This window comes from Corticium candelabrum, chromosome 17 (assembly GCF_963422355.1).
Source record: "Corticium candelabrum chromosome 17, ooCorCand1.1, whole genome shotgun sequence".
NCBI lineage: Eukaryota > Metazoa > Porifera > Homoscleromorpha > Homosclerophorida > Plakinidae > Corticium > Corticium candelabrum.
Window position 1 is genome coordinate 2,277,858 of NC_085101.1, and position 70,652 is coordinate 2,348,509.

The 70,652-nt window shown below is 40.3% G+C and overlaps 7 protein-coding genes across 9 annotated transcripts in view; 6 read left to right on the forward strand and 1 right to left on the reverse strand.

Annotated features, from left to right (window-relative positions):
• The first annotated feature begins 9,351 nt into the window (after positions 1-9,351).
• Positions 9,352-10,306, forward strand: LOC134193343 (retinitis pigmentosa 1-like 1 protein). The gene has a single exon (XM_062662179.1). The coding sequence runs from the start codon at positions 9,543-9,545 to the stop codon at positions 10,137-10,139; it is 597 nt and encodes a 198-aa protein (XP_062518163.1). The 5' UTR covers positions 9,352-9,542; the 3' UTR covers positions 10,140-10,306.
• A 9,613-nt stretch (positions 10,307-19,919) lies between these two features.
• LOC134192978 (uncharacterized) lies at positions 19,920-29,897 on the forward strand. 3 transcript variants are annotated; one of them, XR_009971995.1, is made up of 7 exons: positions 19,920-23,165; positions 23,220-23,349; positions 24,643-24,740; positions 24,807-24,978; positions 25,062-25,237; positions 29,676-29,742; positions 29,806-29,897. XR_009971995.1 is itself a non-coding variant. In XM_062661738.1 (4 exons), the coding sequence occupies exons 1-4, from the start codon at positions 28,876-28,878 to the stop codon at positions 29,832-29,834; spliced, it is 456 nt and encodes a 151-aa protein (XP_062517722.1). In that variant the 5' UTR covers positions 28,262-28,875; the 3' UTR covers positions 29,835-29,897. The 3 variants fall into 3 exon arrangements, 1 of the variants encoding a protein (XP_062517722.1); XR_009971996.1 differs by having other exon boundaries at positions 24,811-24,978; XM_062661738.1 differs by lacking the exons at positions 19,920-23,165; positions 23,220-23,349; positions 24,643-24,740; positions 24,807-24,978; positions 25,062-25,237 and adding exons at positions 28,262-29,142; positions 29,276-29,368.
• LOC134192977 (uncharacterized) lies at positions 25,253-28,067 on the reverse strand. The gene has a single exon (XM_062661737.1). It carries the CDS (start codon positions 27,922-27,924, stop codon positions 26,302-26,304), a length of 1,623 nt encoding a protein of 540 aa, XP_062517721.1. The 5' UTR covers positions 27,925-28,067; the 3' UTR covers positions 25,253-26,301.
• A 10,987-nt stretch (positions 29,898-40,884) lies between the features above and the next one.
• Positions 40,885-47,268, forward strand: LOC134192816 (uncharacterized). The gene is made up of 17 exons (XM_062661574.1): positions 40,885-40,888; positions 41,274-41,422; positions 43,432-43,503; positions 43,567-43,632; positions 43,688-43,759; positions 43,822-43,875; positions 43,952-44,014; positions 44,375-44,446; positions 44,508-44,582; positions 44,719-44,790; positions 44,857-44,910; positions 44,982-45,035; positions 45,857-45,929; positions 45,985-46,029; positions 46,317-46,492; positions 46,593-46,923; positions 46,994-47,268. The coding sequence occupies exons 1-17, from the start codon at positions 40,885-40,887 to the stop codon at positions 47,035-47,037; spliced, it is 1,476 nt and encodes a 491-aa protein (XP_062517558.1). The 3' UTR covers positions 47,038-47,268.
• A 3,455-nt stretch (positions 47,269-50,723) lies between these two features.
• LOC134193132 (inverted formin-2-like) lies at positions 50,724-58,939 on the forward strand. The gene is made up of 17 exons (XM_062661928.1): positions 50,724-51,183; positions 52,225-52,340; positions 52,400-52,559; positions 53,868-53,901; positions 53,957-54,095; positions 54,165-54,411; positions 54,490-55,556; positions 55,622-55,683; positions 55,740-55,842; positions 55,902-55,987; positions 56,055-56,155; positions 56,250-56,320; positions 57,623-57,730; positions 57,863-57,933; positions 57,996-58,116; positions 58,184-58,348; positions 58,406-58,939. Exons 1-17 carry the CDS (start codon positions 50,757-50,759, stop codon positions 58,682-58,684), a joined length of 3,357 nt encoding a protein of 1,118 aa, XP_062517912.1. The 5' UTR covers positions 50,724-50,756; the 3' UTR covers positions 58,685-58,939.
• Positions 58,940-62,582: 3,643 nt separating this feature from the next.
• On the forward strand, positions 62,583-69,128 carry LOC134193055 (prostaglandin E synthase 3-like). The gene is made up of 8 exons (XM_062661841.1): positions 62,583-62,680; positions 62,744-62,857; positions 62,936-63,005; positions 66,192-66,287; positions 66,362-66,448; positions 66,514-66,561; positions 66,619-66,652; positions 68,849-69,128. The coding sequence occupies exons 1-8, from the start codon at positions 62,667-62,669 to the stop codon at positions 68,926-68,928; spliced, it is 543 nt and encodes a 180-aa protein (XP_062517825.1). The 5' UTR covers positions 62,583-62,666; the 3' UTR covers positions 68,929-69,128.
• A 328-nt stretch (positions 69,129-69,456) lies between these two features.
• Positions 69,457-70,652, forward strand: part of LOC134193245 (kinetochore protein Spc25-like) — a 6,193-nt gene continuing 4,997 nt past the window's right edge. Inside the window, exon 1 of the mRNA XM_062662064.1 lies at positions 69,457-69,623. Coding sequence (XP_062518048.1) covers positions 69,479-69,623 — 145 coding nt within the window. The 5' untranslated portion in view covers positions 69,457-69,478. The remainder of the gene's footprint in view (positions 69,624-70,652) is intronic.

Consider the following 70,652-nt stretch of genomic DNA (forward strand, 5'->3'; position numbering starts at 1 on the left):
CAGTCACTGTTCATCATTGGACTGGCAGCACTCAGCTTGTACAACTATTAAATCGTTTTGGTCATGCTATTAGCGTATCTCAGCTTCAGCGGCTGGAAACAGCTATTGCACAAAATCAGTTGTCAAGAAACTCCCAACTTTCAAGATTACATAGTATCCTATTTGCGAGCTCGTTTAAATTTTGCTTGTTTCTGTTTCTCTTCGTTTTGCCTCTGCTTTGTTGGGTATCTGCTGTCATGAGTAGTGTTGCACATGCGCATAGTATGATAGAACGGTTTCCCTTGTTCGTTTACTTAGCTGTCTGCCCGTCCATCTGTTCGTATGCTCTACACGGTACTGCTGTTGTTACGCTGTTTTTGGTGTTGCTATTGTGATCAGTAGAAGAAAGGCAAAAATCTGAAATGCTTGGTGTTTGTACGCTGCATGTAACGTTGCCTGTACGTATCTGCATAGCGGTCTAGGCATTCGCTGAAGTGTTCTACATCGCAAATTGCTTATTGTAATGTTTATGCATAATTCTAACCTCGGACTAACACCAGAAGACGTATAAAAAAGAAGAATAACCGGTGGTTGCCATGGCAACACGTTTCCCTTTCTCTCTTGCAAAGGGTCGTGTTGCAAATGTTGCAACTAGTGAATATGAAGTTCTTGCAATATTTCCTAATTTATTAAAGCAAGAAATGCTTGTTGGACTGGGGTAGGAAACGCACTTGAACGCTAGCGAGACTTGGCCCCTAGACTAGTTGTCAAGAGCTGCCAAAGTGGTTTGGCACGTGACAGAAAGCAAAGCAAAAACAAACACCTGCTTGTGTGTTGGAAATGTCATCTGCTGAGGCACGCGTACGAATGGAAGCCCCGCTGAGACCCCAGCTGTGTCTACTGTCTGTTCGCCATAAGCGCGAACTTTGAAAATCATCGATATCTCTGCTGTTTAGTGGACTTTCGCGATGATCTCGGTATCGTTAGAAACCGCTAGGTCTGGCATTTCTGTTTATCAAATTATCTAAGCCCTTTCTACAAACGAAACGGAAGGATAGTACTTGTGCATATCAAACACAAACGGGTGGAGCAATGGCTATTATCCAATTATCTTGTAAGACCAACGGATCAGCAACTGGAACCATTCAAGATAATTGGTATAACATGGTCCAACTGGAGCAGCCCTTAGTGCTCTAATGTGCACACCTGGCGTGACCTCTACTTCATTACTCACTTCCGAGTTCACGCTTATGGCGAACAGACAGTAGTGTCCTGGTCATTTCAATTTTCTATTTTTTATTTCTATTCATGTTAGAAATAGAAAAGCGAATGCGCGTTCAAGTTCCTAGTTTTGAGCACATAGGTGCCTAAAATCAAACTCTAGAAGATAAATCTAAAGATCACCAGAATCAAACATCAAAAGATGAAAAGCCATTTTACAAAAAAATAATATGGAAAAAAGAAAACATTTCAATTTTTGTGTTTTCATTTTTCAATTTTTAATTTTTAGTTAATTTAAAATTAAATTTTTAAATTTTAAATTTTTTTACTTTTTACTTGCATTCTTATTTTAAAATTTTTGTTTATTAAATTATAACTTTTAATTTTCAATTTTTAATTTCTAATTATATATTTTCCTTTTTATTTTTTGTAAAAATGGGTTTTCATCTTTTGATGTTTGATTCTTGTGATTTTTAGGTTTATCTTTTAAAGTTTGATTTTTATGCACCTATGTGCTCAAAACTAGAAACTTGAACGGACAGTTCGCTTTTCTATTTCTAACGTTAACAGAAAATAGAAAATAGAAATTGAAACGACCGAAGATACTAGACACAGCAGGGTCTCAGCGGGGTCTCAGCGGGGCTTCCATTTTTCCGCATGTCTAAGGAGATCACATTTCCAACACACAAGCAGGTGTTTGATTTTACTTTACTCTCCGTCACGTGCCAAACCATGCTGGTAGCTCTTGACAACTCCGCTCTGACACACAACGTTGTGCCAGTGAATACCGCAGTCCGTAGTTGTGTAAGTACGTGCATTGTACACAACACGCTACCTTTACCGTAGATGAACCGGTTGGAGGGGAAATGCTACGAATATATCCGTCCAACCGATTTATCTACGGTAAAGGTAGCGTGTTGTGTACAATGCGCGTACTTACACAACTACGGACTGCGGTATTCACTGGCACAACGTTGTGTGTTCGAGCGGAGTTGTCAAGAGCTACCAGCATGGTTTGGCACATGATGGAAAGTAAAGTAAAATCAAACACCTGCTTGTGTGTTGGAAAAGTGATCTCCTTAGACATGCGGACAAATGAAAGCCCCGCTGAGACCCCGCTGAGACCCCTGCTGTGTCTAGTGTCTTTAGTCGTTTCAATTTTCTATTTTCTATTTTCTGTATATATGTATCTATATTGGCTCCCTACTCGCGGATCGTCGAGTTGGCAACTGTGGTGAAGAAGTATACAGAACGCCGTTTTTTGTCTAAGAAAGTCGAGACACAATTAAAACATCGAAACCGTCAACCTACTACAATTAATGAATTAGTAGATTGTGCGCTTTTACGGGCACACTCTAGATGTAGTCCACGGTACCGGTACCGTATACAAGGGTGGGCGTGGTACATTATAGCAGGTCACATTTCTCATTTGCATGACGTCGCACGACTCACCAAGTAAACAGACGTGCACGTCCATCGTCAAAGCCTTCTGGACTCTAGTTAAAGTCAACTCAACTGAACTCTATTTGCCCAACCCAACTCAATTAATAACTCAAGTAACGTAGAACACCGCGGCTTACAGCTAGAGCTAGTTACTAAGTAGAATACTATGTCAATGCTAGGTATAGCTACTAGACTGAATAATGCCAGACAATGATTGTAGATTGAGTTCTACCGTGTTACTCGATGATCCCTGGGCTGTCATTGTCGGCGCGTACGTTCGCATCTGCTGTCAAGCTGCATGCCGAGAAGGAACCGGCACCCTTGGGTTGTGGCAGATGGAAACACGATTGGTAGTTCCGTGTCCGACGAGCTGCCGTCGTGAGCTACGTCGCTCCCAAGTTCATTTCGCATTTTTTGAGCTCTATCATGTCGTCGAAACCGCGAAGAGACAGCGGACGTTTGTCGTCTGACCATGTTGCGTTGCAAAGTGGGCAACGCATTGAGAAGTGCAACGTTCGCAGCCGAACCATTGTCGGCAGTAAATAGACACTGTTATCGGACTTCTGCTGAGCAGGTGGCAAATCTTGCAACGCATCATTCTTGTTGATATTGTCGCTGTTTTCGATTTAGTGCGTCGTTTCGATGGCAACCGATGGCGTGTCACTTGCTCCATCTTGTCTTGGATGTTCTCGAATTGCTCGTGTACTCGTTCGAAGCTGGACTCCAGGCAGCCAAGCTGAGTTAGCGCGTCTTCTACTTTCCCGTCGATCCTGAAAAGGATATACATATCCCGAGATGAGGCATGAGTGCTGGAGCTCAAAGACTGCAGCTGGCCGTAACCAAACGCCGTTGACGAGGCGGTGGCCGATGAAGCTCGTTTTCTTTTGATCGGTGCCATCTCTCATATAGAATGCAGGTAGCACTTAAGTGAGTCATAGTCCGACCGGAGTACCGCACAGATTCTTCGAGACGGTGCCTTCCAAAAGTCTACGCTTGCATGCATCCAAAGCAACTATGTTAATTAGTTAATTAAAGCGTAAACGTATATACACACCAGATAGAGTGCGTGCATGCTTGCTGGTGCATTTGAGCATGCAAGGCTTTAGGGTGATGTACATGTTCATGCACAGACAAATTAAAGAAGACCGCGCTGCTTGCTGCAGAGACTGCTACATAAACACCTCGTCATGCATACTGTGCATGCATATACGTAACGTAAATCCTACCTCTTGTTCCGTCGTCATCTGTGAACGGTACGCCGCGGCTGTCCACTAGAATAATTCGGTCGTCACACGAAACAACACCTTAAACTTTGAAGTGACTCTGAACTAAGTCAGTAACATGTAGTAGGCTGACGTCACTTTCGGCAAACCGAACGTACGTCTGCGAACGTACTTCAGCTAGCTGCAGCTTGTTTCGAACGACTTCCATAGTCCACAGGTCAACACTCTTCTTAATTTCTCTGACTGCATATTGCGATCGCGCTTTCTTGCGGCTCGGCGCTACCGATCTAAGCGCAGACCAAGAGGAATGCGGCGATGGTGTCCATGAAGTTTCAGATGCTGGAGCTGTTGCGCTGCTAGCTGTATGGCGACTTGCTTCACTGGTTACACCTACAACGGGCTGCAGCTGTAGGCGACGACTGTGCGAAAACGACGAGGCATCGGACACATTCGACTCTTCCAAGAGCGGGTCGCCGTAGAGTTGATAGCGATGACCAGCCGAGAGTCCGTCGAATCGACCTTCGGTCTGGGGAAATATTGCCGCTTCGTTTCCATCCTCTCTTTTTAGGTAAATGACTTCTACCTACACAGTGATACGCAACACTGAATTTTGTCGATCACCTTAATTAATTAGTTAACATTGTATGATTGCATTAACATCTAAAGTTGTACGCGCCGTGTACAACTTGACTTGCCTTAAAAACTGGAGACAGTCGCAAACTGCTCACGTCCGACAATTTCATTGGCAGCTCTTGCGTTCCTCGAAAAAAGTCACCATGTCAAATGAGACACTTAACCATTGTTGCCTGTCCATCGTCTCCACACGCACACTGAAATGATTTTACTAACGACTGACGACTACTGACCGATACGACCTCCTTTACTAGAGCCGAGGCGGTGTGACCACGCCTAACAAAGGCTTCACAACAGTAGTCAATAGCAATATGGGGAGATGCAAGTTGAGGTGACCTAACATAGACGACGCTTACAAAACAACTGTAGTGGAGGCTGCGAAAGTCTACCCAAGAATGTCTTGCAGTGTGAGAGAGCAGTCGACCCGTGCAATTACTACTGAGCGGTGGTCCGGACTCTTCTAGAGCTGCAATGCGATTTGTTTTGACGTTTATTGTTAGCCACGCATGGGGTTAGCTAAATCTTCTCACAAACAACCAGACACAGACTACAGGCCATGAAAGCTTCGAAGCAATTCGTTTAGCACTATGGGGTGTGTGAGAACATACGGCCACGCCTTTCGCTCTTCTCGCAAACAGCTACCTCCGCACACTAGCTACTATAGTGTATCGATAAATAAACTCTCTGAACATCAAACGCTATAGGCTTTCCAAATGTACAAAAGCAATTTGCAAACCGTAGACATCATCACCCTTGCTAGATCTCACACATGGTCATTGAGGAAATTCCCCGGGAAGACACGCCCTCAATTTGCACAACCAAATATTGCAGTCGTTATTCTCTAGGTTCTCTATTAACGCGGTACTCCAATGGCTATTTTTCATCATGCAACTATTACAAAGTAATTGTCAAATGATTGCGGGCAACACTGTCCGCTTGGCCAGAAGTCGATATTTCACATTACACCACGCAACCAACCATGATCTTTACTCAGCAACAGTAAACGGCTATTATACTCCCTTTCATAACGCTTGGCGCTTTGTCTATCATTTTACAATTACTTGGTAATAGATGCATGATGAAAATAGCCATTGGAGTACCGCTTCAATAGAGAACCTAGAGATTAACGACTGCAATATTTGGTTGTGCAAATTGAGGGCGTGTCTTCCCGGGGAATTTCCTCAATGATCATGTGTGAGATCTAGCAAGGGTGATGATGTCTACGGTTTGCAAATTGCTTTTGTACATTTGGAAAGCCTATAGCTTTTGATGTTCAGAGAGTTATTTATTGATACACTGTAGTAGCTAGTGTGCGGAGGTAGCTGTTTGCGAGAGGAGGGAAAAGGCGTGGCCGTATGTTCTCACACTCCACCTAGTGCTAAACGATTTGCTTTGAAGCTTTCATGGCCTGTAGTCTGTGTCTGGTTGTTTGTGAGAAGAGTTACCTAACTCCATGCGTGGCTAACAATAAACGTCAAAACAAATCGCATTGCAGCTCTAGAAGAGTCCGATCCACCGCTCAGTAATAATTGGACGGGTCGACTTCTCTCTCTCTCACACCGCAAGACATTCTTGGGTAGACTTTCGCAGCCTCCACTACAGTTGTTTTGTAAGCGTCGTCTACGTAAGGTCACCTCAACTTGCATCTCCCCATGTTGTTTTTGAATAGTGTTGTGAAGCGTTTGTTAGGCGTGTTCGCATCGCCTCGGCTTTATTAATTAAAAGGAGGTCGTATCAGTCAGTAGTCGTCGATCGTTAGTAAAATCATTTCAGTGTGCGTGTGGAGAAGATGGACAGGCAACGACGGTTAAGTGTCTCATTTGACATGGTGACTTTTTCGAGGAACGCAAGAGCTGCCAATGAAATTGTCGGACGTGAGTAGTTTGCAACTGTCTCTAGTTTTCAAGGCAAGTCAAGTTGTACACGGCGCGTACAACTTTAGATGTTAAAACAATCATACAATGTTAACTAATTAATTAAGGTGATCGGCAAAATTCAGTGTTGCGTATCACTGTGTAGGTAGAAGTCATTTACCTAAAAAGAGAGGATGGAAACGAGGCGGCAATATTTCCCTAGGTCGATTCGACGGACTCTCGGCTGGTCATCGCTATCAACTCTACGGCGACCCGCTCTTGGAAGAGTCGAATGTGTCCGATGCCTCGTCGTTTTCGCACAGTCGTCGCCTACAGCTGCAGCCAGTTATAGGTGTAGTTTAGAAATCAAAAATTAAAAAATTAACTAAAAATTTAAAAATAGAAACATGAAAATTGAAATGTAGAAAATTAAATTGCCGGACCATCCACTGATCCTTAAGACTGGTAAAGATTGCGGAGAGTAATGTCCAAGTTAATAATTCTGCCTTTCAATTTGTAGCTGAGAAGAGAAATGTTTCGATCAAGGCAGATCTACTTACTTCGAAATTGGTGTCCTCAATAGTCTGGAACTGCCTTGTCTACAGTAATCATCTTGTCACCCAGAAACATTAACATAAGCAGGAAGTATATAATTATATCAATCAATGAAAGTGATAAGATGTTTAGTTTTTAAGCACTATCAAAACCGTACGTTTGTTGTTAACATTTAATAACTGTAACACATTAAGCACTTTTATTAATTAAATAGAAAATCTAGCCTCTATTAGCCTAAGCAAATGGTAATATTTACAAAATATTTTCATTAAATTTATGATGATACAATGCATTTGCTAGAACAACACTACTTTGTAAAGATTGAGTTAACACATTTTTAAAAAATGAATGTAAAATAAACAATTTTTAACGTAAGACTAACAAATGTTGCTTTCCATTCTTTAGTTCTGCGTTTACGTTATTCGATCTGTGCAACGAACAAGTGTGTCGAGGGAGTTGCCAATGTCCTCTGATGATACCGAACCCTGAGAAAGTCGATGAAAATCCAATGACAATATTGATTTCGGGCAGCGGAAACCTTAGTCATCAGTTTGTCCAAAATCTAGAACATGCTTTACAGCATTTCAAAAATCCAAACAATTGTCGACTAGTCGTCACTCTTTATATTGACGTCCAGTCTATGAACGATTTACAGCTACGACGTGTAGTCAAAGCTGCTGCTAATGGAGACTTGGATTATGAATTTGGTATCTATGGGAAGGCTAATTTAAATACACAAGCTGAATGGGAAAACTTTATTAACAGTAGCCGTTATCGCCTTAAAAATGCCCTGAAGGATTCTAGGTTTGATTCACAAAAGGTTATTGCATTTCGTGCGAAAGATTTCAAGTGGACGGACAATATGTACGCTGCCATAGACAATTTGAGCATGACAATAGATTTCTCGTATGTGACAGCTCAGCCGCTTTGGCCATTTACGTTAGGGTTTAGTACCGTTCTTTGTTACGAGATATACAACGACGTTTCTCTTCAGTCATACGGCATACCAAATTTGTGTCCTGGAAGATTTGACAATGTGTGGGTGATTCCCAATAACATGTTGTTTCTAAAGAATAACGACAATGTAATTAATTGCACTTGGTTAGGAGATTGTGTGCTGTTATCGATGTCAAACAAGCAAAGCTTGTCTGACTTGATTTCAATCAACTTTCGATTTCGAAACGCCAGCAAGTCTAGACTCTACAGCCATTGGCAAAGCAGAGAACCATTTGCTATCAATCTGGAAGAAGACTTTTTTCAGAAGGTGTCAGGGTCTGATATGACTAGAATGCTTCATGAAGCGCTACATACAACATTTGCGTGGTCCGAGCAAGCAGGCAAAAGGCTCATAACCGATGGGTTTTTTATTGGCGTTTCCCAGCTTGTCGAATGGATGACTAATGATCAACCGACTTACAAGGAAATTTCCACTGGATTCTATACAGGCCAAAACTTTGACTGCAAAAGTGGTTTTACATTATGTGAAACGTTAGTTCTTGTTTTACCCTGTTGTGTCATTTTGCTTGATGTCATTTGTTTTTCTGGTGCACTTGTCCGGTTTCTTTACAACAAAACATGTCAGATCTCCGACAATTTAGAAACCTTGAATATCACAACATTGTTGCCATCTCTAGGCTCACTTTTGATTGGATTGACAAGTGAGAAATATCTCGGCAAAAGAATATCCTATCTACCACAAGAAAATTCTACAATAGATTTAATAAAGCAAGCAATAAAGGACATTTATGTTTGGCCAGGGCTATTTCCCTCTGTCATAATGAGACTTCTGTTTGGGAGTTTGTTGTGTTATGGTCCTATTAAACTGTTGAAAGTTATGGGAGAAAACAGCTACGACAAGCAGACAGATCGAGGCAGCGCGTTCTGGAAGGTTCTACTGGCCTACACATGTACAATGGTCTGCTACTTTATTGCCTCCGTGCTAACTAGTGTGCGCATTAATCAAGGTTTAACGTGCTTGGAGGAAATCATCAAAACAGCTGAGCTTAAAAAATACCACATAAAACTTAAGTTTGATCATTATAGACATTTGAGTACAACTGTAACTATGTTAGTAGTAATACTGACATTTCTTGGTCAAAGCGTCGTCATTTTAGCAAGCGTTAACAGAGTGGATCGAAGTGTGGGATGGTTTTCCGATTTCGACTGTGACACAAGTTTTATGTACGTGTCTTTTCTTGCTTACATTTATCTCATGGGGCACATGTCATTGCTTCATGCATATGCATATGATCAGTGGGCTGATACATATTTGATGTTGTTTTATTATAAAAACGAACAAGAATCTAACCCACACACAGATACAGACATAGAAGAAGCAAACGAAAAAGAGGATGAATTGTCAGAAGACTCGGGAATTCGTAAAGAGGAAAAGAAACGCCAGGAAAAGCCGGCCTATGAGAAACTACAGAACGGTACATCTTTTCAAGATACAGTTGGCTGCAAAACGGCAACAAAACATCTAAGTTTACTTATCTCTGAGTACAAAAAGTATTATGCAGGGTGGTACGCTGTGTTGTTCCTTGTTGTGATACAAATACCAGCCGGCTATTTTCTTCTGCTATACTTTGCCCAATATTTGAAAAAAACTGCATATTATTTGCCGATTTCTGGAATAATGTTGCGAATTTCTTTGATCGTTGTTATCATGATAATGTCAGTATTGCCATTCTGCACAACATGGCATACCTCCAGAACGACACACGAGAGCTCTAAAAAGATACACGAGCACTTTGCAAAGAAAAAAGGAGAAGACAAAGAAAATCCGGAATTAGAAGGCAAACAAAATCCGGAATTAGAAGGCAAACAAAATCCGGAATTAGAAGGCAAACAAAATCCGGAATTAGAAGGCAAACAAAATCCGGAATTAGAAGGCAAACAAAATCCGGAATTAGAAGGCAAACAAAATCCGGAATTAGAAGGCAAACAAAATCCGGAATTAAGTGAAAAGAAACACAAAGGCCCTACAAACAAAGGAGAAACCACAGGAAAGGGGAATGTAAATAAAAAAAGGGAACACTATGGCTCTACAAAAGAAGAAAACAAAGAAGAGCCGAAATCAAATATTAGCACTAAAACAGAAACTAATGGTTCCAGTGATGATTATGACGACAAGTATCGCCTTCTTAGTCCTATGTCCTACTTGAGCAAGTGTCAGTTTTTACTGTTTCAAGTTCCAAATGTGATCATTGTCATTGTTAGTTTCTTTCTCTAACTGCTCTGAGCGCAAAGACGTTCGCGGTACTGTGTAGCTTATGTCAGTAGCAGTAGTGCTGTCGTTGTTAACTGTAAGCAGCAATCATATTTGCTTTTTGCATCTTATGAATATGATAATCGTGATGGTTATGTTTGCTGAGAATATTGAAAAGCAAGTTTGTAAAATCGAGCAAAACGTTACTGAAGTTATGCTACACATTTGTATTACGAATATGGCACTTGGAAACATACAAAATCAACATCAACATACAGATAATTAGAGACTAACAAAATTAAATGCAGTTGAATTCACCTGCAGAATGACGCCTGGCGCGCCGAGTAGAAAGAAAGAGGGAATTCGAGAAAGCTTTCCCGCGCTTCGAAGGTGCGCAGCATGTGCAGTGCACGGTGAACTCCATATATGGAATGCGTCTCAATCAATCTAGTTTCTGTTTCCGTCTAAGCGACACGTAGATTGGTTTCACGCCCTTTCATGAAACCCTATTGTCAAGACGAGAGCTTGCGTGTTCTCATTGATTTCCTCTTTAATTATCTGTTCTCCTAGCCTCGAAGCTCCAGACCGTCTCCCATAAAATAATAGACGGTCTAAATCAACATACGATCAAATGCAGTTCAAAAATCGGCGTAGTTACCTAAGTGAATTCGAAATGTAAGGGTAGTAACAGTAAAAACATCTCTTTACTTAAAGAATAGCGCTATGCCACCCGATGTGACCATAAGAAATCAATTACTACATTTTACACGTATGTGCGGCCAAGAAGGGTTGTAATCAAGCAACTGTGATGGCTGCGAATTGTCTTGACAAAGTGTGTCGTGTGTGAAAGTACCTTTATTCAAAGTTGGAAATATTTAGAGAAAGTTAACAGTTGACTCAGATTCCAGCTGTTTTAGCTAGGTTACTGAAAATCTGTTTACAACGCGATCACTTATCTGTCATCAGCGACTCTATCGTGCAAACAATGGCTAAGAACGATCGTATTCTGCAGATAACCACTAGCGTCATCAACACGTCAAGAGAATTCGTCATGATGGTAGGTGATAGGTTTACTGTGAACTAACTTACCAGATCCGGTGGGAAACGTACCAAAGTCGTCTCGGCTACTGAAGGTGTATTCTACAGCGGTCCGCTGTTTGAATCAATTTCGAGAGCCTTGGCTGCTGTTTTATAGGCATGTTCCAGAACAGTTTTACATCACGGAAGACGTATATGCAATCAAGTACGAGCTGTCTTTAGACGTAATTGTCGAACACGCCTTTGCCAGAAGCCGTGCATGCCAATACAGAAATCTCGACGTTTATTGGACGCCACTCAAATGGCGGCAGCTTTGAGTGACGGCAGCTAGCTGATTGGCTCACTCGAATCACTTCCGAACTCGGTTTGATCATATTCTGATTCAGACCGTTTTCCTGGGAGACACCCCGGAACTTCAAGGCTACCGTTCTACGTAAGTGTGAAGACATGAAACGGTGAGAAGCCTGGACCATGCACGATGTCCCGGATTCTTTTTCGCACCGACCGTAGGCAAAGAAACGTCCGGGGTCTTGGCCACTCTTCTGTGCCAGACCTTTCAAGGAAGGCGGGCAGTACTACGAAAGGAGACGTGGAAACGAGACCAACAAGAATCAGGAGGTAAGAATTTAATGCATATGTATATAGCCATAACGCTTGTTATCTATTCCAAAGTAATCCTCACTTTGTACAAACTGTCCTAATGGAACACACACAATAACTGGGCAACAAGCAAAGCGCTAAAGAGTCATGGGTAGTTTACCTTAATGAAATGCTACGTATTTAAATGTTTACTAAATGCGATATTATTGCAAGTATAAATAATATAATGCTACTTTTAATTTATTATTACATTTGTGCAGAGAACATCTATAACTAGAACAGAGTAGAAAGTTTTAGAAACTACGCTTGAATCTGTTTGTAAACGAAACTCTACAGACGAACAAATTGAACTGGACTAAAATAGTGCATGATGCTGTCTTTCCGATGACGAAAGATTGAGTTAGAGCCCACTTGTCGTTTTGAAAGATCTTACGTTACTTTCTTTGTACACGTGTACTTAAAAAACTAAGTGATGGCATCAACGGGAAGTGAAACTCGTGAAATTGTGAGATCTGCCATGGTGAGCGCTACCTCGGAGTTCGGACTGTCTCAGTAGAGATTTTGCAAGTGTAGACAGACTGAGGTTAGTCAACGCAGAGGCACAGAGACACCTTTAAAGTTTTCTTTATTTTTTGCTTGTAACATATTAATAGTTATACTATATTTTTAATTTCCAATTACCTCTCATGTTAATTAATTACCATGCAATTATGGTCCTTGCACCATATAATTTTCAATACAATGGGATAGAGGACAGTGGCAAAAGTAAAATTGTCAGTAAAGTAGTAAGCAACTGTCTAGCTGCTTCCATCGTGATGCTAACCTAAAAGTGTGTGGAACCCCCATGCTTAGAATGACCAGGCAGTGTGACTTTGCCTCTGACCACTACTTGTATCAAACTCATGCAGCTCCTGGGTTAATGGACATCTCATCCATTGTCACACAGCAACGTTTCTCCTGTTCTCAAAGATGCTGCAGTTTGAGAGAAGATGGTCTATTCTAGGGTTAGAAGAGATGGTCGACATAATTGGTTGAAGAGTCCTTCTAGATGGCAATGGATGCTGCTGATTCAAATGTAGGCTCTATTCAACAAATGCACAAGCAAATCAAAGTTCTTAATGGTTGACGATGTCCAAAGCGTGCCTCTCATGCTACCTCTTGAAAGAGCGGTGAGCTGGTTTTTAACAAAAATGCTAAACTTTCCTTTATTTTCAAATTTCTGATTCAAAATTACTCTCTTCTAGTACAGCTTGAACCATCTCTCTCCTCCGTTCTCTTAATTATTTTGCACCAGGATACATGGCCCGTCCTTTGTACGGGCAAAATACTGTAGTTTTCTGACGGAAGAGACGCATGCTGAGCGTGTTGACACGTCACGTGCAATCTATTTTGGGAGGTCCCGGATGTGCTGAATGAATTCGAATCTTGCTCTTCTCCCTTCTTTCGGTAGAAATCGACACACTCTCCTTGTAGCGCTTAGTGAAGAAACCCTGTAGGTTGGATTCGGTCCAAATGCAATCAGAATTTGGAAAGATCCGATCAGTGTATATAACTGGACACAAAATGGCGCCCATAATTTCACGTGACCAAATCGTCATGTCGCAACTCTCTCTGCATGGCCCGAAACTAAAACGTCAGAAAATTTCTCCTGATATTTACAGTACATATAACAAAAGCGACCTAAAAACAGTGTACACTGGTTTTGCTACTAGATCAGATATATGTATATCAATGATTGTACATATACGTAAGTGGAGATGCTCAAGAAGGCTGTTGATACTCTCACATTGTATAATTGCATAACATTACTGCTTGTGTACTCAGAAGCTACAAGGATTAAGCACTACACATACACAACTACCAACACAAAAGTGGGACGTTGCAAAGGCTAGATTGCATGCACATAAACACCAATCAATTAGGGACTACGAACAAAAACAGAACACAACGTCAAGTGATTGCCTGATTAGTCAACAAAGACAGCCAAAACGTCTGCTTCTCCTACATCACCTGTAGTAGCAAGGAAGTACGCACAAAAGTTGAACAGTTGTAATTCGCAATGACATGGATGACATCCATACCCGTTGCCCAGGTTGTAGCAGCTGTAGCACGACTGTATTTGATTTTAACATCAGTGACAAGATCCCAAGAACAACCAGCTGGATGACCAGGAGAGTAAAAGACGAGCCAGCCTTCGTCATTATCACAGCCACCGTAGTGTGCATTGATGAACCAATAACGAGTCTTATCTCCTTTGATTGAAAAGAAGTTGGTGGAATTTGTTTTCAAATCAGTGTACGGTGAGAAAGCAAGTCGTTCTTGGCTAAACCAATCAGTCTTGCTGCTCAAGTGGCCATCAAAAACCAGTCGAAGCACTTCAACTTCTGCTGTGTACAACACAACAACAACCTACACATTACACAACAAAAATAGTATGACTAGTATCATGATTCTATTGATTAAATGCATTGTTACTAAGTTTTTATTAACCTCTTTGGGTCTATAGACTCTCCATATGTCAACGATTCTGTTCTTATAATGACCTTTGAAAACGCTGCTTGTGTTCAAAGCGTCCTCTTGCGTCTCATTGGCAACTCCTTCATTAATCCACAGATCTGTTAGGTTTCCTAGAACTCCACTGACTACCTTATAAACCATTGTGTAGCCTACAAAACCATCCAACAGGTACACTTAACTGTATTATAGTGACATTGCCTTAAAGAAAATTTATCATTAATTAAAATAAATGTATTTGTTAGAGTTGTTGATATTAACATGCATATATATATATATATATATATATATATATATATATATATATATATATAGCTGATACACATGAAGACGAACAGTTGCTGTTTGATTAAATAAACTACTCACCTCCATTAGACATATCACAATAGACAGGAAAAGAGTTTTCAGAACCTACAAATCAAATCATTTCTCAATGTATTATTTAATGACTCCATCGATTGTTGACAATTTTACCGGTGGGTTTGATGTAGTAAATACCATCGTTTACATCCCGTATGTCACGGCAAGAACGTGCCGGTAATACAGCCTGACAAGACAACAATGCGCTTAATTACATAATTATATCATATAGTTACGGCGTACATTGAATCTACTAATAAAATGTTATATTTCCTTGTTTACGATTATGATTAAAACTAATATTCAAGGCAGTCAATTTGGTTAAACCTCTGCCTATACCATACTTGTTGTTTGTTCCACTAATTGACTAGAATAATCATATTTCTCAAATGTTTACATAAAATAGACCATTCATGTAACTTTCTGCAATTTTAATTGTTTATTGAATTTCCTGTTAGACGTTTACAGAACAGGAGAACGCGGGCAATGAATCAAATCTAAAGTAGAAAAATACTAAATTTTGTAGTCTAGACCGTTTACACATAGCCTGAAAACACACGTGCAGTGCAGAGTTACTGCACATCAAGTATACAAATCTAGATATATTATAGATATATACATGCAAAGTACAAGTCATTACGCTAGGTACACATTACTAGTGATTGCAGTTGTGTGTGTGTGTGTGTGTGTGGTATGTGTGTGCGTGGGCGTGTGTGTGTGTGTGAGTGTGCGTGTAATGTGTGTAGTGTGTGTGTGGTGTGTGTGTGTGTGTGTGTGTGTGTGTGTGTGTGTGTGTGTGTGTGTGCGTGTGCATGTGTGGTGTGGTGTGGTGTGGTGTGTGTGTGTGTGTGTGTGTGTGTGTGTGCGTGTGCATGTGTGTGTGTGTGTGTGTGTGTGTGTGTGTGTGTGTGTGTGTGTGTGTGAGTGTGTTATGATAACAACCTCAAACCAGTGTCGTAAACGATAATCATTTATGTGTCTAGCCGCATAATAAACGCGAGGCCTATACCGTACCTCAACGTGAGACCTACTGTACCTCAAGCTGTTGATCACGCTGACGTCCGTTCTCCAGCAGTTCTTCGATCTTTGCATCGTATGAGCGTTGGATTTTCTGTAAAACGCGAGTTGTAGATCAAAGTGAGGCGCATGAACAAGAATGGCAGTGAACAGGCAAGATCCTGATTAGCTTGCATGTCTATCAAGAAACGTACCCCTACTTCTCCTTGTAAGTATTGCACTGCAGTTGTGCACTAAGAGAACAGAGCAGAAAATAATTATTAAAAACAATTGGCCCACGACAGACAACGTTTACCGATTCCACCAGTCTGCCTGCCAAGCATTGGTCAGATACCATTCCAGAAATGCTTTCAAACTATAGAACAGAGAAATAGAAACTACTGCAGCCGTGGTAAGCCTTCTACAGGGTAAAGAATAGATTCTCTAGCTGCTCTAGCTAGGAAGCTAGAATGCTAGCAGACAGTACAAAGATGGGAATGCATGCCGGGGTTAGATGGACACACATACAGCAGGACACACTTACCCCAGAGACAAAAAGAATGCCGTAGAGAAAGACTGTCTTCATAATCGACGCTGTTGGACTCAGAACACGTAAAGTAGTAATGGCAAAGACGTCTAGGAGAGCGTAAGTTATGTAGATAGGTCTGTAAATCGATCTCATGAGCCGAGGATTTGCGTAGGCGTATAGCCAGTGTAAACACAACTCGGACGCACTTGAATAGGTGGTAGGGGGTGGTTGGCATACAAGTAATTGATTATAACAGACAGTAGTCTTTTGACAGCGCGAGGAGCGGAAACAGACGTCCGAGTGCCGAATTAGCTAGTGACTTACTAGTACCTAGTAAGTTAAGAAGTCATTGCACTGTCAACTTAAAAATTGCTTTGGTAGACAAGATTGAGGTAGCGAGTTGCAACTGTTGGTAGCTTAGTGTTGTGTTTGTTGTGTTTAGCTGGAGACCGCAGTATCATATCTCCGATTTTGTGGTGTTTGCTAAGTGTAGCTAAATCCTTTGTAGTATAGAATTGCCTAGTAATTGAATAAATGGTTAGTGTTGATTACTAGTGTGAAGTGAGTGACCTACGTGTTGTATCGCTGATCTAACATCTGCAATGGACCAATGAGCGCACCTAAAGGTCACGTAATATCTGTTGCGGATTTTGTAAGTATTACGGCGTGCCCGTTCAATTCAAATGTGCACGAGCGATCGATGCTCAGTTTACAAATATCGACTACGATCGTGCAGTGCATTATACAAAATAATTAGATTTGAGGGTACACACGTTGAACATATTCTAGAAACAAAATATGGTCAATGTAGTTAATGATAGCTAGTTATCATAATACATAGATATGTATATATACTTAGTGGAGATATGTACTTGTATTTCCTTTTTCCTTTTTACGTATTGTAGTGGATGCATGATAGTGGTGTATATGTAGTTTGTCCGTGTGTAGTCGATGTCTGCCCCTAAGTGGGAACTGTACCTTGTTTGGGTGCAAGAGAAAATATATTATTATTAAATAGAAGAGTGGACAGTTTCAACATGACGGCTGTTCAGTTACGAGAACAAATAATCCCTGTCTGAGCAGGGCGTAACGTGACCTCTGGAAATGGGGGGACTCAACTTCGCAACGCTACGAAACACGCCTACTTTGATGGCCACGCCCACGTTTATTGACACGCTCACCTTTTGATTTCTAATTGACTGAACAGTAGAATCAGTGGCAGATCCAGACTGGAAAAATATGGTGAATATACTTTATACAGCTTTCGTTCTCACAAGGGGCGTCGCGTAATAGGGGCCAGTGGGGCTGAAGCCCCACCACTTTTCGGGGGCGTTTTCAAAATTTTTAATATCAATGATCGAAGCCGAAGTCTCAGTAGCGCGTCAACCCCACCACTTTTTGCACCCACGCGACGCCGCTGGTCCTCACACGTATTTACAGTCCACGATGTTTATGACCACGCCTAGAAATGATGGCTATAACCCGGTCTAGCCCATGCCACGATACTGTAAGATACGCAGACTGTAAAATACAATTTCAGCATGGGTGTAATCTCAGCACGCTACACCAGTCCAACCCATGCCACGATAAGCGCCTGAACTCTGTATTTTGCTACTGCAGGTGGTGTAGAAGAAGCAAAAGTATTATTGACTAGTCACATGACGCTAAATATAGGGTTTGTTTTGTACGTTGCGGCCGCAACTTGTTCGTACGTTTCTTCGTCCTAGATCATAAGTTTGTTTCATTGATATCTTTGTTCGTAGATAACAAGATGTTTCAAACTGACGTTTCCAAGCTAGTTACGTCATCCAAATTAGTACCGATAAATGTTGTTGAAGTTGAACAGTGTTCCTCTGCAATTTCAGCAAATAGTTCTAAATATGAATATAAACATATGATATTGAGTATTTTCTAAAAATGCAAACAATTTTTGTAGTTGACTTTTTATACGTATCCATTAGTAATATATTTACAATTACATGCAAAGCGAACAACTTTAGCTACCACGCAAACCTGCAACATAAAGTCAGTCAAAACAAGGGTTCTAACAGACTACAATGTTTTAGACGCATAATAGCAACCAGGGGCATAGCATGACCTTTAGAAACGGAAGGCTAAACTTAACGATATTACGGGACATGCCCACGTTTATGGACACGCCTACTTTATTGACTTCCTAATGACTGATTCTGTAGAATCAATGGCGGATCCAGACTGGACAAAGGGTGGTGTATATACTATACACAGCTTTGCTCCTCACACGTACGTAATTACAGTCCACGATTTTTATGACCATGCCTACAAATGATAGCCCGCGGTGTAGCCAACGCCACTCGCTACGCCACCGTAACGACGGGGATACTGGTAGCTTTCATTAATTCACAAAAATTAGAAACGCAGGCCACGTGGGTCGTAGACGAATAATATATTATATATATTATATCTAACATATAAAGCTCAAATTGTGTGTGTGTGTGTGTGTGTGTGTGTGTGTGTGTGTGTGTGTGTGTGTGTGTGTGTGTGTGTACGCGTTTGGCGGTCACGTCTTTTGTCCGTTCGCAACCGAAATCGGCGCGCACACTCGACACGAATCCAACCTACAGGTTTTCTTCACTAAGCACTACACGGAATCTGTCGATTTCTATCAAAACAAGTGCAAAGAGCAAGATTCGAATTCATTCAGCACATCCGGGACCTCGCAACTAAGATTCACGTCACAGACCTATCTTTACACTACAGTATCTTGCCCGTACGAAGGACGGGCCATGGATCCTAGTTGAAAATATAAGCGTTACACTTTTCTATACGTGATTGCATCTGTGAAACGTCACAAACTCTCTCACCTATCTGTGATATTTATATAATTTTTATTAAATAATTGGTTAAGTGTTATTGTCACTCATTACATTTAAATACTGCAGTCAAAAGAATTGTTCTAAACGACTTCGTCACCATTTTCTCGATTATGACGCGGGAGGAAAGGTCTGACCAAAATTTTTGCTATTTTTGGGGTTAAAGTTTTCTCCGCGATAATAAACACGACGCGAAAATTTATGAAGGCGTGGCCCATTCCTCACGTGACATCCCCGTGCAAAGTCTCGTATAAGGGATACTGTTCACTAGTATCAAACTTTATACTAATAGTACTGTATACTGTAGAAGAACTACTGTATTAGCTAGTAACACAACACAATGGAATCAAACTGCACTGCTGTTAGTACTCTACTCAAACTACTGAATCAAGATAATGTCTGCACCCTTCATAGTCCCATTTGCTAAGCCATTTCCATTGAGAGAAAAATCAAGAAACTCTGCCATGTGCAGAATACCAACGTCATCTAATGAAGCTACAGCTATGGAGGCAACAAGCTTCATACCACTGCCATGATGAGAGTGGCTGTCAAACACAGCAAGACACAACTTGCGAGGATCGAATGCAATTGCGACTGAAAAGTGACTTGGCATTACAAGTACACCGGTATGGACTGTGCTGCTCCAACAGCTCTGTCTCTGATAGTCAGCAGATCCTGTTTGAACTGGTCGTAATCCCATACGCCAAAATTTCCTCCTCTGGCAATTGTCACGTTCATATCCGAACAGGCACTCTCTATCGCACCGTAAACGGACAAAAAGCCTCTGCACCCAGCACTATCATAACACTTGTTGCCTTCTTCAATACATGCAACGAAAGCTCTGATGGTCTGTTGTGATGGCTCTACAGTACCACTGTCGGGTACGTGCACACAATCTAGCATAATCTAGGTAGCTACACAAATAGATATAACCGTGCAAGCATTGCTGCCATTTCGCCCATTCAACCTTGACTGGCAGAATTGTGATGGTAATACATAAGAAATAACTGACTTGAAGTATTCTACAATCAATGCAACAGAGGCATCGATATCATTGCAAAGGTCATCTGTACACTGGTCACAGAACTTTACTTTCTTGGACTGCGAAGGAGTAGTAACAGACACCGAGTGTTTTGCTGAAGCAATACAAGGAAGGGACAAGGGATGCATAGACCAGTCTGAGAAACCCACTTCTGATGAGCCTAGGACGCTAAGATATTGCCTTATAAGCGTGTACAATCCAGCTAGCATGCAAATTCTTAATAGATGACAATCTGAGGTCTACAGTAATGTCGCACATAGAAGTACCCCTGTCTAGCTGTTGTCTGATCTGATCGCCATATCAGTTTTGAAATAACTGCCGTAAGTCTTCTTTAAATGACTTATTGACTGCAAGTTGTCTGTGTAGCACACTGGCACATACAACACAGAAATGTACCTTGCATCTAGGAATTTTTGTACAGCGTCTGTTCGATGGGCTTTAAAAACATCAACAATCAATAAGCCATGGTACTTCTCGGGCAGTCCTAATTCCTGTCTTTTCAGGACAAAGTATGGGTCGACCACTTTCTCTAGGTATTCTAAAATGGTGCTTTCTGTTGACCAATGGGAAGCAGTATGAGTTATGTTCCAAGAATCAGGAAAGTCATATCTGGCAAGACAACAATCAGTGGTACCTTGGTAAATCACTTGACTGGGTAGGGTTTCACATAACATGTTGACTGCAAGCAATACCGCAATTTCTCGTTTATCATCCAAACCTGCAATAGCAACCTGACAGGACCCTTTCTTTTCCATAGTCCAGTTACCAGAAGGGACCATGCGGACTCCAGTTTAGTCCCAGTTCACAACCATACCTGCTGGGATTTGATGCTTACTCACTACATCTAGAAACTTAAAAACAAAATTTTGTTTTATCTCAGGAAGGTCACCAGATTTCTCTTTGGCAGCATTGGTTAACTTCCGTTTGGTAAAACCCATCCTGTCTAGCATACAACGAGCCCAGTTCTTCGTTGGAATAAAAGAACCTCCAAACTCACTCAGCATGTCCTTCCTTTCGTGGGCGATGATCCCACGAGCAGCTGCTATCACTATGGGTACACTGACCACACCGCCTGCTTCTCGAAGATTCAAAATGTAATTCCGTATCATATGATCCAATGTATCACCAATCAACAATGAACGTCCACGTTTCCGTCTTGGAAGAGAGACAAGTGGAACTTCACATGATTGTTGCTTAATCTTCTGGAGATATTTTTTCTGCATCGAAAGAACCGTACTTTTGTTCACTGGATGGCTCAGTACACTACTGAAGTGTCTGGCTTCTCGTGCAACTCCATGATTGCTTGCATAACGAGCGATGCTCAATCGTTCCGAGGCACTGTACACGTTTTACTCACTCTCTCTTTTCGCTTGCGGTCAGCCCTCGTAGAGAAACCTTCTTGAAGCGACACACAATCATTTGCAGCCTTTACTGTCGTAGAAGGTAGACCGAGAACGTCAGTGGGTTGCGGAAGACACGGTCTTCTCTCTACATCCCCGCTTTACGTAACCAATTCATGAGCGTCATAGGTGGACCACGTGATGCATAGAACCACGTGACATGCATCAAACCGCGAAAATTTTAATCCACGAAATGGTCTCTGATAAAAAAATCTGAAAATATAAACACGCGAAAATTTCCACGTTTATAGTATGTGGAATCCTTGTAAAAAAAGGTGTACATTAGTTAGTTAACAAAACTGAGTTTCTGTTAACAATGCATAAATGCTGCACCTTTGCTGTTTTCAGTATGCCAATATAAGTACCGTATTTGGCTGTCTTTTTCGTGTTTCATATATTAATTATTACGGAGTTCCAAGGCTTCGATCGTCCAGATCGGGGCTGATCGCTACAAATGCGATGAATGCAATTCTAAGAAACCTCACGCCCTAAAGAATTGAGGTTTACTGAACTCACTGAATTAAATATACATCACTGGGCGCTATATGAGGCTGCATGCAGCCCCAGAGCAGCACCAACGTTGCACAGTTTGGCTACTCTAGTACACCCATTACTAATACTTACTATCACGCGCAGTATAGATATCGGAACTTTAATTAACTATGTCAAATCGAAGAGCAACTGTGTCCTAGATTGGCCAAGCACAGCTATCAGTAGGTCTGGTCCTGAAACGCAGACTGCGGCTGCAGGGCCTGGGGCAATGAGGTTGCTTTAACTAAGTTAATTAATTGTATTCGAAAAACAATCACAACTTTACAGCCTTCGGGCGCCACTAATAAACTCAGTTAAGGTAAGATGGGAATAATATTATGTGGTGTCTAGTAATTTTTTATTTTCGTTTATTAGGTTATCTATGCCTTTCTTACAAATAACCCCAAGAAGTCATAAGTCATAACTTGATATCTATCAATAAAAATGTTTTACTGCAATTAATGTGACTTAGCATTGTGTACACAGTTTACCGTTAATTAAAGTTTTCTTAATTAAAATTGTCATAATATACTAAAGTACAGTAATCAATTGTAACTGTTTGATGGTGTTAATGTTTTAAGTTACCTGACTAACACGCCTCGGCAATCACTCAGCGATAGCCTCTTCACTTTACTCAATAAACGTACACTGGACAGATTTTTATATTTGCGCCATATTTACCTTGGTTAAATTTAAGGTAAATATATTGTTCTATATTTACGTAGTATTTAACCTGAAAAAATATAGGTCAAATGTGTTACGCATTTACTACACATTTGCCAAGTATTTAGACTACTAGTAAATGTATTATACATTTACTTCACAAATTTACGCCATATTCGACCACTAGTAAATGTAATAGATATTTAGAACATATTTACTAGGAGTAAACTTCATGTGTATCTTACTGTCACGTGATTTACGTCAAGTATATTATATAATTAAGTATTGCTGAAACTTGGGAGACGGTCTGGAACTTCGAGGCTTGTAAAAATACATAATTTATTTTAACGTCACTTGTTCTGGAAGTTCGAGGCCACGAATTCGGGCGCGCAGGAGGGCCTGGGTACGAGGCTACGTGTTCGTAGCCTCGTACAAACGAGCCATATTGCAACTGTATGTAGGTCACGCCCTCGGCGACTGAATACATAAATGTTTCGCAGAGCCAATCCAAAGTTGGAAGACAAAGTATTTGCACATGTCGAGTTGTGTTGTACGTGTAATAGCCCAGTTTCTTCCTAGTTATGGTGGTGATTTTGGCCAAAAACAAGACCTGACTCTGTGGCATGGGCGGTGTCTTTCACACGAGAACATCGAGAACTCGTTTGAACATCGTTGGACCAGCGCGAAACTCAGCGAAAGTATAGTTCAGGTACAGTCTAACGCTTTTGATGTTTCGAAACCTATGTAGTTGTTGATCAATGCGCGGTTCTTCTGCGCAATCGTTTGTGCGTCAAATCCGGCATAGAAGATAGATGCCGATTGTTCACGAAACTGGTCATACTAGTGCTATATGTGTTATTAAATGTATTACAATACGTTTTACAATTTTTTCACTTTGCGAATTCGGAGTATACTGGTAATGCTCCGGAAGTTAAGGTCAATACGGGGTTAATTAATGCATTCATTACATTACTCATTTTACTGCAATGACTTGTACCAATTAGAGCAAGCTTGTGTACTTTGTATTCAGATTGATCAGAATTTTTTCTACTGTAATTTTCTTAGTTTGTATGTAGAATGTGGTAGACGTACCTAATGGTGTCTTTCTGGAAAATGAGTTATTTTCAAAAGTAGCTCAATGAGATATTTATCTTCTTGCACAAATTGTGTTTAAGTAGGAATGATCAGGACTACATGCACAGACATTCAAACCAATTGCAAGAAAACAACTATGGATCAGATTCAGTATCTATCCGTATGCAAAGTATGTCTACCAGGATTCTCACACATTCCAGCTTCTTCATCACTCAGATCCAAAAAGTTATTACAAAAGTAATATGGTGGCCATGCAGTCCCAGCTCTCAACAGCATTGCTGCAATGCCATTCACAGTATATAGGAAGGTGTAAATATTAATTCCATTTGGTTGAAAGACAATATTTCTGATTAACAAAATGAGATTTGTTCCTTAATTAATTAATTTTTCCACGTATGAAATAGATTATCTGGCCTAGAGCAACAAAATGAAATAACAGATAATAGATCATTGTATCAATTCACATGTACGCTTGTATATAGCTTCTCAATCAAATTCTTTGGCATGTACCATTCAACACTGTTAGTGTTTGCATACAGAAAGCCAAAATTATCTCTTTCTTGTAAACAAAGTATGACCAATTGCAGTTACCATATTATTTATTAATTACTGATTTGTTTAGTGTCGTAATCTAGAGTTACATTAAAACTGACCTAAATCATCTAAAATATTTTCCATTTTCTTGCAACTGCTGTCAGAAACAACTGTATAAAGGGAATGACGGAAATAAAATGGCTAAGTTTTTCTTGCTTTTAATTTTAAAGATTATCGTACATAGAGCTCGAGCAATAATATCCTTAACTTCAATCCCAATTCTCATTTGATTTTGCCATTTTCGTATTGTTTTATGGACTACTCCAGAGCCATATACGGCTCCGGACTACTCTTACCGGCGTTTTGCAATTAGGCTGCAGCTACCATTAGACATCCCGGATGTGGAAGTCTGGGTGTGAAGGTCTGCTAGGGTGATCAACTAGATAGCCAATTGGCAAACGGTTTCAACTGGTGAGAATTGCTTATTTCTACGTGCGTTTCGTCCCTCTACAGTATAATGGTTTGTTATCGTTCCAGCTAGACTACTCATGATCACGATCTGGTCGATCGGAGCTATAGATATAGAGTTATCTCTATGCAGACTCTGTAGTAGGTTATGGCAATGTCTCAGGAAGTAAGAATGAAATGAAGTCAACAGCTGTAATCAAGTGGACTGCGATGAGTATAACTTAAAAGAACAGTATTAGAGGTACACGAGCACGGCTACTCGATGTACATAGTAGATCATGTCATACACAGAATTTGCACTAACTTTGCAATTGCTGTCTGTAGACATTCAAAGTATTGATACTGGATCAGAGTGAGGTTTTATGATGGGACGATACGCAGACGTTATGCTTTGTGGAGTATGAAACCGCAGTGATGCATTGATGGCTTACTGGATCGAGTCCTATGAGGATTACTATTTGTCCAAGTGCTTATTTGCGAGTACACCTTGGGTTATATAGGTAACAAGATCTAATGTTTCATTTATATATATATCATTATGAATTTTTATTACATTGTATAATCTCTTTCAACAGTCTTATTAATTCTTAACACAGCATTAATGTTATTGCCTATGATCTGGTTTGTGTTTGAACAAAGCATATGAACACGTAATTAAAACAACAATCTACGACTATGTGGTAGAACAAAAAGTACAGTATCCCCATTGGAGGTTTCTTTGGCAGGTGTAAATAGAGATATTATGCGTTGAACGGGCATGAACGTAGAAAGACCAAGAATAACGTGACTGTGAGCGCACCAAATTTCAACACCAACAAACTTATTTTTATTGGGATGAGGCTGAAACCATGAAATTTTGGCTATTAAATGCTCTTCCCATTGTCCATTTCGATAAATGCTGTGTTCTAGAAAATGATCAATTCTGCCTGGCCATTGTGTTTCCAGTTGTACTTCGCCTGTTGGCCCAGTCCATTTGGCAGTGATATAACTCGAACGGTCGAGTGGGGAAATTGCTGATCCAATCTTTACTCCTGCTATTTCAACAGACTTCACAATTGTGTACACCTCAGGAATGACACAGTTTGGTGATATTGGACCTAGCAATTTAGCGTACATATTTTTTTTATAAACTGCAGTTCTGAGGGTGAGAATGCAGAAGTTGTATATGTTGACCTTCTTAGGTAGTTTTTGCTTGTTTTTGACCAAATGGATATGTCTGTTTGTGGATTCTGCACATAGGAGGTTTGGAGATCTAATAGACTGATAAGTGAAGATGACTCTATTTGTGCAATGGCATTGGATCCAACATCAGCACAGCTTTGATCTAAAAGCTCTCGCAACAATGGCAACATTTCTGCACGAAAATCCAGTGGAAAGTCAGAGTCACATACTGCAGTTGAGTAGAGAAACTTTCTCATTATTTGTATTTCGGCTGATTTATTGTTGGTTTTGTATGCTCCAAGGATGCCATTGAGTCTCCCAAACCTGAATAACCAAAAAGAATATGTCGGACCATAACTTATGATGGAATTGCAAAGGTGGTAGTGCAAATGCATGTTTGGTGTTAAAGGCTTTTGTACAGTCTGACAATATCTTGGCAAAACTCTTCAAGAAAATGTTGAATTTGTTCGATATCATTGATCGTGATTATTGTTGAGCATAGCAAGCGACAGGCATTGACAAACTTTAGCCAACAGTGATTGTGTTCCGCTGGAAGGATATCTCTCAATGCATATAGGGAATGAATGGTGGTCCAGGTTTTCCACTGGTCAGCAGTAAATCCAGAAAAACTTGATGCTATTTTTAAGGGAATTCGACCAATTGTTGAAGGAAGTTTAACTGCATCAACACGATGTTGTATTTTTTCAAAGTCTTGTTTTGAAATTAATGCGTTTTCATCACTCAGCCAAATATCTTTCAGCATTGTCTTGGCAGTTCCCAAAAACAAGTTATGCATTGGGTCTATTACCAGAAATTCAATGGGTTTATAGTAAGGTAGACGAAGTAGCTCAGTGTATCGTAGTCCTGATTGACTTTCTAGTGCTTCTTGTTCTTGTTTAGTTTTCGCATTCATAATTTCTTCCACTAATTGTCGATGTTCATCATCAGTTCGAAGTGGACAGGTGCCATGAGAATATGTATCTGGAGCAGATGATCCCAAGGTAGAAAAATTTTGCAAGCCCTTTTTGCATCCCAATCTAGCTGAATGGCTTAGAAATCCTCCTACTTTCCGGGAAGCAGGAATATCACATGCCACACAAAGTAAACCACAATAGTATCTATTGGAGAACCATGGAGATGAGAATGATCTGCAGCAAATACCAGTTTCCCACAATAGTTTCAGTTCATCAACCAATGGCTTCAAGTAGGTGTTAATTGTGAGAGAAGGCCCATTGGGACCAGGAATGAGTCCTACAAGAAAACTGTTATCTTTCTTGTAGCGTAATTGTCTTGGAAGATTCATCAGAGACAAGTAGATTGCACCAATAGTTGATGGAGTGTGCTTGTATGGTCGAAACCAGTCTACATTCACCATGAAAGCATAATTTCTAGGTGTGGAAAGAAAAGGACATCCATCAACTACCTGAAACTGTGACCAAACTCTCCCATCGTACAAATCTGCATAGTACCCTTGTGGAACATTTCGATGACGCCAGCTTTCACAGAGTTCTTCAAACTGAGGCCTCAAGAGATATTTCTTTAGAGTATTAGAGATGCTGTTATATGCATAGATTTTCTTTGGAACAAAGCGTTTTGTACCGTCTTTCAGAATGATGGTATCAAGCAATTCAGCAGAACAAGGCCATCTATGGTATTGCTGTGGACGATTGGGATATGCCACAAAAGTGCATTGCCGAGGAGCTCTTCTGTTACCAATAGTGATAAAGCACTCTTCCAAGTCATATAACGAATGACATCGTGGACACACAGTGTATTTAATAAACTTGTCACTGTGAAACTTCTGCCTTGCTAGTTGAACAGAGGTAGGAAGCAAATGTGATATCAAATTTGCTTGTGGCAAAACTCTTCTCAGCATGCCAAAGAACACAACAATGAATCTAAGAAGTTTGTTTATGGCAGAATCGGACACTCCAAATTGATGTTGCCATAACAGTAAGTACCAAAGTAACCATTCCACCATTGTTTTGAAAGGACCACTTGTTATTTCTTCTTCTACTCCATCCATCTGTTCAACTCCTGAACCATCATCTTTATCACTTCATAATAACTCAATATCAAAGTCATTTTCCTGTACATATAATAACTTCATATCACAGTCAAATTCATCAAATGTTCTAAAAATTTACTTCATGGTTGTCAGAAAAAGCGTCTGGATTGTCAGTTGTAAGTTGCTCATTAGTGTCAACTATCTCATCAGCTGTGTAGGTAACAGTCTCATCAGCTGTGTAGGTAACGGTCTCATCAGCTGTGTAGGTAACGGTCTCATCAGCTGTGTAGGTAACGGTCTCATCAGCTGTGTAGGTAACGGTCTCATCAGCTGTGTAGGTAACGGTCTCATCAGCTGTGTAGGTAACGGTCTCATCAGCTGTGTAGGTAACGGTCTCATCAGCTGTGTAGGTAACGGTCTCATCAGCTGGGTAGGTAACGGTCTCATCAGCTGTATAACACTCACACTCACTGGCTCTGTTATTCTCTTCAATATCTAAGTAAAAGTGATTAGTCGGTTTGCATACTTGCACAGGAAGTTAGAAATAATTAAGGACCTGTTATCTCGTTGTCAGATCTATGGGCTGATTGCTCAGAATCAGATTGACTTGAAGAATCCGTCTTAGCTAACGTCCAACGTTTTGTTGATTTGTTGTAATATTTTTCCTTGTGCTTTGTGAAAGTACGATAGGCAACAGATTCATTGCAGTGTGGACAGAACGTGTCTGCATTCATCTTCCGCAACTTCCGCAATAGGTAGAATGTCGTTGAACTCAACTAGGGCGCGAAATTCGTCAACTGTAGCAAAGCAATTTCTCTCATAGTCTATTCTAGATTGTTTTGTGTCACGCTCTCAACGTCTGTAGCTTAGCTCAGGAATTCTAAATTTCGACAAGAGATGGTTGGTCATGCAGCTAGAAATCCGTACATGCTAGAGCGTTTCTACTGATTGTGCCAGTCGTGCTGCGCGATGGTCGTAAAACTTATTTTACATTTTCAGAGTCGCTTTGCAGGATCGTTCACCAGTCGTGCAAGATTTTATAGAGGAGAAGCAAGCGCTGCTGCGCCGTCGGTGAACACGTCTTTATCAGTCCCTAGTGCCCAATTTAGATTGTCAGCTGATAGCAGATCGACTGTCGCGCCGTCGGTGCCACTCACAGAGGCGCAAAGCGAAGAGCTAGCCAAGCTTCTTCAGCAGTCTTTGGAGCAGCAGAAGCAACTGATAGAAATATTTCAAGTAAGCACGCCAAAAGCGTTGTATTAGTCTAACTACAGGGAAACCTCCGCGAACTGGCGTGTGTTGGCACGTGCATGCAGATTGGTATCATACGTGTGACAGTAGGTCCCGGTCCTATATGCAAGCTTTTTAGAAACAGCGAGCAGAGCAAGATCAGCCTACCAACCAAAGCAGTGTCAACCAAAGTGAAGCAAAGCGAAGTAGGCGCATTACATTGGAGGTTTCAGTAAGTTCATTTAATTGCTCTAATTGAGTTATCGACGAAATCAATAAATTAAACAGATTTCTAGCCTTGGATAGAGCTATATATATATATATATATATATATATATATATATATATATAGATTTGGGCTATATCTACTGGAATCGACTACTGTCTACAGCTAGCTGGTCAAATGCAGGTGTATCTAAATCTAATGCTACATAATGTTAATAATTAGCGGCTTATGACAACGATTTATGATGATTGTTGTTTGCGGAGTTATGTACACCTATGGAATTTGTTTGTAATTTATTAACTCTATCTGTTAGAGAGCTGTCCATCGAGTATTCAAGAGTTTAGTGGAGGAAGACGTACTGGATGGAACTTCAGACAATGGTATTGAAATGCCCCTATTTTCCTGCACTACTCTTTTTTACATATGGCTCGTATTAATTTTAGCTTTTCTTCTGATGAGAATAAAGTGTTGACAAACAAGATCGTGGAAAATGTCAGCAGTTTGAACCCCTCCTTTGACACTAGTGTGATACGAGGTATGCTGTATGTTTTAGTTTGTTGATATATATTGTATATAACTGTATACAAAATGTCTATTAGAACTTACTCTAAGCCTAGCTTAGAGTGATTAATTATGTCACTCAGGGGCTTAGCTATTACACTCTTACACTATCTTTCTGTTTATTTTACAGTATAAGATAAAATAATGGCAGGAATTTATTTTGGCGGATGGGCAGATTTTCAACAACCACCGGGGTATGTTGATGGCATCACCCATGTGGATCAGACATCATATGGCGATGTGATGGTACTTCACACGGATAAGGCCACAGATGGTAGGTAATCTCTGCTTGCCGTCTGTTGTGCCTATGAATGAGCTAGATGAGGCTATGGATGAAGCTGAACTATCACGTTCATGCAGGTCTTGTTCTTTGCAGTGACACAGCAGTTCTTCATCACTATGCAGTAGTTGGAGACCAGTAAGTTAGGGAAATGTGAGCCACGAACACATCTGTCGATCGCAAACTTCTCCATGACCACTTATGGTAAGACATATATCCGTTATCAAACATCGATGTCCAAATACCAAAATAAAGTTCACCAATATGCTTTTGTTCATCAATTTCTTAGCAAACCGCCAAACTAAATTCCTGCCAATGTTTCATCTTATACCTTATGTTACAACTCTAGAATACATATCAGTGGTGGATGCAGACTTTGACTAGAAGGGTGGCACAAAGATGTTTATAACTAATATGGCGTCCCCAAAAGATTCTCCTTGGCTAGGTTAGCCTAAATTGTTACATTTGTCAGCTGGGCTAGCATAGCATGTTCCACTTGTCATTTGATATCTCAGCCCAGCCAACAAGAAGTGCGTCAACAGTGTCAAATATGCCGTCGGAAGTGAGGTCACCGTTGACAATATGGGAACTGCAGGGAATGGGTTTCGATGACGCATGTGCACGATATATCAGGGGATCCAAGTTGCAGATGGACTCACGACTGCTACTCGTGGCTAGATCGATTGCAAGTGCAAGTGCTTGTATTGGAGATTTCCCGAAGACGGATGCAGCACCCTATCGAGAGAGGACGTGTAGGCTACCCAACAGTTGACCGTGCCGTATACTGTAAACGCAATCTTAATCAACTTTCACTTGCTACTGCTACTCAGTCAAATCTCTAACTCAATCAGAATCAATACCGCTTTTTATACTACCCTAGCTCAGTCAAACACAATACCGGTCCAATGACCAATCACAATCACAACTTGAGCCTTACCTAACTCTTCTCTTGCAATACGTAACGTCTCCTCAAGCCTCTCCCTCAACTCGAATAAGTATTGGTAGCTACTGTAGTCCTCACTTTCGGTGCATCATCCTCCATAGTCCAAAAGTGTCATAGGATTCTCATGGGTCCTTGATCTGTTCTCCCGTAAAGTAGTTCAAACGGAGAAAAACCTGTTGACTCCTGGGACACCTCCCTGTACGCGAAAAGCAGTGAGTTGACATACCTGTGCCACTGCCTTTGCTGCTCGCTACATAATCTTCTCAGCATCGTCTTGAGCGTCCCATTAAATTTCTCCACCAACCCATTGCACATTGGATGATACGGTGTTGTACTTAGTTGGCGTATACTCAGCAGTCTTGAGACCTCCTTCATGCATTCCGACACAAATTGCGTGCCCATGTCACTAAGGACTTCCTCAGGTACCCCAAGACGGCTGTACATATTCACCAGAGCCTCGGCAACTGTCTCGCTGCTCACCCTTTTCAGGGGTATAGCCTCAGGGTACCTCGTGGCATAGTCGACTAACGTCAGAATGTAGCGATGCCCCTCTTCACTGGGTGGGTGTATCGGACCAATTAAGTCGACTGTGACTCTCTTAAATGGCTGATCAACGAGAGGCATGTTCTGCAGAGGAGCCCTTGAAACCGATCTCTTCCGTATTGTTCTCTGACGAATGTCACAAGACCGAAAAAATCTTGACACATCAGCGTGTATGGCTGGCCAATAAAAGTTGTTGAGTATCCTGTCAACTGTCTTCCGGATGCCCAAGTGTCCCCCCATTGTTGAGTCGTGCGCAAGCTCCATCACCTGCTTTCGTAATTGCTCCGGTACCACCACCTGCCGAACTGGCTTGCCATTGTTGACATGGGGATGTTTGAACACTCGACACAGGACTCGATCTTTGACTTCGAACTTAACTTCTTGTAGACCCTCCTTCGTGATATCAATCTTCTTGTAATACTTCTGTAACGAGACATCCTCACCTTGCATTTCCACAATCTTGTCTCGGTTGATCTTGAGCCAACTTTCCACTGGTCGTACGTTGAGAGGGGTCGCAGCACCTACTTTTTTCGCACTGGATCTTGTTGTCACCATGTTTGCCATATGCCACTCAGGATCCGGGTCGATTGCTGCCCTTGTGCCTGAGACATTACCAACTATCACATCATACACAGCATCATGTGGGCATAGTGTCGAGACCTCTCCTGTCAAGTACGGTGATTCGGCGTGAACAGTGGCCATTGGTACTCTACAAACGGTATTGTCCACTATTTGCATCAATCCATAGCTCCCAGTATACTGGGTATCAAGAATAAACTTCTGCTTCACTATCACCCCACTGCACCCGGTATCTCTCAAAACAAGTATCCCCGAAGTACCAATCCTCCCTTCTGACACAGGCATACACTGACCATTCACTGACAATTTCTCACTCACAGCACTGCTTATCAGCGGAACCTTCTTACCATTTGCTAGAAGTAGGCATCCATCATCAGTTGATTCTTCCAGGTCACCCGTTGACACACCATGGGCTTCAGTAGCAGAGTCCAGGCGATCATTCTTTTGCACCACGCAGTTGGACTTGACAGTAGTATTTCCAGCCCTGGGATTGCTCCGGCAGTTCCTTGCCTCATGGCCTGCCATACCACACCTGAAACAGTTCCGCTTGGTTTTGTCTCTGCAGTCAATGGCTTTATGACCGTACCTGCCACAAACAAAGCACTGGATACCTGATGGCTTAACTGACTTTACCTCGCCTTCACGATGCGTGGCTGATCCACTGTCTAGAGTGACTTCTCCATTTGCGTGAAGTTGAGTCACATGAAGTTGTCTGTTGCGCGCTGTTAGAAATCGGTCCGCAGCTTTGGTCACCTCCTCCAAGCTCTTGAGTGGCTTCTCTCGCAGAAATGCAGCTAAGTCTTGCGGGCAAGCTTCAAGGAACTGCTCTCTTACAAACAAGTCACGCACCCGTGCCGGCGACGTGTCTTCGACTTCAGCCAGACTCATCCACTTCTTCACGTAGTTCATCAAACGCGCAATGAACTGTAACAGACTCTCGTCGATTACTTAGTACAGGTACCGTTACAAAGCCTAGACAATGGTGCGTGTATCGGACATGTTTCATTGTCTCTTTGTGCAGGCTACCAGAGAAAGCAGCGATTGTAACTCAAATTATGAGGGAGTGTCCACAATTAGGTACACCTACCCTACTTAATGTCTTTAGTCTTGGTACATCTTTGTTGTTGTATATCACAACTGTTCTCTATTTAGCAGTTGCAAAATTGCTTTAATTAATTAATCTGGCAAAATTTGTTTAATCGTCAGATTAGGATAAACCTATTTCATCAATTCAGTAAAAGATTGCAATTTCATTATAACAGGAAATCAACCTTTGTTGCATGACTAGTAATTGTTGTTAATTTCAATTACAATCCGTAATGCAAACAATGCATCACAAATATCTAATTTTAGGTTATTTCATACAAATTTTAAATTGTGTGGAATTAATTGACTACTTAATGTATGCCATTTTTTTTAAATTGTATTCAGTTATTCAATTTTATTTACCAGTGGTAAGTGCACATGGGCAGAGAAAATGTTGTAGAGCAAGGGTGGATGCTACTTCCATGATCTAGATCGGCCTCCCAGACCCGTGAACGTGTAGTGCCCATTGGATCCCCAGCCTTGATATGATTCAACACACACAATTTAAAGACTGTGTAACAACTACGTTTGGTCATTGAACAAATTTGCACACTTCTTGATTTCACTCACCTATAGACTGCAGGAGCAAAGTGCTATGTTTGTTTCTATACTTCAGTATGCTAAATGTTAATTGTAGTTTATGCAAACCTACACTCTGCAATTAACATTGCAGTCTAGTGTGCAATACTAAATTTGGTGTAGTAGCAACTGTGGTAAACAATTGTTAACTGCCGTGAATAGACGGGCAAATTAGATAGTAATATACGTAGGAACTAATTTAATTGTCTATGGGGAAGTACCTTAATTGAACGGAATTCTGGTAAAAGCAGAAAAAAATTTTGCTACTACTCTACTAAGGAGATTATCTGTCTGCTTGCCACCATTTTAGCTGATGTACTATGTCACAATCTACAGTTGTACAGTAATTCCAATTGACCTTGAAGCAGTGTCAGGATTTACCATTTTATTACAACTTTTACAACATGATGTGAACAATTAAACTTCAACATGGAGTCTTACATTAACAAAAGTTTAGATGATCTACACAACTTAATTGTGTAAATGTTTTAAACTAGCATGCAACTAGTTCAAAGAAAGCAACAGAAAAATGCAAATTTACTAGACTACTCCAAAGCCATTTTCCTGCATATCTAAAACAGCATTCATATTTGCCGTAAACTCTTCTTGGTTGGTAACTTGTCTTGGCAGCTCTAGAATCATAGCACATGTTGCTGTATTGGGAAACATGAATGTGCTGGAGACTGCGATTGTGTCTGGTTGATGAAATGCCATCACTGGAATCTCGCTGCAACCTGTGCAGAACTGCAGCAGTGTCCTCAGGTTTGTGCTTTCTAGAGAAACATCAGTGTCAAAAGAACATTTTTTGTAGTGCAATTTTTAATTAACAAGTATTTGTGTAATATGTGTAGAAAGCCTTGATTACCTGAATGGTGGACGTAGTGCACAAAATAGCCTTTTAATTTTGGCGGGAGTGTTAACTCGTAGGTCACTAGATTCAGGAACAGTCCACTTGTTAATGGCGTGCTTGCTGAAGCAGTAAGCAGAGGTCTAGCTTTGTCAGGATGCCATCTGCGACATAGAGTGGAGTGTCTTCCACCGGAGGCAACTGTCCAAAGTCTCTGACCAGTATCAAGGACAGACCATTGAAAAGCTCCGTAGCATGGTCAGGACGTGCCTGGCACAACCTCTGATGTATCATGCCTAACTGACGTTGACCAATCATTGGCATTCCTATAATTAGATAACGATATTGCTTTAATTGTTTCCTCAGATTTTGTAGTGCAGGACCATGCAATTCATTACTTGCAGTAAAGTCAACTGAGAGGCAGTTATAATAAAGAGTACAATGTTCTACCATTGACATTAAACGCTGCTTAGACCCCTGTCGGATCAGCGACACAACATGCACTTCTGAGTAGAGAACGGAAGCATCCAATAAGATACGACTTACCCGTACCAACCGTTTCACATATGACACATCGAAGTGGATCTGGCGACAGACCCTGGTTAAGTTTTTCGAATGACATTTGACTATGGCATATGCAACTCGCTGATTGCCTAGTAAGAAATCAGGATTATAGTGTCTCAGGTCAACATTCTGATCAGCTACACCGTGTTCAGATTTATTACGAGCAATAAATGTTATGGCTTCCTGGGCATCAGAAAAATTCACAGCAGATGCTGTCCAATCGGTATTACTATTAGAACCCTGTTCGTTCTTTGGAGATTCTGAAAAAGTCAGCATCTAACTGACATAATACCATTCAGTCTGCTACTGTGTGCCATCTATTATTGCAAGTACCATTTCATTGACATTACAGGGTGCTAGATTGTCACCATCGATTTCTATTTTGTCGCGATCTGTTGCCCTTTCAACGTCCTGGGCAAACAAATCCAATGAATCAGGTCGTCAGAACAATAGCCCTGCAATTCTTCCCACGAAGCAACTGGACTACCACCAAAATCAGCTGTCAACCATGGTTCTCCTCAGAATCGCTAAGGTTTATATTTTAATTACCAGTTGCCTATATTGAGCAGTAAATTTCATACTTTTCCAAATCATTTGGAAGTGCAGCCTGGAACGTAACGAATGACGGCCTTTTGTTGTGTTTGACAAGACATCAAAGCAGAGATTTTCAAATTCGTTACTTTTTGACCTGGTTACATAGTGGTCCATGGCACTTGAAATTGTGGCCTGTTTATCTTGTGCCACATCTACTTCCCATTGACCATCGACGTTTACACGTAAAACTGTTCTACTGCATAGGCTTTCTTTGGATGATCATTGTCCTTCGATCAAGTCCTCTACTATAACTTTGAAAGTCTTTTTTAGAGGTTCAGACATGCCTTTACTCTTGCTGGAATGCTTGGTCATGTATTAATTTAGACACCATTTCTGCATTGACACACACCTGCATGTCAACGTTAGCCCGCCATCCTGTCAATTGAGCCCATGGTTATGCCCATTAACTCGAGAATCATTTCGCCGCGCAATAAGCTCTGGCTGCTTGTCTTGTAGTTCGAAATGTGTTCTACTTGATAAGACTTTGGGAGACTTAAACCGGCACTGTAGTTTGTTCGCACTGCCATGATCATTGTCCCCTGCTAGCTATAGGGCAGAGGGCCTCTTACGTTTAGCATGTCGAAGACAGTAAGCCTTTGAGCATTTTGTATGCCTCTACATATTGGCTATTAGTTCAGCATAGTCCTGCTCTTCGTGGTCACATCTCTATGTCGTTTGTGACGCTTAAGGGTGCATTTCTGCTTGAGGCAGGTGACCCTCCCCCATTTCACTCAACGTGGGATTTCGTGTAGTTAGCAGGGCATCAGCAAAGTCATACACCTCCTGTTCAATGTCCTTTGCCCTTCTGTTTTGTTCGCTAGTGGCTTTGGCTTTGCCCGACTCAGATGCTCCCTGCATGCATGCCCACTCTGAACTTATCTTATTGGAATGTGGAGCATTGGCCAGCCGTGCCACACTATGCAAATGAGGACTCTCTCTGTGCTGATACTCACTGCGTGCCCAGCCTTCAAAGGGTTATTGATTGCATGGCCTTGTCAGAGTTATAAGAATTGGACGTATACGTGACGGTTTTGCACTTCAAATGTTGCCATCAGAGCTTTCTACAGTTTGTTAATTCTTTCTCGTGTTCACATTTCTCTTTTTAGCTGTTGGTCACAATTGAATGACGGCAACATCTCGAATTCGTGTCTCTAGCTGAGACTGTAATTCCTTATGACTTTTCTCAAATGGTTCTCTAAGGTTCAGTAAATAGTCATCATGCCGTGTTTTTGGTATCTAAGACTTTGTGATCTTATTTCCAATCTGCCAAGTCATATATAGGTTGATCTTTGTAATCTTTATCTGAATTAAAATCAGATTCAAGCATGTAAATATCGAAACGTACCAGCCCATGTGTGGATCTTGATACTCTCTCCTTACTATAGGCAAGGTGGCATTTCTGGTAAAGAAAATGATGCTTTTTATGTAGAACTAGATACGTGTACATGACCCATCCTTCGTACGGGCAGAGTACTGTAATGTTATGATGGAAGAAGACTCAGTTTGAGCATGTACAGACACGTCATCTGCAATTTTTGGTAGAAATTGACACACTCTTGTGTGGATTCAGTTGAAATGACTGGTGTGGGCGTCTGTTCGAATTAACTGGAATGTGCTAATTAGTTAATGTCCCATTTAAGACAAATAAAAACTTAACCGAGTGTCATATTCCTAGAAGTTTGCAGCGACTTTCCCGTTTAGGGATATATATATATATATCGGGGCAACAGAAACTTGAAAGTCACGTGCAGTTTCTTACTCACCCATAGGATACATGCAGTAGCTTGACATGCAGGCATGCATCACTGTAAGTGTTTGCTCTTCGTTTTCGATGTTTTCACACTCCCAATGTAGCGCTCGGTGCAGGAAACATGTAGGTTGGATTCAGTGCAAATGCAGTCACACGTCTCTTCAGTGAGTCTTCGTGGAGCAATTTCAACTGTCCCATTGGATGTTATCACTTCGAAGACGTTGCTGCCGTTGCAGGAAACAGGCTTATCGAATGTGGCAGGTATTAGGCGAGCGTACTCGGAAAAACCGAAGGTAGGCATATTTCTAGATACCCAGATATCCTACACAAAAATATCTTGTCGTTTTTGACGACGCCCGTAATAAACGACGCGCTCCCGTTCGAGGTCAGCTTAATTTGGTGGAGGTCCGATGAGCAAAGACGTAGAGGTCCACTTTAGTAATGGTCAGTGCTTATAGATTAGAAACGTGCTGAGTATATTTTAAAAATATCCCAGGAGGACCCACCTCCATTTGAAAGCGAATTACTTTGCAACGTCTTACGTACTCCTGGGATATTTTTAAAATATACTCAGCACATTTCCAACCTATAAGCACTGGTCACTACTAAAGTGGACCTCTACGTCTTTGGTCTGGACGTAGTTTGATGTTATCTGATGCGCGTGAGTAGAGGCGGATCCTCTTGGGATATTATAGAATATACTCAGCACGTTTCCAACCTACCTACGCACTGAACAATATTTCTTTTCGGAACTCTTAGCTTTTTGCTCTAGATGTAGTTTGATGTTTAAAATAAGCAAATCAACTACAGCTTGCTCAGATAACGCATTCTGATGGGACTGCTGGATAGTTATAGCATTGTGACGTAACAATGGCACTTGAACAGAAATGGATATTGAAAGTGGGCATTGCACTCTTAGTTATGAGATAACAAAGCTACCCTATGAGATTGAGTTCAAGTAACAGAACTTCCTTCAAATTGAGTCTATCAGGGGCAATGATGAACAGCATTATATCGTTCTACAATGCACCCCAAAAGGGGACCCGACTGAAAAAGCAGGAAGACGATGCCACCCTGCCCATGTTCTTACCCATGCCGAGTTGCGCCTGTACCCCAAATTTTAGCCTTGTAGGTGATCTGGTCTAGCTGTCTATCAAACTTACACACACACACACACACACACACACACACACACACACACACACACACACACACACACACACACACACACATACATACACACACGCACACACACATGCACACGCACGCACACACACATGCACACTCACGCACACACAGACACACAGACACACAGACACAGACACACAGACACACACACACACACACACACACACACACACACACACACACACACACACACACACACACACACACACACACACACACACACCTATATACAAACACTGTCAATTTTATATAGTAGTATAGATAGATGAATAACTACTCAACGAACTTCAGCTCTTTCCTGTAGAATGTTGGTCTGCATGCATGATTTGAGAGAGTGTATATGATCGAGACACTCGATCCTGTATGAAAAATGTGTTATGTGCATTTAATTTTCAAATAACAAGTTCTGTAAAATGTAGTCTTCTTGGGAGTAGAATAGAAAACTTTGCATCATATCCCAGTTGGGCTTTTTGTAAGCTCACTCTTAATTGGCTTCTCAGAAGGTTGACATGCAACTTATCAAGTTGAAGATCTAACTGAAGTTGTAGTTAAAAGCAACATTTCCTACCTTCCTATATTTGTGAAATCACATCCTCAAAGCAACTGTGCTGTACTTTCCCACAATTTGCGTGTGACATTCTGGTTTCTTTGGCATTCAGTGACTAGCTGCATGATGAGCCATGCTGCAGTAGTTGTCCTAGCTAGCTACAATGTAGCTGTCAATAGATGGATGTAGTTAAATAGCGATAGTCTTCTCTACTTGTTGCCTTAAAATGGGACGTGTATATGAACCTGACATCATAAGAACTTATAGGATTAGGTATATTTAGTTTTATCAATAGCTGTTCCTGCATGTTAATTACTGCCCTACTCTGAAAAATAAAAAATAGGCTTAGTTAAGATCTACTAACACTATTAATGTCTTCTATCCCTTTGCATGTCTCCCATTCAATTTCTTCCATGCATCTCTTGTGTAATTGTAGTACTCTTTGTTAATGGTATATATTGCCAGCGTGCGTTCTTAGAAACATGCACATGCATCCCATCACAATTGAAAGAGTGTAGTCCTGTATCAAATAAGCATCTTATTGTTATCTTATTATTTGTTGTATGTAGAGTCTGCAAGAACATATTTCAGGTCCCAGTGAAAACGAGAGAATAGAAAAAACCATAGCAAGGAAGATCTAGAGAAAGCTAGGAGACGGCAGAGGTTGCACAATGTAAGTCGATATTCTTTTTTAGATTAATTGCATGAGGCATTGTTAACATAAAATGTTTAGAAACTTCATCGCAGAAAATCTGCATTGGAAGCATCAACAACCTATAGAGAGGAAGACAAGAAGGAAGTCCTGGAAGCTCTAGAACTGGAGCTAATGAGCTCGGAAGAAAGCCAGTCCAACAGTACCAGTGATTGTGACTCTGAACAGCAAGGACCTCGAGAGCAAGTGGAGAAAAGGAAGAGGGGGAAAGCTATGACAACACGGCCAATACCTTGGCGATCTGAACAAACCACATCGATCTTTACGTCCCTTGACAGGAAATACGGGCGCAGGCAGACTGAACAAGCAAAGAGGATGACCCTTCCTAGGCATGAAGGCGCTCCATCCAAGCGGCAAAGGCCAGACAAAAACATGCCTGGTTGGGCAATAACTAATGATAATGAATTTTAGCTCTCTATAGATATATATTGCTGCATATGCATGTGCATGGGTCTAAAATGACATTATATTTGGAATAAAAACTGTTAATTAATCCAATTTCTCTGTTCTTGTGTGAATTGAACGCTGGTTCATTACAAAAGCAATTCAATTCAATTGCACGGTAATATTAATATAACTACGTCTCTAAAGAGACTAGATTTACTCATGCCTAATCTAAGATAAATGCAAGATATGCTCACGTTCTGAATACGATGTAAATGTGAGTCATATCTGGTATTCGAATCATTTACGCAGTGGGTACATGTATGGTAAACGCCATGTATGATATTGCGCAAATATGGCTAAATATGGGTAAATGTGGTATTCAGACAACATTGACTCAATATTTACCACTATGTAAATGTGTTAATCTGTCCAGTAATAATACGTAATAACGCAGATAGCTCGCACATACTAACGGAAGTCTCTACACCTGCATTCGTTACGCTTACTGGATGTTTGAGACTGCATGAATCTGTATGATTGATTGTACTAACAACTTCATTAATATTAAAATTAACTTGCTGTCTAGAGGTTTCCCTCAGTGCATGACACGTACCAAGACAAGCTCTGATGTCGAGGTTTCTTTGTTTAGCTCACTGGCTCTTAGCGGTAACCATTTGAATGAGCGTGTAATACGGTGTATGCTTCCAGATCTAATTGTGAAGGTGTGTGTGCATGTGCATTTGTGCTCTAGGTTTTGGTGAAAGCCTGTTTTGCAGACAACCAGGATTGTCTCGTAAACACATTGTTCCGAACGGTACAGAATCATTAGTCTGTTTGCACTCGATCTTGTCTACCATACTTATTTCTTTTCAGACGGCTGATTTGCAAGCAAACACCAAGGTTGGTACCTACCTACAGGTAAATAGCTAAAAGGTCACGTTCAATCAGCATTTGAATTGGTGAGACCAGACGTTTGGAGTTCCATCTCCTGCGACTTACAGACGTCACATTGCTGAAGCAGGATTAGTCGGGTTCACCTCTGATCATGAAATTAACGAGCATATCAGACTGTTACCATAACCAGAGAACAACGCACGGTATTAGTATTAAATTAACCAATTTCTTGAGGCCTGCTTCTTTACGCCTACGGAAGGAGAGATGAGTAAACGGCTCTTCCCAGGGAAAAAAATTCGAAAGTGTGGTCGACATCTGTTTCTGGTCCCATAGGCATCATAAATATGTGCATGTCTGTAGCTAACCACAAGTATCTGCCATCTTTGTACATCAGTAATAAACATTGTCTAGCAATAGCGTCAGTTACTTGTGTGATGCATGCAGTAAATTATATAGATATTATGCTTTTACTACAAACTTTAAAGGACTCCGAATTTCCTAAAGGAATTCAATGTGTAATATATTGCATGATCTGGTGTGGCTCGCGTTAACAGACATGGTTAAAGTACGTTACTCAAACATTTATCGAAGCAAAATTTGTAACGATAAATTCAAACGCACAAACTCATGCAGGTACTGTACAGGTCTGGGGTTTGACAAAAACGGAAACAATAAGGAAGCACTAAATTCATCAATCGTCTCCATACATATCCTACGTAGGCCACACCATCGGCAACCATTCTTGCTTATGAAGTCGTTATGGTGGTGCAGACACAACCCAAAGTTATAAGACAGAGTAGTTATAATAGATACCGGGGTATGTCGAATTGTATTATGCGTGCATGTGATAGTCCATTTATGCTTTACAAGCTAATTTTAGAGTGCTTCATGATTTTGGCAAATACATTATGGAGTAGGCGGTATCTGGTACAGGAAACAGAGCGATCACCAATGAATAACTAAATACATTTGTAATTTACACTGCACACGTATTGGCAGATAGTAATAAACAGAAAGAGCGTAATAAGGAAGCTAGAGACATTTATCTAGACCTGAGATTGTCGACATTCATTACTGTACATTTTGAAAGCATGAAAAGTACTAGAAAACTGGGCTGCCGGCCGTCGGAGCAGCATGAGCCAAAGAACCATGGCGACCATTTTTTGAAAAGTATACTTCTGCCAACGTTTCAGTACGTAACTCACACTTTTGTTAAATGGTAAAATAATTAAATAGTTAATTTATACCTTGAGGCGTGGCTGATCTTAGTTTTCAGTAGTAAACCCATTTTGTGTACATAGATTTATACATGCATCGACACTATACGCAATTACAAAATACAGTTGTCTAATCTTTCGGTTGCCAGCCAATACTGAGGTCGAGAGAGACAAGGTGTACAAAGATTGTGGACCACTAAGTCGCGAAGTTTAACTAAACCTTGACCGAATGATTTCAAACTGTAGTGAGTTTCTGCTAAAAGTCAAAATTTTGAATATAATAGTTATTGGTACGCTCAGCTGCCAGTCGGATTTCTCTAGACTACGTCTACCGTTCTTGATTCAAACCTAGAGTTTTATCATAATGTTACGAGCCATTTTGTTAAAGTTTAGGGGCGCAACTTTAATATCAGTATTATTATTTATAGCAAACATATATAGGCATATATAATATATAAAGGCGAGTTGCGATTGCAGTCAAGATTCCTAGCTTTAAAAATTTATGATTGAATATACTAAATTACAGATTAGACCTAATCAATTAATTAATTATGTGAAAATTGTAGCTATGTTTTAGTATACTCCATACACATTTTTACTAAGACTTTGTAGCTACCATGCAGTAATTCTGTTGTTAATTAATCAGTTAACAACTAAAGTATATTGTAGTCTGTTAGCCTCGTTGTTTGACCGCTTGTTAGCTAAGCGCACGATTGTAAAGTAGACGACATTGTTTGCTTTGCTTGTATTTACTATTAGTTAGTAATTCAGTTCTAGCAAGACAAATATTGTTTGCAGACAATAAAAACGGAGGTCAGTGATCTGAGAAATGGATTGGAGCATGAAAAACAAGAAAGAATGAAATTGGAGGTTGACATCCAATGTTACTTGTTACTCAAGCGCCTTAGTTAAAAATTGACTCCACATTTATAGCTGTCCAACCAGCAACTGCAAGCAGTCGTCATTCAGCACCAAGCAAGCAGCAACCAAACTTCAACAGTTAGAAAAAACGGTGTGACGCTTTATTGTTTATTTCTCATTGTCATAACAACAGAAACTAAGAAAAGAATTGGAATTTGTAAAAAGTCAACTACAGAATGAAAGCGATCAATTTGCTCAGCTGAAGGTCATTACACGCTTGTTTACGTTTCTAGGAACGTTCAATATCATATTTTTATCCATATTCAGAATTATTCAATGGAATTGCAGAAGAGCGCTGTTCAACTTCAACAAAATCTATCGGTATTAATTGAATGACCTAATTATAGACTGGGAAAGTGAATATGAGAGATTTTGTTATGTTTAACGTTTGCTTTAGATTTTGACAGCATCTGTTAATGAGCTTCAAAGAAATCAGTCTGGTTTAAATGGAGCAATTGAGGTATACATAGAGAGTTGCATTTTGATACGCATTCTGTACGAGATCCTCGCTTTTTAATCTCATATTATTCTGCACCGAGCTTTGTGACAGAACCACCATAAATGTGTTATTACTTTACATTTGGCTCATTGCCCACGATCCCGTGTTCTGAAAACATCTTACGTGGTTAAATATGCGAAGTGCAAAAGTGTACATAAATGGTCATAATGATTAACTAAACAATTGTGACGATACGTGAAAGTCTTTCAGTTGTTCCTGTCCTATATATATATATATATATATATATATATATATATATATATATATATATATATATATATATATATTGTAAACAAGTCATTACCAATAAAATGTTTACAGGCAATGAAACTGGAAATCAATTATACGAGACAAGAACTGCAGAGTGAAAGGGAAGGAAGAATGACGTTGCAGGTTTTATAACAAGCTCTTCTTGATAGTAATATACTTTGTGGTGCTAATGAGCATGCTATAGAACGAGAACGTGGAATTGCGAGAAATAATTTTGGAGCTTCAATCTGACATTTTGCATGTCAACACAACTTCAAAAGTTAGTATATCTTATTCAAATTTGGTTTTTGTTAGTTTGTGTATTTGTGTGTTTGGTTGTTTGTGTTTGTATTTTTGTGTGTACTCGTGTGTCATTCTTGTTTTAATTAATATGAAACCTGTTGTTTTCGTATTAGGAAGTAAGGCAAGAACTGGATCTTGTTAAAGAACAATTGGAAAACGAAATCCAACATTCTGTACAGCTACAGGTTGGTCTATGCATGATTTCGTCATCCTACTGATTTGCCACTATGGACGTATTGCCAATGCCGCAGAATGAAACAAAGGAGTTGCAAGAAAACGCTTTTCAACTCGAACAAGACAGTTCTGTATAAAGACAATTGTTCTCTAGTTATAGGGGCGATGGTATTCATGCATGACGTTGTCTCTTATTGTTTAGAGTTTTGCAGCAGCTATTGGTCAACTAAACATGGATATCAACACAACAACCGAGGTATTTAAAATTTATGTTAATATTTAATAAAAAAATATAATAGTTATTTTGTGTAAAAACTTAATTGAGTTAGATCAGCTATTTGAGATGAGATAAATACTGCCAGGTAATTATAAAAGATTAGTATGTACAAGTTGCAACATATATACTGACCATGCTGCTAATTAATAACAATTAAATAAAAAGTAAAATATGACAATGTTTGCTTCGTTGGTTTTAAAATTTCTAGAAGATTTTGACAAAGTTACCATAGTACAGGTACTCCAGTTTTTTATCTGCATCGCATTTAATATTTGGTGAAAAAGTCACATATATTAATCAATGCAGAGAGTAAGCGAAGCGATATGAAGTGATTGGCCTTGTGTCTGTTTGTCGCAAAGCAGATGTTCTTAGAATATCACTTATATTACAAGTTGCAGAACGATAGCAATTTAGAGTCAGCTACGTCCATCAATATTGCTATTTTAAAGTTAGATTACGTGGCACACATACATTTTAATTGAAATATACTACTATAATTACAATTGTTTTAAAATATATAGATTTTATTAAAATTTACATGTTTGATCTCTAGATATAAATTTGATATATTTCTATGTAAGCAAAAGCAAAATGTATGTTTACTATGGCTAGTCAATGGGACAAATAAATATTATTTTTTAAACAAAGGACTAATTAACCAAAATTAACTGCTATAAATGTACATTCAATCAGTGAATATCTTTGCTGATAATCACAGATAAAAACAATTAAGCTGCCTATGATTTTGATGTAATTATAGTGAACGCCGTAGCTAATAATGCGTCTTCTCGTCCTGTCAGGCTATATTACCAGCTCGTTCTTGCCGTCATATACGTGATGTAAACAATGGTATTTATTACATCAAACCTATAGGTAAACAATTAATTAAGTGATCTAATAATACATTGATAAATTATTTTATTTTTAGGTTCTGAAAACTCTTTTCCTGTCTATTGTGATATGTCTAATGGAGGTGAGTAGTCAACTCAACCAAATATTAACTTTTCGCTTATGTGTTTAACAACTGTGCATGTTGATATAAAGAAGCCTAAAAACGTAATTCGGTTAATGAGAATTTTTTACTGTCCATGAAATGTCTCTTAATGCAGTAATGGTATTAATTAATTAACTTCTGTTGGCCTTGAGATAGTAGCATGCATGATAAGACTAAATAAATACATTAACATAAATAGGATTACATATGCATGCAATTCTTAACTTAACAAAACAAACTGATAAGAACTTGCTGGATGGTTTTAGGCTACACAATGGTCTATAAGGCAGTCAGTGGAGTGCTAGCAAACTTAGCAGATTTGTGGATGAATGAGGGAGTTCTCAATGAGAAGCATATTGACGCCTTGAACACAAGCTACGTTTTCAAAGATCACTACAAGAACAGAATCGTTGACCAATGGAGAGAGTATAAACCCAAAGAGGTCAAAACGTAGTAACGATACTTCAAATTACGACAATCATACTAGAGCTTGTTCACACCAATGCTAGCTAATCATAATTTTTCTGTTGTGTAATGTGTAGGTGGTTGTTGTATTGTACACAGCAGAAGTCGAGGTGCTTCGACTGGTTTTTGATGGTCACCTAAGCAGTAAGACTGATTGGTTTAGCCAAGAACGACTTGCTTTCTCTCCATACACTGATTTGAAAACAAGTTCCACTAACTACTTTTCGATCAAAGCACATGGCACTCGTTATTGGTTCATCAATAAATTCTACGCAGGCTGCAACATTGACGAAGGCTGGCTTGTCTTTTACTCTCCTGGTTTGGATCCACACGGTTGTCCTTGGGACTCACCCAGTGATGTAAAAATCAAATACAGTCGTGCTACAAACGCTACAAACTGGGCAACGGGTATGGATATCACATGTCATTGTGAAACTGTTCGACTCTTGTATGTATACGTACTTTCTTGGTACTGCAGGTGACGTAGGAGAAGCAGACGTTTTGGCTGTCTTTGTTGACTAATTAGATAATGAAACAATCGATCACATGACGTAATGCCCTGGTGCTCGCTTTTTCGTCTCTACTGTTGATTCGTCTTTATCACTTTGTCATTATGCTGTTTAAACATGACGTTGCGCATTATTCTGCTTATTAAAGTTATACAGTTTATGTAGCTGCATGCTTAGTAAACACAGCAGTCTTATAAACTATATGTCACTCAATACTTCAATATGAATGTATCGACAGTCTTCTCTGTTGTACATGCATCTGCTTGCTGTGATTTAGACGGGTACGAATCTAGCTAAACAATCAGCTTTTCTGCTAGTGAAAACGGTAGTACAGTACCCTATGTAGGCGTTGCAGGACGTGCGATTTGCAAGCAAACACAAAGATAGTATTGGCACCGTAAATACCTGTATATGTATACGGGCGTTTGGGGGTGGGAACGAATCGACTCACAGGACCAATCAATGTATACATATACTGTACATTGAATTGCCTTCCACAATCAGTGGCATATGCAGACGGGGGTTGTGGGAGTTTCAACCTTTTCTTCTCTTGTGGTAGTGGCACCTTCAAACCGAATGGTAAATTTAATTAATTACTTAAATAAAAGCTATGTGGCACATTTCCTAGCTACCTCATAGTATCCCGTCTTGAACCGTCACTGCTAGTGCATTGAATTTGCTTGACAGCCAATTCGCATTCTATTACACTCGTTCAATGCACATGCATTCAATGAGCTCTAGAGTGTAGTGTCACAGTGATATCAGGCGAATTGCCAGGTCACGTGACCACTATTTGTCACGTGCGCCGCCGTAGTTGTACTTTCTATCTTGATCCATAATAATTGAGAAATCTCATGATAACAGCTTTGTTTAGGAGGTGAGTAGTACTCGTATGAAACTTGTCGACTGGGTACACGCGTATAAATTGATTAATCATGTACTACATAACTAAGTAAGCAGTGTGACACTAACTGCATTACGAAGAGTGAATGCCATTAGACAAAATCTGTCACGGTTTTGTGCATACAAGCTCACTCACGGAAGTTATTTCAAAGGTTGTTGTTTGAAACAGACGTAAATGAATTCTAAATCAACATACTGTCTAATGCATGTAGAAGGCTGTTTGATGATATCAAGAGATTTAATTAATTCATAACACTTTACGTTGTTAGCAAGTAAAATAGGACTGTGTTATTAATCACTGAGGTATGTATAGACCCTAGAAATTCTTTGTTCTACAAAATCGTAGTGATGTGAGTGACTAGCGAAAGCCTTCAACCCCTTTTTAATTAAAAACTCCTAGATCAGCACCTGCACAATTCTGTGAATTTTGTGTAAAACCTAGTGTTCAAATACATCACCGCTCACTTATGGCACTGACGCGCCATGTAAGTAATGGCGCAGAAGACGGGCCGTCTTGCAATGGTGTATAATTCCAGTATGTTAGCTAGGCTAAAGGATATCACCATGCATGTCGCCGTACTGTAGATGTGTGACGTGTGAAAGGAAAACTCCGGAAGCGAATCCCACTGCGATGAACACTAATTACAATAAAATCGCCATAAAATCTGAATGCCCTCTATCAGCGGCGTAGTCAGCATTCCGTGATTGGGGGAGGCACAGATCATGTTTGAAGATTACGTACTGCTAATTACATATGTGCGTATATGTGTATGTATTTACATGAGACAACGTTAGAACAGTAAACGATATTCTTTGCGACTTTATAATCACAGCGTATTGGAGAAAGAGAGGAAAACTTTCAGCAAAAGCTATAGTTGCTGTGTTTATACTAATTAGGCATACAATGGGGATGAAAATACAGATGATGAGAGGAAATGAAAAAGATATTACTAGTTAATTAATGGAGACCACTTACAAACAGGAAAGGAGTTATAACCATATATGTTAATGTGACAATAGTATCTAGTTTAATTAGTGGCGACTGTAAGGTAAACGTTTTATAAATTTTTAAGATTCCTTTAATACAAACAGAAAAAATGGATGTATGTATTTAGTATACACATTGATTGAAGAGTCATGACTGAAATTGGTTGACTGAATTTGTTGATATATAGCTATACCATTGTGTATATCACACCACTATATATATATATATATATATATATATATATATATATAGTATAGAACATTTTAGATCCCAATGTCATATGCACTGCTACCATATGCACTATATATACTTATAATACAAGAAAATATCGATCTAGTAGCATAGACTCGAGCAATCGTAACCATATTACAAATTTATGTCGGTATAGACAAATTTTGTGGAGACCTGTCTCCCGAGATCCCCCCATACGCCTCTGCCTATAGCTATACGTGGAGCTAAGAAATCCAGATATATATCTATGAAGGAAACCAAGGAAGATGGGCTTCTGAGATTGATCTGATCTTTGTTGGGCTTTGAAGTTGCATAGAGTAAAGGATCGAGATGAATTGCCAGTTACATTTTGTAAAGGTAAAAAAGTAAATTAAAATGGTAAAAATGAGGTAAAATGGAAGTGTGCATGGGCAGACCAACTTGCCGAAACACTCCACAAACCCAGTATACGTCGATTTTGACAAGACATGTGATTGTTGAAGGAGTAGACACCACGCTACGTAGTCTTTAGATTTAATCGATATAATAGTGTATTGATACTTTTTATTGCGTAGTGCACGTTATTTAGTAACGTACGCTATTCATTGTGTTCTATAAAAGTGACGCACACACACACACACACACACACACACACACACACACACACACACACACACACACACACACACACACACACACACACACACACACACATTAAATTAGTCACACTTGTGTTCCGCTCACTCGGCTGTCGCGTTGCCACACGTGCATGCCACCTTACATTTGGTGACAGGAGTAAAAGTTGTGTTATGTTTTTATATAATTTAGACTCTCCGCAAGCGTTTGCATTGATGGTTCGGGTAAATTGCTTTCAATTCTTGACCGTGTTTCCGTGTGGACATCCTTGAAATTATCTGAAGGAAAGACAAAAGCGTTAATTGGCTCTTGCCACGACACTTGAAGGACCAGAGTTTGAAAATGTCTACGACTGACAGACGAGGAGACGAGGAAAAGACAACCTACTCAACAATTTAAGCCTCGCTAAAACGAGAGTTCATGTCCGGAGGAGCAATTCTATCTAGTATGACAAAATTGCTACTTGAACTTACAGATGTGCATGGCCACCATGTACGTACGGACAAGCCTACTGCATGGACACAGCTATCTCCGTCTATCCGCAATCATTTAGGCCTGTCCACAGCTAAGTAGCTAAACACGTAAAACAAAGGACTAAACACCATGTACAGGACAGACGGCCGCGATGGCTGAATTCTCGTAGCAAAGAGAAGAGGAGCCGTATGATGACATCACGTTCGTGTAGTATTGGCTCGTCTATTGGTCGGAATAGCTTCATGCGCTAATCGAGCATAAATACCATCGTATGTACATTGTACGTACGGTCACACGTCGGACGACTACTATACCCCTAGCCCGGATATCCGGGCCTTGGGTAGGGTTTTAACACCTAGCCCGGATAGCAGGGCGTCGGGTAAAAGTGTTCTTGTGTAGGCGTGTTGTTGTGTAGGCGTGTCGCAGACGTCAACGGACGCATAAGGCGGGCTTCCATTTTGATAGCAGGATGAGGCGCTTATTAGTGTGTTACTGTGGCTTAGTAGCAGTGATCACTTTCGATGTCTCTTGCGGTCGACGGCCAGAGCAATGACAACATCGCGCAAAGCTCTGGCGGTTTCTCGTTCAGAGACTTTGCGCGACGTGGTCTCAACAAGCTGAACCTCAACACACAGAAATCAGGCAGCCTAGAAGGCGCAGACCCGGAACTCGCGATTTCCTTTCTTCAGAGAGGAACCGCGCACCTGACGTCGTTGAAGTCGAGACTCTCTTCTTGTTCTGATGATTGGATGCTCAGCTTTCTCGATCAGAGTGGACTGGAGTTGATCTTTGAATGTCTCTCGAAACTCGGAGAACGAGGATTCGCAAAGTTTACTGACGCCATTGATCAGTTGACGTGTGTCGGATGCATTAGAGCTGTTATGAACTCGAAGGTCGGTCTGGAGCACATCGTCGAGAGCACAAGCCACGTCAATACACTGGCTGAAGGTCGCTCAGATGCTTAGGATACTTCAACACTTATAGATGCATGTGGATGTACATATACTAACATGGAAGTCTTGTTTAGATATCTTTGCATGGAAACATTATTTGTTGTGTGTTAATTACTATTATTGTCTCTAGGGTATTGAAATGTTAATTAATTAATGATATATTTTATTGCATGGTTTAGTGTAATTTTTTGTTGAGCAAAGTTAGAGTTAGAATTGTGAGCTAACTTGTTCTAGAAGTTTGCTGCTTGTGTGTTTGTGACTTTCTGCAAACGAACCATCAAAATTATTTCGTGTTCTATCAGTATCAGTAGCTATGGGATAACTTTGCTCACACACTCACACTCAAACACACAAACACACACACACACACACACACACACACACCACACACACACACACACACACACACACACACACACACACACACACACACACACACACACAATTCTTTTCGCATGTTACTGGGAGAGCTGTGAGAGATCTTGGTTGTATGTCTCACCAACTAATGTATATATCCTAGAGGGAGAAGCGATATGATAAAAATGTGGGCATTGGTAACTGAATCTTTCTGATGGAGACAATTGAAAGATTTGAAGAGGGCACAGATCTGCTCAGATATCATCAACTTTGTCATTCAAGAAACTAGATAGTCACTAAGTGTTTATGTTAACTGACCTTGATAGGAAAGTATGACTAGGGAATTGTAGTGTAGTATAGTTAAGCAATAATTTTTGATGTATTAAGTATACTTTAAAAGGTGGACTAAACTCATGTTGCGGATGTACAGTAGTTATGTTTTATTTTTTTGTAGTTATGTGTTCTTTCTTGTTCTTGCCTACTTATCTATTGTGTCTTACATCTTTCTAGGTATGAGCACTCGACATTTGATGTCACAAAATATACAGTCATAGATAAATACTTATAATCGTAATTTAAAGTGTAACAACCAGTCTCTTAATTAATGTTTATCTCATGGTTGTACTCTTGTATTGAGACAAATATGGTACATGCTAATTAATAATTTTTGTATTTGTAGCCGTTGATACCAACAATGTTATGGTCAAAATGCAAGTCTTTTATTTGCTTGCTGCACTGTGTGTCTACTCTGAAGCTGGATATGCTCTAGCCGTTGATGCTTTGAATCACTACAAAGTACAGATCAACATGTTATTTTGTTTTGTTAGACATTACGAAGTTGTCTTTCTGTTTAGAAATGCAAAGGGAAGTTGTATCGTTTCAGCTTGGTGATGAATGAGCTCAAGCTTTGTGAAGTCGATGCATACAGGTTGAGTCTGTTATCTTTCATCAACTGTTTGATCACAGCAGCACCAAGTGTCGAAGAAAGGATTCGAACTAGAAATGAGTTTATAGGTGAGTGCAACTCTGGAGGTAACTATTTTTGGAAGTGTTTAATTGTATTGTTATTATTTACATAATTAATTAAAGAGTGGTTGTCACAACATCAGCATGTCTGTAAGGGTTGTTTTGGCAACTGTCTATAAAATAAACACAATCATGGAACCCTAAAAAATGGACATGTGTTATGCTCTTCGTTTAGAGAAGATTGTACCCCTCAGTCTACTGACAGAACGGGGTCTTTGTGTGCATGTGACTCTTTGTGCTTGTGGTTTGCTGATTATTAATATTTTGGGAACTGTTGAGCACTGACTATATAATACAACATTGGGACTAAACAATGAACACATCTGCTGATAGTTGTTTTAGTGCCAATCTGTTTCTGGCATCAAGTATAGTGTTGTGTTGCCTTTGGGGTGCACATTGTACTTGCAGAAGCATTACATATTCTACTTCTGATTTTACTAGGGGCTTTCTATATGCTTGTGTATCTGTATTCTCTAGTCGATGTAATACACAATATCTAATGCTGTGTCATGCAGGGCTTTTCCGGCTATTTTTCAACATCACTGCAGGTAGTACCAGAACCAGCCTGGGGTATGGGCCAGGGCTCAGTACTCATGAGATGTTTTTATTACATGATTTTTTTATTCTAATCTGCCCAGCTCCAAGTGTCTAATCGTGATGATAGCATTAATAACGGCATATTATATTAAGTAATTACTAGCTTGTTGCTAGAATGTAATGATTCTTTAAAAATGTGATTATCATGCTTTCATTGAGCCATTGCAATGCTATTATGATACAGCGTGAGTTCCTAGTATACATTGCAACGAAAACGTATTGCTGTCTTGAACATTGTGCATGACATGTGGATAACATGTTGGTTGCATGCAATGTAGGTAGCATGCATGGTCCCATGGGATGTTCATTTGGCTTCTTGAAGAACAATGAATTCATTTGTTTTGCGATTCTCCTGTAAGATAACCACAGAGTGTACAACTATTACCTGAACTTTCTGTCATAATGCACATGATTCTTACCTCACTTACTTTCGAGTTCCAAAACGACTGCTGATTAGCTCAACGAATCCTCGAGCATGACACACGCTTACAAACATACAGACAGAGACATACATACATACAGACAGACAGACCAGAAGTCAATCGAGTAAATCAATTGAGCACGTTCAGAGTAAGCTTCTCTTGAAGCAGTCCACAACTTATTATGGTGTCTTACTTTTACGCTCGTAGCTTAATAATCAATTTCTTAGTAATGTGATTGATATTGGTCAATGTTTTTAATGTGTTTATTATTTTATAGGGCTGAAACTGCTTGATTTATTGACTGAAATGAGGTTTGTCTGATCAGTTGCGGTTTCTGTTCACTATGTAATGGTCTAGTTTCTTTAGACATTCTGAAGATGATGATCTTCACATACAGTTGGATCTCTTTGATGACATAAAGCGACACGATGAAGAAGAAATGGTGTCATTCAATGGTGTTGACTTCAATAGTCACATGGATATGTTTAATGCTGTCTTCTGCAAAGTGAGGCACTTGCGTTAATTTATTTATTAGTCGCTGTATTGCTTATGTATAGTAATGGTGCTTATATAGGTGAGTGACACACCACGAGCAATGAACTTGTTACACGTACTGCAACATATGTACTTGATAGAGGATGAGGGTGCACTTGGTGATGAGATCTGGGAAACAATGGAGAAGCTGGTTCATCGTGTTAGCCTTGCCAACAGCCAGCAGAAGGCAAAACAATTATTAAATGTTGGATTGGTCTCTCAGAAAGACACGAAATGCATTTCTGTTGAAACACAGACAGCTGAAAATTATTTTGGAACCGAGCTGGGTTAGAGTCAGTTTCATTAACTTTCTGTTACATTTTAACAAATCATCTAATAAAATGTTTTGTTGTATTGTTTTGCAGACTCTCACTTGTTGGACATAAGCGCTCAACATTCTGGTTGTAATGGTTTCCATAATTTTCAGATCGAAAACATTAAAGGGTCTGTTAATTGTGTGTCAACAATTAATCCACTTATTCCAAATTTACAGGACATTGCACCACTAAAGTCTGATTTGGGACATTCTGGTGCAGATGTGTCAGCACCTCCTCTTTTAGTACAATGTGCAATCTCACAGACAGCCATTCCAGCACCTCCTCCTCTTCCTGGACTGCCAGACTTCCAACGTTCACCTCTTCCAGATCTAGTACCACCAGGCATCCCACCACCACCACCTCTTCCAGGACAGCCAGGCATCTCACTACCACCTCCTCTTCCAGGACAGGCTGGTATTCCACCACCACCTCCTCTTCCAGGACAGCCTGGCATTCCACTACCACCTCCTCTTCCAGGACAGCCTGGTATTCCACCACCACCTCCTCTTCCAGGACAGCCTGGCATTCCACTACCACCTCCTCTTCCAGGACAGCCTGGTATTCCACCACCACCTCCTCTTCCAGGACAGCTAGGCATCCCACCACCACCTCCTCTTCCAGGACAGCCTGGTATTCCACCACCACCACCTCTTCCAGGACAGCTAGGCATCCCACCACCACCTCCTCTTCCAGGACAGCTAGGCATCCCACCACCACCTCCTCTTCAAGGACAGCCTGGCATTCCTCTCCCACCTCCATTTCCAGGACAGCCTGGCATCCCACCTCCACCTCCTTTTGCTGGCGCTCCTCCTCCTCCTCCTCCACCTGGATTTGGTCACCCTGTTGCCATGGCAGGTCCTGCAGTGGCAGCTCTTCCTGCTAAACCTACTCATAAACCTTCTAAGAAGATGAAGAAATACAACTGGAGCAAGCTGCCTCCTAATCGTGCCTACAGTCGGGAAGGTCAGACAATATGGGATCGAGTAGTACAAGTACAATCACAGAAGCATCAAGGAATAGCAGTTAATTTTGAAGAAATAGAGAAGTTGTTTTCTCAGCTTCAGGTGGTGAAGAAAGACAAGAAAAAAGATGAAAAGAAGAAAGCCAATGCAATAGTATGAAATGCTGATATTTGAATTGACAGTTGCAAACATGAGGTTTGACAAATGTTGTGGTATAGGTTGACTTATTAGATCCCAAGGTCAGTATGAATCTAAACATTTTCTTGAAGCAGTTCAGAAGGTGCAGATTTCTTAGTGACTGTAAAGCTTTCTTGTTGTCTGACGATTACTGAGTAGATCGAATGAGGAAATTGTGACATTAATCAAGAATGGAGACACCAAACAGATGGATGTAGATCAATGCAAAGTGTTGAATAGCCTGTTGCCTGACATGGATTCTGTCAGTTGGTCAAATTGTGCTCTTCTGGTTAAATGTACTTGACTGTTTTTGTATTGTAGATGCAGTCTATTTTGGCTTACAAAGGAGATTTCAAAAAGTTGGGAACAGCTGAGCAGTTCTACTCGTTAGTGTGGAAAGTCGACAGGTCTTAGCATACTGTTACAGTATGATTTCTAAATGTTGTCACTTGTGTTTGATAAATTGGTTACTAGCTTTCGTCAGAGAGTCGAGTGCATGCGACTGCGCCATGAATTTGCTCAAGGATTCAGCTATTTACAGCCAGCTCTCTCGACACTGACAGCTGCAGCTCAAGGTAATGGTCGTCGATTGTTTGTTTATGTTGTGTCAATTTGAGCTTTTAGTTTGTCTTGGTGGAAGACAGTATTCTCACTTTGATTTGATATTAGAAATTAAGAACAATGAGGAACTGTGTGAGATCTTGAGTATTGTTTTGGTTGCTGGAAACTTCATTAACATGGTACGTGGAAGCATTAGATATACGAATGTCTGTCTTGTAAGCTACACTCTTGAAGTGCAATTAGACCTTTGTTAGGTTAGCTGATTAACTTTTAAAAACATTGCATCTAAATTTACGTAAGGAAACAACTCAAGAAATGATGGAAATGGATATATAGTGATTAGTTAATTTAAGTAGATGTGAGTTTGAACACTTTTTGGCACAAATTACTGTAAATTGTGTAAATCTTGTGTTCAAAATTATTCATAGGTACTCATTTCAATAATAGTCAGTAGTATATCCTTTCTGCTGAATCACAAAGACTAGGCTCTTCTTGTACTTTGCCATCAAGTTGTTAGGGACGTTTCCAGAGATGTTGGACCACTTGTTTTGGTGTAGGCCCCAGATTAGTGAGGTTGCAAGGTGTCCTGGCTTGAACATTTGGTGGTAGTTGTTTCTATAAGATTACAATGTTATTCAGGGCTGAGCTTTGAGCTGGACTCTCCAAAACCATAATTGACACAGTTCTCTTTGAATCGTTTCTGATCAATTTTGTTAGTATGCTTTGAATTATTTTCCTGTTGGACGGTCTAGTTGCAACTGAGTCCCGGTTTGCCAGACTGCTTACACTTTCCTCGACAGTGTGAGGTGGCAATGTTAGTTTTTTCTTCTGAGTGGTTGATAAAAATTAATGTCTCAGTAGCCTTTTTCATTATCCTAAATGCCAACAGTGGTTTTTAAACAAATTTTGGTGGCACAATGCAGTAGTCACTTGTGTCTATCCAGTTTGGAATTGTATCTGAAATTTAACTGTTTTACAGTTTGAACAGAGTTTACTGCTAAAGGATGCTGTTTTGCTGGTAGTCCTTTCCATTGCAAAAGCTGTTGTTGTTGTTGTTGTTGGTGGTGGTGGTGGTGGTGGTGTCACAGGATACTGGTGAAAACCACGCAGCTAGACTATTTGCAACTCAACACTTACTCAGTAACTATGCAGAAGGAAAGTCAATTTAGTTTACATAATATGTTAGATGTGTGTTAGAGTATGTGTTTATGCATATTGTGGACTGTAAAGTGCATGATACCAGATTACCTGATATGTATTTGATAACTCTTGAAGTTTATTTTATGGCAGATATTTTTGTGGCGTTTGTTAAATCAATTTTATGTTTGTTGCCAATAGTACCTGAAAATTATTTTTATTTAATTTATATGAGAGTTGAAGCTCTCTTGTAAGGTGTTCAGTTCTGTTATGTTTTTAGTTGTTCTGATTGAAGTGTATTAACTAATTAACCTGGCAGAGTCATAGTCTATGTTTTGGAACAGGGTGGTTATGCTGGTAATGCAGCTGGCTTTAAATTGGACTCTCTGGTGAAGATGGATGATACAAAAGCAAATAAACCAAGAATGACACTTACACATTATATTGTTAAGGTAATTGGTATTTTGTTGGTGTTCTTTTTTTGTCAATATCTGTATATAGAATGTAGCAGTAATAAAATTGTGATTATGTTGGTGTGAAGGTGACAATGTGAGTGCATTCTTGTTGTCTTCTATACTTTGTAGGTGGTTGAAGAAACATATCCGCATGTGCTGGAGATTGGCCAAAAGATGCCACATTTGGATAAAGCAGCAAGGTGAGTGAGTTTTAATTGAATCAAGACACACATTGTATCATTAACACTTTTCATGTCTTCAGACTGTCAGTTGACACGTTGCAGTCAGACATGAGTGACTTGAAAAAGATGCTGACATCAGCTACATGGTCTCTTGAAGAAGCAGCAGAGGACTTGAAACAACAGATGAATGACTTCATCGAGGTTTATTATTTTTTGGACATCTTCCTGGTATTTAGATGATGTCGATTGATAATTTAATTTGCTTTAGGCATCATTTGTTCAGCTTAGTCAGCTGGAAGACATGATGGAAGAAATTCATCAACTGTCTGGCAGGCTGGCTATGTTTTTCTGTGAAGATTCAAGCACATTCAAGTTGGAAAATTTCCTTCAACTGATCAAATCATTTGTAGGTCGATTGAATGTTGCTCACCAGGTGAGTTAGTTATCATATGTTTAGTGTTGTACTTTTAATGTCACTAACTGTGTCCAGGATAATGTACAAAGAAAATTGAGAGAAGAACGTGAAGCAAAGCGTCAACAGCAAAAAGAAGCAGAAGAAAGAAGAAAGAAAGAGAAAGGAGAAAGTAAGTCTGTTGGGAAAGCACCCGAGAAGAGGCTGTCTGGCTGTGTCGACAATCTTCTGGCAGACATCAGGACAGGAAGCAAACTCAGACAAGCAGTGTCTAGAAAAAGTGGAGTGTCGAGTCCTTTGCTATCTCCTTCAAGAAGTACTGTGGCTGACAATGAAGTGATTGAAACATCACTGTAATGCCTGGATAATTCAAAGGATGTGACACTTGCAAAGCAAACAGATAGTTTTGGAGGTTTGAGATGAAACTGTTGCATGTAGAGTACATTTCGTTTGGTAGCCATATCATTTGGGCCAGGTGCAAGGAATAATTTATCATCACTAGAAGCACCATTAGAGTAAAAATCAATAATTACCAATTTCAACTACTCTAATTGTTGATTTTGCACTAGGTGCTTTTTTAATAATTGAGTCATAAAATTGATTCTGTAGAAATTTGACAGTTGTTCAAGCTGTAGTTGTATATTTAGAGTAGATTTTGCAACTGGTGTGTGTGTGTGTGTGTGTGTGTGTGTGTGTGTGTGTGTGTGTGTGTGTGTGTGTGTGTGTGTGTGTGTGTGTGTGTGTGTGTGTGTGTGTGTGTGTGTGTGTGTGTGTGTGTGTGTGTGTGTGTGTGTGTGTGTGTGTGTGTGTGTGTGTGTGTGTGTGTGTGTGTGTGTGTGTGTGTGTGTGTGTGTGTGTGTGTGTGTGTGTGTGTGTGTGTGTGTGTGTGTGTGTGTGTGTGTGTGTGTGTGTGTGTGTGTGTGTGTGTGTGTGTGTGTGTGTGTGTGTGTGTGTGTGTGTGTGTGTGTGTGTGTGTGTGTGTGTGTGTGTGTGTGTGTGTGTGTGTGTGTGTGTGTGTGTGTGTGTGTGTGTGTGTGTGTGTGTGTGTGTGTGTGTGTGTGTGTGTGTGTGTGTGTGTGTGTGTGTGTGTGTGTGTGTGTGTGTGTGTGTGTGTGTGTGTGTGTGTGTGTGTGTGTGTGTGTGTGTGTGTGTGTGTGTGTGTGTGTGTGTGTGTGTGTGTGTGTGTGTGTGTGTGTGTGTGTGTGTGTGTGTGTGTGTGTGTGTGTGTGTGTGTGTGTGTGTGTGTGTGTGTGTGTGTGTGTGTGTGTGTGTGTGTGTGTGTGTGTGTGTGTGTGTGTGTGTGTGTGTGTGTGTGTGTGTGTGTGTGTGTGTGTGTGTGTGTGTGTGTGTGTGTGTGTGTGTGTGTGTGTGTGTGTGTGTGTGTGTGTGTGTGTGTGTGTGTGTGTGTGTGTGTGTGTGTGTGTGTGTGTGTGTGTGTGTGTGTGTGTGTGTGTGTGTGTGTGTGTGTGTGTGTGTGTGTGTGTGTGTGTGTGTGTGTGTGTGTGTGTGTGTGTGTGTGTGTGTGTGTGTGTGTGTGTGTGTGTGTGTGTGTGTGTGTGTGTGTGTGTGTGTGTGTGTGTGTGTGTGTGTGTGTGTGTGTGTGTGTGTGTGTGTGTGTGTGTGTGTGTGTGTGTGTGTGTGTGTGTGTGTGTGTGTGTGTGTGTGTGTGTGTGTGTGTGTGTGTGTGTGTGTGTGTGTGTGTGTGTGTGTGTGTGTGTGTGTGTGTGTGTGTGTGTGTGTGTGTGTGTGTGTGTGTGTGTGTGTGTGTGTGTGTGTGTGTGTGTGTGTGTGTGTGTGTGTGTGTGTGTGTGTGTGTGTGTGTGTGTGTGTGTGTGTGTGTGTGTGTGTGTGTGTGTGTGTGTGTGTGTGTGTGTGTGTGTGTGTGTGTGTGTGTGTGTGTGTGTGTGTGTGTGTGTGTGTGTGTGTGTGTGTGTGTGTGTGTGTGTGTGTGTGTGTGTGTGTGTGTGTGTGTGTGTGTGTGTGTGTGTGTGTGTGTGTGTGTGTGTGTGTGTGTGTGTGTGTGTGTGTGTGTGTGTGTGTGTGTGTGTGTGTGTGTGTGTGTGTGTGTGTGTGTGTGTGTGTGTGTGTGTGTGTGTGTGTGTGTGTGTGTGTGTGTGTGTGTGTGTGTGTGTGTGTGTGTGTGTGTGTGTGTGTGTGTGTGTGTGTGTGTGTGTGTGTGTGTGTGTGTGTGTGTGTGTGTGTGTGTGTGTGTGTGTGTGTGTGTGTGTGTGTGTGTGTGTGTGTGTGTGTGTGTGTGTGTGTGTGTGTGTGTGTGTGTGTGTGTGTGTGTGTGTGTGTGTGTGTGTGTGTGTGTGTGTGTGTGTGTGTGTGTGTGTGTGTGTGTGTGTGTGTGTGTGTGTGTGTGTGTGTGTGTGTGTGTGTGTGTGTGTGTGTGTGTGTGTGTGTGTGTGTGTGTACAACATCTCTCAAACAAACTGGGAAGTCATAGCTTCTGAGCATTCCAATTGGAAAGGCAAAATCATGACTTGTCTAAGTAGTTTTGAAACAGAGAGAGTGAAGAAAAGTGAGAGAAAGTCAAATGCGTCATGAAATTCTTACAAGATTCACAAGTTAACTTATATGTCATACATGTAATCGAGGCTGTCGATCATGAATTGGAGTTATTGCTCATGAGCGAACTCACAGCAACGTCCCGAAAGCTATGCAACAGTCTCTGTGGTGCTCTTTGTGTACCAGTACATGTCGATCTAAAGCTGGACTTGCTTCTCATATGCGATCTCATCAACATCAAGATCAGACAACCTAACACGGTGTGGAAAATAGGGAATTATTTTGGCTCGGACAGACTGAGCCTTGGTAGGACATTCTTGTATGGTGTTACATGTTTAACTAAGTGCCTCCCCTACTGCAGCCATTTTGCATGTAATTTTTGATAACCAACTTCCAAAGGAGAAATGGCGTTAAAGGCAGCTGAGGTTTTCTCTGGATAACGCATGCTAGGAGGCACCTAAGTTCATGAAATTAGCAGTTACACCATTGGAAAGGCCATCACGTGCTAAGAGACAAGGTTTACACTATTATATATGCCTACCGGTGATGTTTTGTCCAACACTAGTGCAGTATTTGGTCTGACAAACAACACTGTTAGTGTGACATCGTCCTAGCTATGTCCTACTGTTATTTTCCACACTGTAACAGTTTCTTTTTCTCGTTTATTTATGTAACACATTGTTCAGGAGTAGTTAGCTTGTAACTGAGTAGCGTTGAAGGAAGGAAGGAAGGTGTGTGAAAATTACAAAGAGAGCAAGAAAAATGAGAAGACAATAGATGACTGTTATCTCACACCAACACTAATAATCGACAAATGGCTTTTCCGAATTGCAGCAGAGCATTCCAAAAACAGGAGACATGTAACGACACAAATATTGCTGTAATGAACTATATAGCTACTGTTACAGTATTCTGCATGATGCTCATTGTCTTATGATGAGCCAGGTTCCTCAATTCTGAGGACTGTTTTCAGGTTTTAGGTGTGTGTGAGAGACGAAGAAGTGAACTACTGTACTGCATCAAATCGTCAAAGTAGGGTTGCAATAAGATGTGTTGTTTGAAACTGTAGACTCTTCTCTCTTTTGCCGCTGAAGATGCAAACACACACACACACACACACACACACACACACACACACACACACACACACACACACACACACACACACACCAAGAGGATAAAAACCCAACTTGTCTTCCTGCTATGGCATCTGATCTCTGCTCTGATAATGAATCATTTTCTGTCAATAATTGCCTCTGATCCAGAATAACCAGAACATTGTTTGTGGTGTTATGCAGTTTGTAGCAACATAGCGGCATAAATACATTCTTGCTATTATTCTACACCAGGTCTTTTTTAGCACGAATCTAGGCATTAATTAAAGAAATTTATTGTAATAAAATTTAATTGTGTCTAATTAATATCAATTGTATTAACCTTGGTGCTTTACACATATAAAGGATCTCTCCTCCCACCTTTATCCGTCACTTGTAGACAGCAGTGTGGGTTACCGAGGCTCAAGCACCTCTGCGCACCACAATTTGAGTCTTTCGTCCAATTTGAACGGCAACTCTCTTTGAAATAACAATCAACAACTTCGATTGCTGTCTATTCTCTATCCATCTGTATAGATCTAGTTACCATCCAATTCAGCGTTCGTCATCGTAAAACGCAACTTCAAAAATCAATCGTCTACAGTAGTTTTGCACACCATTCACGCTTACAGGCCATCACGTGTCGGCTGCGCCTGGCCCTGCAAATTCAAACCCATCTTTCGCTTATGACGATGACGTCATACTATTGATGTCAACAGCATCATTGAACCAACATGGCGGAAGTTTTGTAAGTCATTCGAGTCGAATCTAGTAGTAGTCTGTACATTACAAACTGTTTCTACTTTTGCAGACCGTCGCCAGAGGTCGTGTGGGCAGAGCGTTCAGATGTGTTGTACGTCACCATTAGACTAACAGACATACACAACCACAAGCTCGATGTAACGGAAGAAAAGCTGATTTTTAGGTTTCAATTTTTGAGCAGTTTTAATGAGACCTACGCCAACACTCGAAGCAAGTGTATAGAGCGAGTTTTGTGTTGTAGTGGCACAGGGGGTACTCAAGATAGACCATACTATTGCGAGTTGGAATTCTTTCGACCTGTCAAACCTCAGGTAAGTAGGCGACCTAGCGGCGTTGAGTTCCGGTGTAGGTGTAACTGCAATGTACTTTACTTAGTTGATTTATTTGTAATTAGAGGTGATATATGTATATATAGTTTGAAGAGTTCTCCGCATTTTGAGAATGAGATATTCAAGGGTTAGTTATGAGTTGTACGTGTACAACGTGTATAGACAGTCCGACAGGAAGACACAATGACATAGAAGATAGTCAGCTGCTGTTTCTGTTCCTGTGTTTTGCTGTGGCCACGTGTTGTGTGGGAGTTACCCAAATTGTGTCTGTGGTTATTGTTGGTTATTTGGCTTATTAGTACTCCTACATGCGTGAGTGAGGTAAAGTAATCAGGTTCATGGGTTTGTCTGTGTGTCTGTCTGACTGTCTGTCTGTGTGTCTGTCTGTCTTTTTGTCTGTCTGTCTGTCTTTTTGTCTGTCTGTCAGTACATATTTCCATGTAAATCAAGCATTTACATCAAGAGAGAATTGTCCACAGCAACACTAACAGGACTACTACTGTCCTGAAGCTTTCAAAATTACTCTTAGTACGCTCTATTTTGATGATCTAATCTGGCTATGCTATAAGGTTGTCCGACATGACTTATTCATTGCATCATTGAAGTGTCACTGAAATGATTGATTGCCACTTGGTCTTAGACTTGACCATATTTTGTCTGTCTGTTTGTCTGTTCATGTGTCTGTCTATCTGTCTGTCTGTCTGTTGTTGAAATTTAGAGAGATGGCGGCTCAGTTTGTAATCCATTAGGGCTGAACGTCAGTTTAGACTAGCAGAACATGAGCAATGTAATGGACTGCTGTGGGTTTACTGCTTTTGACAATTGCTCATATCTTTGTGATTTGATAATACTAAGGTGACAGACAGACAGATTGTTAGTGTTATTTAAAAAGTAGAGTTGTAGGCATCAACGAAATGTTAAGGACAGAGAAAAAGTTGATGCAAAATTATTTAGTTAATTAATGTCTTTGCTAACCTTTCCATTATAGTGTTATTATGTGCATATATTGTTCGAAACCTCTGCATGCATCTGGTTTATGAGAGACTAACAGTAACCCTCGGCTCAATAGAAAATATTTTTGTCATAGTTCTAAGTATCACTGCTTAGCAGCAGTGTGGGTGTAATTGTAGGGATCTGGTAATTATGCTCTAGATATGTGCATGACGAACATGATGATGCTTTACTCTTACCGTAAGCAAACTAATATAATTAATTATTGATTGCGTTTTGTATTCATCCAAATACAAGACCTTGGCCTTGAATTAAATGGTGAAATGCAATAAGCTTGTTTGTGTACTAATAGAAGACATGGGCTTGTATTTAGACATGGACTTGCATGGTATTGACTGCAAGATAAGATATTGACTGCACACTGGAGAGTTGCAAGTTGCTTCACTTGTCAATATGTACACCACTTGTATCTGTTTACGTGATCGTCCAGCTACATGTACATAAAGGTTACAGCAAGTTGTCTGCAGTGAAACCTTCAAAGTCTGATTCTTCTAAAAATGCTAGATCACCTCTTCCTGTTCTATGACATCTACTGGCATCAGCCCAGTTGCTTCCGGTGATTGTGATTTGTCATTGCTGAGGTAGAGATGATGTTTGACTTGCTTCTCAGTGCTTTCGTCCTTCATGCAGGTCATTGGAGCATCCTCCGTGCCATTAACGTTGGTAGTGATTCCTGCACACTTGAAAGAATATGTGATAGTTTCAAATGAGTGGTTGAGTAGGCTCAGCTGCAGGTTGAAACAAATCCCGCCTGTATGCATGCAGCTAAAGATAGGGTGGGTTTTTCTATTTAGTCTAGGTCTTTTTATTAAGAGCATCACAGAGACTAAGTTGCAAAGTGGTTTGAATTGAAGCCCTGAGGGTTGAATTTTGTTGGGGCTTGTATTTGGACGGATATGTTAATTTTCGTGTCTATTACAAGCAAAAGGACATGAAAACAGCAAATTGGTATCGTATAGCAATAACACTACCCATAGAGACTCCGAGTCAGAGGAACCAGAGGAGGTAGAAAGCTAGTGTGCATTAAAGGCACACCTATTAGCGAATTTGGTCTCTCCTAGACCTTGTTTGCTTTGTTTCTGTGCTGCTTTATGTCTGGATGTACTCTAAACAATGACTGATAATATCATATGAGCTTCTTTTGTGAATTGATGTTTACATGTGGACTTCACATAGTTACGCGTCAGTGGTCTAGAATGTTCCATCTTTCTGTGGTTCCACGACCTTTTTTTCAATGATGTTTTGTTAGTTATCCCAAGTTCACCGATTTCAGTGAGTAGCGACCACAACTCTGGCGATGTAGAAAGCTAGCGTGCATTAAAGGAACGTCCACAGACGAATCTCGTCTTTTATTTAGACCTAGACCTCAAGACAGTTAAAACGAAATGGTAACTAGGCAGATGTCTTCAACTGGTAGTACACCTTACTCTAGGTACACCTTACTCTAGGTACACCTTACTCTAACCCTAAGAGGATTCTGAAAGTGACTAGAGTTCACACTTCCTACCTGCAAAGCAGTCACCTACTGTACAGGATATGACTTTCACGTTGTCTGTTTGCACGAAATGTTAGGAGGTACGACCCGTGGCAGCGTTAGTCCATCATTAATTCATGCAAGTAGGCATGGTTGAACGAATCTGTCGAATTTTGCCTCTACATTCCTACTTGGGCTGCTTTGCGCCAGTCAAATGCGTGTAAGTGTTGCTTCCATCAAGGAAAACAGAGAGTTTATAATAAAAGGGTCATGAACACTCAGAACCATCCGCATGTATATCCGGATGTTGCACTCACAGTGGCTCAAGGCAGACTGAAATAGGCACGTGGTTCAAATACGGGGCTTAGGAGGTGCTTATTGGCTGAATAGTAAGACCGCCCTTATAGCGCTGCGCTAGCTTTCTACCTCTTCTGGAGAGGAACATAGACTTGTCCATGCAAGGAAAGGAAGAGACAAGCTACTGAAAGCTTTGTGCACAATTACAAAAATTACTTATCAGGTATTAGCATCATGTTGGCAAAAACGACACGAAAATTTGTTCTATTATGAGTTTATAGTAATAGACCTTTGGTTGTGTCTTTCTATTGAATAATTTTTGAATGGCATAGTTCTATTCATTAACACAGTATAGTGAATTGTAAATGTGGATTTGTGTTCTGTAGGACACAAAACAAAAGATAACTCAACGAGAGGTTTTTCTGAAATTGACAAAACAGGAGTCCGGTTCCTACTGGAACTGTCTAGTGAAGGGTAAAAAGGTAACAAGCAATTTTTCTATTGTGGTTACTGTATGTAATGTTGAGGTAACGAACTGCATGGGAATGGTGTGTAGCCACATTTTGTACACACTGACTTCAGTCGCTGGAAAGACGAAGATGACTCAGAGCCTGAAGGAGATAACGAGCCCGAACTGGAAGGAGTGAGACATATAGCATTGTATAACTGTGTGGGTTTGAAATCAGCATTGGTGTCGATGTTTGATAGTTGATGTCACAGATGGGTGGATTGGGTGATGATGTATCAGGACTCGAGGTGAGTTGCGACTTATGTCGTGTTGCAGCGAGTAACAGTGAATTGGTGTCTTTACAGGACACACTAGACTCAGACGATAGCGACAATGAAGGTAAGCATCAGTGAACTGTGAATTCGGAGTTATAATACGCTGTGTGGCAATTGTGTTTAGTCTCACGTGTTCGATCTTGTAGATTAGTGGGGTCTCGCTGGTGTGGGCAAATATTTTAGATCTACGGACTTTTAGACTTTATGCATGTTTCTTTCATGTCAAAGTACCGTATCCATCCAAATACAAGCCCCAGGGCTTGAATTAAATTGTGGACTGCACTAATTGGTTTTTGTGTACTAATAAAAGACCCAGAGCTTGTTTTTAGACAGGGGCTTATATGGTAAAAATACACTGACTGCATGCTACAGAGTTGCAAGTTGCTTCACTTGTCAATAATTATGAACACCTCTGTTACACGTGATTGCCCAGCTACATAAAAATTGCAGCAAGTCGTCTGCAGTAAATAAAGCGTTCAAAGTCTGATTCTTCTGTAAACACTAGATCTTCCTTCTGTTCTTTTTATGGCATGGCCCAGTTCCTTGCACTGATTGTGATTCATTGTTACTGGGGTAGAGATGATGTTTGACTTTCTTCAGAATGGTTTTGTCCTTCCTTCAAGGTCATTAGAGCATCCTCTTCGCCATCAATGGTTGGGAGTGATTCCTGCACGCTAGAAAGAATATATAATAATTTCAAATGAGTTGATGAGTAGACATCTCGTCTGCAGGTTGAAACAAATCTCATCTGTACACATGCAACTGAAGAAATGGTGTAGTGGGTCTTCTATTCAGTCTGGGTCTTTAATCTTTTATTAAAAACAACACTCAGACTAAGTTGCAAAGTGGTTTGAATTGAAGCCCCGGGCTTGAATTTTGGGGAGCTTGTATTTAGACGTATAGGTATATCGGTCATTTGTGCTCTAGGCAGAGGAAATTAGATCAATTTGAAGAGGAAATTTCTGGTTGATTGTGCACAGATACGTTTGCTATGATTGTGGTTTTGTTGTATGATCAATGTAATGAAACCTGTACAACAATGCAACTTGCTGGATTAGAAACAACGTTTGGATATTCGACACAGTGCAAGCTAATGTTTGGTATTGTAGTTCATATCAGTGTGTCACATGATTCTCAAACCTTTACCAAGCCACCAACAGTACACGATTTCAGTAATAAAACAAATTTAAATGTACTGTCATGGTGACCTTTACAAGGTCTTTGGTTTCTGATAGGAATAAAATTTTACATCTAAAAGCATCAATTTTATTAATTAGTTGATTACATGTGTTGGTAAGTGTAACATTTTGATACACAAACAGTAAATTAATTAATGCATTATACTAATACATTAATACATTAGCTATTTGACTTACCTCAGCCTTTCAACTATTTTGGAAGTATTTCAAATTCTTCTTCAAGCAGGACATTCTGTGTGTATGAAAACAGTCAAGCTCTGAAAACTATGTCAAACTGATAACTACCGTATTACATAATAAGTGATTGCCATTTCCATTGGTCTAGTAGTACAATTTTTTAGTCTGGCGTCACAATTTGTGTCATCACCATGGAAATGACAACTCACCCTGTATAATACATGTAGTATGGTTTAGCATAGCCAGTGTTCAGAGCCATTTTAAGTAAAGACAGCCAAAACAGGTAGTGTCTTCATCGTCTAAACAACAAGGTGCTTAGGCGTGTTACATATAGTTTATAGACTGGCGAGTGTACACGAAATACACCTGCTGTGCTCATGAGTTGGCAAGAGGGTGAAGCCCGACTGCTAATGATCTGGGTGCAGTGGTGTGTATTTTGCTTATACTCTTGCCAGAATGTCTATAACTGGTTTGTAGCAGCCTAGCTTTGTCTGCACCAATCAGTGTCCAGTATTCACTTAGAGTATGTAGCATATCCTACGTTTGCTACATAATGATTGGTCAATAAACCAGTCGCCCCACGCACTTATATCGCTCGATTTGTTGAATGGTTAATATGTAGTGGAAGTGGGATGTGTCACTTATTATTCTAAGCAAATACTGGACACTGATTGGTGCAGATGAAACTAGGGTGCTACATATTTTTACTACACGACCATATCTCAAGGAAATAAATATTTATTCAGTCATCTATACCCTGACCCGGAAGTTGATATTTATGCATTTCAAGTTTTGCTAAAAACAAAAATAAGAATACATGTAGTGTGTTTACAGGCAATAAATATGCCTTTTTCTTTCCAGTAATATAAATGGTTTGTTTTTAGAGCTTCCTGATCTAGAATCAAAGCCTGTGGAGGATGAGGCGACTGTTTCAAAAGATGATCATGAAGAGGAGAGTGTGTGAGATGAAAATGACTCTAGCGCTGCAGAATAAGAATACGTCTAGCCAATTCTGTTTGTTTCTGGTTTTCTGTAATGTTGTCATTATCACTGGTTTCTGATCAGATCGACATCGGATCTGACAATTGCGTGTTTACATGCATGGCACGTGCTTAGCGCGCGTTAGACATGTTCGTGTTGGAATACGAAACTCTGGAATACGAAACTCTGGAACGCTAAAATTCGCTTTATTTGACATTGCTTGGGCTGAATCCCACCATTCTATTAAAAGTTCAGCTAGCAGGTTTACAGGTAACTTGTTTTCGCGGGCTCATTTGGTGTTAGGTCTAGCAGACCTCGTAGAACTTAGTGCAAGTCAAAATATTTTACGAACAGTCAAATGGTCGCCGCTAAAGCTATAAAGAACTCAATATGCAATCCACACGTATACAGACCGGGAAGGTTGCCGGGCGTGTGTTGCAACCAAATATGGTCACGCTTGCGGTTATCCTAGCGCGTTACGCATGGTTCTGAGTTTGCGCGGTATTTTCAAGGCGAACGCGGGTTTTGTTCTCATGAGTACTTTGTCTCTCATCAGTCGCGACTTTGATCTTTCCTCTGCTGCTACTGACCAGTCGTTAACGGCCAAATGTAGTAAACTAGAGGCGGTGGTGGAAAGGTTTACCACTTTTCAAACAGAACGGTCCGACAGAGCCAGAGGTAGGTAACTATCAGTTGGTGTTGTCGTGGATTTGCGTCCTTTGTCAAGCGCTGGAACGCTTTGCTTGTACACGCCGTAACGGCAAATGACAGACCGTGGTGGCCACGCCCTCTCTGCTGTTTGTCTGTTTGTCTGTCTGTCAATGCATATACTTATTTTATAATTAAATTGTAACTAAAATAATCCGCAAGCAGATAAACAAAACCAAAGTCAGCTGTCTGTGTCTGACTCTCTTTCTATCGATAGTGTCAAACTTGATGATAGTCTTTCTGTTTGTCGGGTGGTCAGCCGTTCATTGAATTTGTTTTATCTGTGTGTCTCTCTGTCTGTCGGTCCGTCCGTCTGTCTCCCTCTGTTTGTCTGTCTGTCTGTCAAAGAAATATATTTGCATAAATCAGAACTATTACAAATCAAACTAAGCAAAGTCTAATACGTGATACACTACAGTTGATCTTAGCAGGGTCTTACGATGATTATCTAACTAAAGAATACTGACAGTCTGTCTGTTTGCCTGTCAAACGTATTTCACTATTTATAAAGAACTTTAACTCTACATGAAGGTGCAGCTAAAACAACTGTGCTAAAATTAGTATCCCACATGGGACAGTCTGATACAAAGCACATTGTACTATGTAGTAAACAGCAACGACAACAACTAATGAGTAGAGTTCTGAATGTCTAGTTCAGTGTCATCCCAGTCTTCTTTCCTTGCCTTAGAGATACTGCTCAATTTTCTCATGATGACCTTATAGTTCGATTTCTGACTTCCTGACTGTGTGTCAGTATGTCTGTCTGCCTGTGAGTGCCTGTCTGTCTGTCTGTCTATGATTGCCTGTCTGTCTGTCTGTCTATGATTGCCTGTCTGTCTGTCTGTCTATGAGTGTCTGTTCGTCTGTCTGTCTGTCTGTCTGTCTGTCATTACATATATTTTCAAACATTGAACTATTATACACCATCTAAGCAAAGCAACTAAATACTACCCAAGCCAATAGGGCTTGGTTCTACCTTCTGTCTGTCTGTCTGTCTGT

What these genes read in the sequence shown, in the direction of transcription:
- LOC134193343 (XM_062662179.1), top strand. Translation starts at nt 9,543, where the DNA reads ATGTTGCGAATTTCTTTGATCGTTGTTATCATGATAATGTCAGTATTG.
- LOC134192977 (XM_062661737.1), bottom strand. Translation starts at nt 27,924, where the DNA reads ATGGATGGAGTAGAAGAAGAAATAACAAGTGGTCCTTTCAAAACAATG.
- LOC134192978 (XM_062661738.1), top strand. Translation starts at nt 28,876, where the DNA reads ATGGTCGTAAAACTTATTTTACATTTTCAGAGTCGCTTTGCAGGATCG. An exon ending in AACTGATAGAAATATTTCAA is followed by an intron (nt 29,143 to 29,275) that starts GTAAGCACGCCA and finishes CAAGCTTTTTAG; the next exon opens with AAACAGCGAGCAGAGCAAGA. An exon ending in GCATTACATTGGAGGTTTCA is followed by an intron (nt 29,369 to 29,675) that starts GTAAGTTCATTT and finishes TCTATCTGTTAG; the next exon opens with AGAGCTGTCCATCGAGTATT.
- LOC134192816 (XM_062661574.1), top strand. An exon ending in ATGTCAACACAACTTCAAAA is followed by an intron (nt 44,583 to 44,718) that starts GTTAGTATATCT and finishes TTTTCGTATTAG; the next exon opens with GAAGTAAGGCAAGAACTGGA. An exon ending in AACTCGAACAAGACAGTTCT is followed by an intron (nt 44,911 to 44,981) that starts GTATAAAGACAA and finishes CTTATTGTTTAG; the next exon opens with AGTTTTGCAGCAGCTATTGG.
- LOC134193132 (XM_062661928.1), top strand. Translation starts at nt 50,757, where the DNA reads ATGTCTCTTGCGGTCGACGGCCAGAGCAATGACAACATCGCGCAAAGC. An exon ending in TTATTTTGGAACCGAGCTGG is followed by an intron (nt 54,412 to 54,489) that starts GTTAGAGTCAGT and finishes ATTGTTTTGCAG; the next exon opens with ACTCTCACTTGTTGGACATA. An exon ending in GATTGAATGTTGCTCACCAG is followed by an intron (nt 58,349 to 58,405) that starts GTGAGTTAGTTA and finishes AACTGTGTCCAG; the next exon opens with GATAATGTACAAAGAAAATT.
- LOC134193055 (XM_062661841.1), top strand. An exon ending in GAAGAAAAGCTGATTTTTAG is followed by an intron (nt 62,858 to 62,935) that starts GTTTCAATTTTT and finishes TTTGTGTTGTAG; the next exon opens with TGGCACAGGGGGTACTCAAG. An exon ending in ACGAGCCCGAACTGGAAGGA is followed by an intron (nt 66,449 to 66,513) that starts GTGAGACATATA and finishes GATGTTTGATAG; the next exon opens with TTGATGTCACAGATGGGTGG.